Source organism: Rosa chinensis, chromosome 5 (assembly GCF_002994745.2).
Source record: "Rosa chinensis cultivar Old Blush chromosome 5, RchiOBHm-V2, whole genome shotgun sequence".
NCBI lineage: Eukaryota > Viridiplantae > Streptophyta > Magnoliopsida > Rosales > Rosaceae > Rosa > Rosa chinensis.
In genome coordinates this window covers 83,530,951-83,603,039 of record NC_037092.1, presented here as the reverse complement: position 1 = coordinate 83,603,039, position 72,089 = coordinate 83,530,951, and the positions used below count along the sequence as shown (strand labels likewise).

Here is a 72,089-nt window from a genome sequence, read left to right as displayed (position 1 = left end):
TGTGACGTTTGTCCATTGGCGAAACAAACTCGCCAACCGTTTCCTTCTAGTTCAATTTCAACTTCGAAGTGTTTTTCCCTTATTCATTGTGATATTTGGGGACGTTATAAAATCTCTTCCCTTTCCGGTGCTCATTATTTCTTGACTATTGTGGATGATTTTTCCAGATTTTCATGGATTTTCTTAATGCGACACAAAAGTGAAACATAACCTTTAATCCATCGTTTTTTAAATTATGTCAACACTCAATTCAACACAAAAGTTCAACAACTTCGTTCAGATAATGGGGCTGAATTTCTTTCATTACAAAATTTCTTTCTTGAAGAAGGTGTTCTTTTTCAACATTCTTGTGTCTATACACCGCAGCAAAATGGTGTCGTTGAGTAGAAACATAGACATATCCTTGAAACTGCTTGTGCCCTTCATTTTCAGTCACATCTACCCATTAATTTTTGGGGAGAATGTGTCCTCACTGCCGTATATATCATCAATTGTCTCCCCACCTTGCTGCTTCAACGGAAAACACCTTTTGAAATTCTTCATAATAAACTTCCTGATTATTCTCGAATGTGAGTATTTGGGTGTCTTGCTTTCGCAACCATTCCCAATCCGTCTTCAAAATCTTCTCCTCGTGCTACCAAATGCATTTTTCTGGGTTATCCCATGGGACAGAAGGCTTACACACTCTACGACATTGAGACCCGAAAAATTTTCACTAATAGGGATGTTATTTTTCTTGAAGATAAATTCCACCATTTGCCAACCACCAGCCCAATCGAACCACACCCAAAGGCCCAGTCCATTCCTCTTCCTTTAATCTCTGACCCTTTCTTCAATCCTTCTTCTTCCCCAACGGGTCCTTCTCTTTTCCCCAATTCAGAGCCCACGCCGTCTCCATCTTCACCACCACATACTCCACCACCCAATCCACCGCCCTCTCCTCCACCCAATCCATCTCCCTCTCCTCCACCCAACCCGCCGCTACCCTCCACTATCAAAACATATGTTCGCCGCCCTCCAGCCCCAGCACCGCTGATTGCACCGCCCTCTTCTCCTCCACCTGGGTCGCACGGTTCTTCTTCGGTCTCCTCCCCTTCGTCTTCTCCTCCTCATTCCAATTCCTCCGTCGATTTACCCGACCAGCCTTTGGTTGATGTCGAACCCGGCGTTGCTTTTCCCTCTGATCCTCTTCCACTTGTTCCAGCTGAGCCACTTCATCGTTCTCAGCGCTCTCGACAAGCCAACGTCCGCCTCAAGGACTACGTTTGCTCACTGGTGATTTTGCCTCCACATCAATTGTCCTTGGCCTCGTCCAGTCCCACACCAGGTACTCGGTATCCCCTTTGTCACTACATTTCGTATGATCGGTATTCTCCTGCTCACCTCAGTTATATTGCTCATGTTAGTCGGGATGAGGAGCCGACTTCTTATGAGCTTGCCTCCGTTGATCCCAAATGGCAGGAAGCTATGAATTCTGAGCTTCAAGCTCTTATTGATAATCAGACATGGAGTCTTGTTCCTCTGCCTCCTGGAAAACGCCCGATCAGCTGTAAATGGGTGTATCGAGTCAAGCGCAAGGCTAACGGCTCCGTCGAGCGCTATAAGGCTTGTCTTGTTGCTCGAGGTTTTACTCAGACCGCAGGTATCGACTATCACGATACTTTTTCTCCTACTGCCAAAATGATCACTGTCCGTTGCATTCTTGCTGTTGCTGCCAGTCTCAATTGGTCCTTACATCAACTCAATGTCAATAATGCTTTTTTGAATGGTGATTTATTAGAGGAAATTTACATGTCTCCTCCTCTGGGTCTTCGGCGACAGGGGGAGAATCTAGTGTGTCGCCTTCACAAGTCATTGTATGGACTGAAACAAGCCTCTCGTCAATGGTTTTCTAAGTTCACAGAGGCCATTCTTGCTGCTGATTTCTCTCAGTCTAAAGCTGATTATTCTTTGTTCGTCTGCAAGCATGGTACATCTCTCACTGTATTGTTAATCTATGTGGATGACATTCTGATAACAGGAAACAATATGGAGTCTATTAGTGCTCTGAAACAGTTCCTCCATATTCGTTTTCGCATCAAGGACCTTGGTGATATGAAATTCTTCCTTGGCATTGAGGTAGCTCGTTCCAAGAAAGGCATCTACATATCTCAACGCAAATATGCCTTGGAAATTATCAAAGATAGCGGCTACTTGGGTGCTAAGCTGGTTGAGTTTCCCATGGAAGAATCCAAGCTTTCAGACAAAGGAGAATTACTCAAAGATCCTGCCTCATATCGGCGACTAGTTGGTCGGCTGATTTATTTGACCATTACTAGACCCGACATCACGTACTCAGTACATATTCTTAGCCAGTTTATGCATGAACCTTGCTTGCAACATATGACTGCTGCCCTGCGAGTTGTTCGTTACTTGAAGTCATCTCCTGGTCAAGGTTTACTTCTCCATGCCAATAACTCTTTAAACCTGAAGGCGTTCTGTGACTCTGATTGGGCGGGTTGTCCTATTACCTGCCGCTCTACTACTGGTTATTGTGTGTTCCTAGGAGATTCTTTAATTTCGTGGAGGACCAAGAGGCAAAAGACTATGTCTTTATCAAGTGCAGAAGCTGAATACAGAGCAATGGCAGGTACTTGTTGTGAGCTTACTTGGCTACGCTATTTATTGACTAATTTGCATATGCCCATTCCAAGTCCTGCTGTGTTACATTGTGATAATCAGGCTGCATTACACATTGCTAAGAATCTTGTGTTTCATGAGAGAACTAGGCATATTGAAATGGATTGTCATTTTATTCGGGACAAAATTGTTAAAGGTGAAGTTGTTACACGATTTGTGATTTCTTCAAAACAATTAGCAGATGTGTTTACAAAAGCTTTGGGAAAAGAAAAGTTCAAGCAGCTCATGTGCAAGTTGGGAGTTATTGATATACACTCTCCAACTTAAGGGGGAGTGTTGGAAAGTAAATCTTGCAGTATTGAATTAGGATTGTCTTGATATGAAAGAATATATTGTATTAAGTTTTTGATTCGTTAGGATAGTCTGTATAGCATTTGATTCCAATTGTAATTGTAATAGCTTTCTTTCCTTACTGGCCTCCTAACTGGTTGGAGAACCACATAGGTACAGTAGGTGACTTGTATATATGTTGCACGATTCAATACAATTATTCATTCAGCCAAACAATCTTTTCTTATAACCCTAGCAATACAATCTTACTTGAACAAATGCTAGGATTCGATAGTAAATCTAGAACAAAGAATGTCATGACTTCCTAGAAAAGTGAGAATGATCCATCAACTGGGAGATATTTGGTTGGATTGACACCTGAGGCATCAACAAAAGTGTTCTTTTAGATCAATGGATCAATTCCTCATTGGAGGAATGGGCATTGGGATAAATCAAAGTTCATTGGAAAAGCAGAGATAGATGATCAATATGCACTACACCAAAAACTGCATCACACGACGGTGAAAAAACGTCGTCTGATTTGAAGACTCACCGTCGTCTATCTCGATGTTGTCTGATGAAAAATCAGACGACGGTGAATTCACCGTTGTATGATACAAAATCAGTCGACGTATATTTCTTAAAACCGTTGTCCAAGAACTCGACAGATGCCAGACGCACCCATGCGCAGCAGTTCACACAACAGAATTTGCTTTTTTGCCGTTGTGGGTTGAGACTTTCATACAATGGTTTTGTAGTATAGCTGTTGTGTGATTTAGACTAGGACAACTGAGTTCTAGTCTTTTCTATTGTATGAGATTAAAACTAGACGATATTACTTATTAAAATCCATTGTGTGATAGCTATGAATGCGTTGTGTGAATACCCAAATTCTGAATGGATATAATAGTGATCAATTGGATGACAAATTGAATGCAAACCATCAAATGATCAATATTTGTACCAAAAGCATTGTGATACATCAATTCATCAAATATTGAATTTAAGGAACATTGCTAAAGCTAGCATTCATACATATCATAGACTAAGAAGCTTTTAAGTTTCCTAAGTTTTGCATGATGAAAGAAAGTATAGCTTTGTAGTCCATGCTTGATCTCCCAATGACCCTTGCTTGATCTTTACTATTCTTTTTTTTGGTAGCTCCGGCTCCTGAGGTCTTTCTAGCTCCGGCTCCTTGGGTCTCTCAGGAGCATTGAAAAGAGCAGCCAAAAGTGCTTTTTGTAGATCAAATCTCTCCTTTTCTTTTCCAGTAGATTCTACTGCATTTGTATTTGAAGCCCTATCTCCATTACTGCAAGAAGACAAACATAGATAAGTCAGACTTATGATTGTATAAGCCAAGTACTTTAAGTACTCACCATCTCCTCCATTCCCCTCTTCGCATAGCAAAGACAGAGATAATAATTAGCAAGTATAACAAAAGTAAGGATAGAGCAATTATCTCAAATAAGACAGAGAGGTACTAGGTACTAGAATAGCAATAACTAATTTGTTCTTGACAGACTTCTACCTCTTCTCTTAGTTTGCATTTTACTAGTATGTATATTGTATGATGACATAAAAGTAAAGGCTACAGAAATGAGATCCTCTTAACAAGCAGTTTATACAAATCTATGACGTCTTATATCTCCTTAAATCTGACGTTGACAAACTGATCAGATTTTCTATGCTCAGTAGACAAAAAAAACAAAGAAAGAAAGACACAGTAGGTGTCAAGAAACTACCTTTGGGGTAAATTGCTGACAACCTAATCAACTATCCGCAACAAAAAGCACTAGACTCCAGAATTCTAAATGAACTAAAACATAGCTTCAGTATAGTTTCCTCTCAACTCCATTAATCATAACACAAACTCCAAAACAAAACACACATCAATTAAAACTTCACCAAAAAGGCGGACAGCATTCCTTGCTGGGTGTGAGACAAGTAACCAAAAGGTCAAGTATGAAAACTAATATACTGCTTTTGAAGAAACAAAATGAGGCCTCAAGATGACAAGTATTGAAATTTCCTGGAAATATGAGCAAGACTATATTGCTACCAAACAAGTAACCAAAAGGTCAAGTATCATTAACTTATTCTTTCCATCTGAAACCTTTGTATATATATCTTCCAAGGAAATACTAGTATCACTACCATCCAAGAGAAGCAAAGCCCCTATTTCAACCAAATACCTATAAAAGGATTGTTACAATATACTAATAGTTCAGTATCATGACATGCAAGGAAGGGCTAGAAGGTAGTGAATAAAATTAGAGCTTTCATGTACACAAAGCACCTACTAAATATATTTGACAGTCCCAAATTTTTCTTTAGGGCAGGTCAATTGTAGCTCACATTAAAATTTCGTTGACCTCAAAATGATAACTACAACAAAAACCATTGAAAAGGAAACAACTAAAAGGCCACATACACCATGGAAGTTTGAAAGGAAAAACTTTAAGCTATAAACAAAATGTTCAAAATTTAATCTCTCAATAAGTCAATGAAATCAGTTGTATGAAGAATGAACAAGTCCAGCTCTTTCCAGTCAAATCTATATCCCCTATTTTTCATAAAGTTTAAAATCCTAGTAATTTGCCAGAGAATCCCACCAAAAAAGAAAAGAAAAGGATGTAATCAAAGCAAGAATCACAACAAAAAGAAGTTCTCTTTGCACTTACAAAACTTCCTCAATGGAGATATAGAGCTTGCCATTACGAGAGATTCCCATGGTCCTCCAAATTCTACCCTTTGGAAATATGACAGCCATGCCCATCTCATCATCCCAGTAAGCCTTGGACACACTAGACCTCCTGCAAGAGATCCCAGAAAGCTCAATATGTGAGCATATATAAAACTCTCCTGTAACTTTTTCACTGAGATGGTCAGTTTAAGAATACCAATAGTTGAAGATAATGATCGATCTTGAAGAACTGATTTAAGTAAAAACCCTACCTGGGTTGCATCTTCGATATGGCACGAGAAGCATAGTGGTTTTCCTCTTCTTCTTCATCATAGTCATTGGTATATTCTTCATCTAAACATTCTTCATTCATAATCGTTAATTTTTCAGCTACCTGTGAAGATTGAGAGTAAATCTATAAAGTATAAAATCAGGCAAAACAATAGAAAAATATTGGATCACTGATATCCAAAAATAGCCACATACAAGCAAGAACATGAAGGACTTCAAATAAATAAAATCCAGAGTTTAATCATACTCTAGCAACGCCATTCGAACTAATTCGATTGCTGATGGTTAGGCACACATGTAAGAACACACACAAACTTACAAACCTATATATTCACTTTAGTACTTATCCATAGAGAATTCTTGAGTTTCCCCACCAGAAGCATAATATATAAAAGCTCCAATATATCAATCCATTAAGATACAATCAGGTGCTCTCTAATGTTACAAATTAGAGTAGCAAAAGCCCACCTCCTCATCGCTTCCATCCTCTGCCATAGTGTTGAAAAAGAGCTCATCGTCATTCAACATCTATTCAGAATCATCTATGTCAAGAGGTTCTGAGGCTGAGGAAAATGAACAGAATAAACAGATTCTCAAACAAAATTAATGACTAAAATATCCACATTGTTGAAAAATAAGTGAGTGTCAGCTGAGAGATTTAATTAGGTGAGTGGAATTTAAAGTACCGGTAGAGTGAATACAGCAGGAGAATATATCAGCACCGAGTTGCTCCAATTCGGTTCCCTTTTCACTTTGAACTAATCTATCGTCAACACGGCATTGTTCTGACTTCCATGTTTTAATAGTACGCTCTTCAACAGTAAATCTCTCCACACTTGATGGGGAGTCCACACTCTGACCATTTCTGCTGATATAAAGAACTAACAATGTCTTTGCAACACCTCCACAAAGACGAGTAGCACAATGAATCTCTAACCAGTCCGTCAGTAGCTTATTTCCATCACTATGTTCCTCTGACAATACAATCACCGCATATTCAGAGTGAACTAGAGCTGGATGATGGCGGTAGGCAACAAAGTCCACACCATATTTAACTCCTGGAAATTTTGTTTGTCTCTACAAAAAGACAGAGAGATTTACATGAAAACATCAATCACATCAAGTAATAAAAGAAATTCACAGTTTGCTTACCCCTTGAAGATTTCTGTGGTGTCTGCATCCAATTTAGGCAACAATCAATACATAATCTAGAACATCAATCACTTCCAACTTGGAATTAACACGATGTAATAGAGGGTTACTTCCAAAACAAGAACAAAGAAATCGAAACTATTACTTCTTAACGACAAAGAGAAAGCCTTCAACAGCCCCGGAATGAGCTGGAGAACGAGTCGAGGTCTTCGATGGAGACTATGCCAAAACCCAAAAATGTTGTTGCAGAATGAATCTGTTTCTGCACATCAAGGTCTCTGACGGCGATGACGATAGCTAGACTCAACCCCTAATTCCATAGCAGAGAACACTACGCCGACGAAAACCCACTCAATCAAAACAATGAAGCATTAGGAAAAAGGGGAAAATCTAGGGTTTTGAGATGGAGAGAGAAGAGTACCTGACGGCGAGGGGGTTAACGGAGTGGCGACAACGTGCGGGGAGAGGGAGGAGAAGCGCTTGGCGAAGTGGGTGGAAGCGGTAGGGAGTAATGATCGGCTGTTGCAGCAGAGGGGGTGGCCGGATGGTCGGAGAATCGGACGGTGGTGATGGGTTCTGAGTGCAGAAGAAGAAGAAGAAGAAGAAGAAGAAGAGCGAGAGAATCAGAAGATGAAGAAGAGACGAGTGGTGGAGGAAAGAGAGGAGCGAATGAGAGCTGCTCGAGAGAGAGAGAGAGAGAGAGAGAGAGAGAGAGAGAGAGAGAGAGAGAGAGAGAGAGAGAGAGAGAGAGAGAGAGAGAGAGAGAGAGAGAGAGAGAGAGAGGCTCGGTTTCGTGGAGGCTAGAAACTGATGTTGAGACAGAGGGTCGAGAGGGTAGGTTTCGCACTTTCGCTTTCTTTCTTTTTTTCTTTTGGACACAATGTGGAATAGGCTTTAAACCTCAATTAATTCTGAAAGTCACTCCCATAATAGAAACGTAATAAACTGTCGTAAGAGTGTACTACTGAAAACAAATGCCAAAACATGGAGGGAAACATGCCGCCTGCTTCATTTTGGCTCAAAAATTTACCGCCTATGTTTCTAGTTCAGACAACAGAATGGCTAAAATCCGTTGTGCAATTTCTGCGTCTTGCACTAGGTATACCTAGTAGAATTTGCAACCAAGAAATTCAAGCGAGTTTCCTCAAAATTTGGCGCCCAGCTTTCAATCATACAACAGAAATAGCTATACCGTTGTACCTAGTAGCCCAAATTTCATACCATCTGAAGGGAATTATGACTCGAGAGTGGAGGGAAATCTGCCGCTAATTTTTTTAAGACTCAGACAACGGACAATACTTAATTGTGTTGTGCAATGTAGTTCTGAGAAAAAAGTTATCACTTTGTTGACATTCACACAACAGAACATCACTAGTACCATTGTACAATAGAGTTCACTTAAACATACAACAGACAATTTCTGTTCTGTTGTGTGATTAGTGTTGTGTGATGCAGTTTTTGGTGTAGTGATGGAAGTGGATTTAGTCTTAAAGAAGATAAAACACAGAGATTCAAAGTATTTCTCTGATTCTTTTTCTGAGGTTAGACTCACCTATTTACACCTCTTCAAAAGGAACATCAAAACTTATGATGTCAGATCGTGGTAAGAACTGGTATGCAAACTAGGAGATTATGTTTAATTATCCATGCTCATGGATAATTGATCTTTTATTGTTTCGTTTTCTTTTTCTTTTTCTTTTTTTGTTTTGCAGTATGGATATAGGGATATACTGAAGTTAGTTGGTAAGTTCCTGTCATTATTGTCCTCATATCTATGTGAAATCTGATCCTAGGTCTTTGTTGAAGTATGCTTACAGAGTTATGTCTGACCTGAAAAAATGAGAAACCAATAGGCTGAAGAGATAATTTTCATTGATACAGAATCGTTTCCTTTATACAAGTGTGATTACAATTAGTTCCTGCAAGTTAGGAACCAGTTTACTACCTATATTACATAGAAGGAAAGCTACAGCTATTATACAACTACCATCTAGGACAATCAGTTTTAATATAGAAGATATGACAGATTAGTTTCCTTACACTCCCCCTCAAGTTGGAGAGTGGATGTCTTGCACTTCCAACTTGCGAATCATAGGAACAAAGATATCTTTCCCCAAAGGTTTAGTAAGAACATAAGCAAGCTGATAATTAAGCAGAATTCACATACCTCGTGGCCACAGAGCCATCTAGAATTTTGTCTCTAATGTAGTGGCAATCCATCTCAATGTGTCTAGTTCGCTCATGGAATACTGGATTGGCCGCAATGTGTAGTGCAGCCTTGTTATCACAAAATAGCGAGGCTGGTTCACGAAGAGATAGGCCCAGATCTCTAAGCAGATAACGTAACCAAGTCAACTAGCAACATGTTCCTGTCATGGCACGATATTCCGCCTCTGCTGAAGATAAAGATACTGTTTTTTGACGCTTTGACCTCCAAGAAATCAAAGAAGGTCCAAGAAAGACACAGTATCCGGTGGTAGATCTTCTAGTGAAGGGACACCCCGCCCAATCAGAGTCACAATAAGCTCTTAACTTCAGATCATTAATGGAAGAAAAGAACAGACCTTGTCCAAGGGCACCTTTTAGATAACGCACCACTCTCAATGCTGCCTCCCAATGCATTTTTCTAGGTTGGTTCATGAATCGGCTTAGGACATGGACTGCATAAGTGATGTCAGGTCGAGAAACAGTGAGATATATAAGCCTGCCAATTAACCTTCTGTACTTTCCGGAGTCTTTGAGCAAATCACTATGATCAGACAACTTTAAACCTTTCTCCATAGGAGTATCTACAGGTGCAGCTCCTAGTAACCGTGCGTCTTCAATAATCTCCAGAGCATATTTTCGTTGGCATATAAAAATTCCTCGTTTAGAAGTCAAAACTTCAATACCAAGAAAATACTTCAAGTCTCCAAGGTCTTTGAGATGAAATTGACTACGTAAGAAAGTTTTAAGTGCAACAATAGTCTCCAGGTCATTCCCGGTAATCAATATGTCGTCCACATAAATCAAAAGTGCAATAAATGAATCCCCATGCTTTCTAGTGAACAATGAATAATCAACTTTAGATTAGACGTACTCGGATGACCGTATAGCATCAGAAAATTTCTCAAACCACTGGCGTGAAGCTTGCTTCAAACCATATAAAGACTTGTGTAATCGACATACCAGATGCTCCTCCCCCTGTCGCCGAAGACCCGGCGGAGGAGACATGTAAATTTCTTCCGTCAAATCACCATGGAGGAATGCATTGTTCACATCCAATTGATACAATTGCCAACCACGAGCAGAAGCCAAAGCCAACAAACAACTGACAGTAATGATTTTGGCAGTAGGGGAAAAAGTCTCTTGATATTCGACTCCCTCCAACTGAGTAAAACCCTTAGCAACCAAACGGGCTTTATACCGTTCAACGGAACCGTCTGCTTTGTGCTTCACCTTATAAACCCAACGACAGCCAATAGGGACCTTACCGGCCGGAAGAGGAGTCAGTGTCCAAGTTCTGTTGGCCTGAAGAGCCTGTAATTCGGAAAGCATAGCAGCTTGCCATTCAGGATAACCAGCAGCCTCAGAATAGGTGCGGGGCTCGGGAACGTGGCTGAGCTTGGCTGTGAAAGCGAGGTGCTGCAGCAAATACCAATGATAGGAAACATAATTGGCCAAGGGGTAGCGGGTACCTTTGGTTGGACCAGGTAACAAAGAAGACGATTGGGCCGAGGGAACGGTGGAATAGACATGGTAGGTGAGGCGGTCCGGGGGACGTGTCAGGCGGCCGGATCGACGGAGGGGAGCCTGATCGGGTATGGGTTCAGGAGCGGGTAGAGGGTTGAATATATGGTCAGGAATGGGCACGGCAGGTGTGGGGAGAGGGGAAGGAAACGGCGGGAGTAGCGACGGTGGCACTGGGGTAGAGACCGACGCCAGAGGAAAAGGAGAAATTGGCAAAGGAGAGTGGGACGGACCGAGGAGGACAGAGTCGGTGACAGGAGGTTTCGTCGAATAATGACAAGAATAAGTACGGAGAAAGGGCGGTGGAGGCGGTGGGGGTGAAAGATGAGGGATCAGTGGCTGGAGATAAGGACGAAGAAACAAGGGGACTGGGAGAATGCGATGTAGATGGAGAGAAGGGAAAGGCAAAGTCAGAGGATGAAGTGAATGGGTCAGGGGGCAAGGGAATTGGGCCCGGTTGGTGGCCCAATGATGAGACCACAGAACTGGGCAGAGTGGAATAGGGGAAAATATGCTCATGAAATTTGACGTCGCGGCTAGTAAAGAACTTCTTACGGGATAAATCAAACAACTTGTAGGCCTTTTGACCGATGGGATTACCGATGAAAATGGACTGAATGGCACGGTGATTGAATTTATGAGCGGGATGAACGTTAGTAGCATAAGCTAAACAGCCAAAAACAAGTAGGTGGGAGAAAGAAGGAGGTTTTGAATAAAGAAGTTCAAAGGGAGTTTTGAAAGAAAGAATGGGAGAAGGTAAGCGGTTGATGATGTGGACTGCGGTAAGCGCACACTCCCCCCAAAATTGAGAAGGGAGGTGTGCTTGAAATTTGAGGGCACGAGCCACTTGAAGAATGTGTCGATGTTTACGTTCCACAACCCCATTTTGTTGGGGCATGTAAACACAAGAATGTTGGAAAACAACACCATTATCATTAAAAAAGGATCGAAGGGATAAGAATTCACTACCACTATCACTACGGAAAGTTTTAATGCGAGAATCAAATTGAGTGATAGCATAGCTAAAAAATTGTTTAATGAGTGATTGGACTTCAGCTTTATGGTGCATTAAAAAGATCCAAGTAAAACGAGTATAGTCATCAACAATGGTAAGAAAATAATGAGCACCAGAAATAGAAGGAAATCGATATCGACGCCAAATATCACAATGAATAATATCAAATGGTTTGACAGAAGATATGGTACTAGTACCAAAAGGTAGGCGACTTTACTTGGCCAAAGGACATATATGGCAAGCATTATTATTAGACGGAAAGGAAACATGCAGAAATTCTTAGCAATGAAACCTAAACAAGAGGATGACACATGCCCTAAGCGGTTGTGCCATAAATCGCTGGAGGTGATGGTAAGGTGACAGGCTGGGCGTGTGATGGAAAAAGGACTGGGTTTAGACTTCTCCGTCGCTAATGCCACCAAATAATATAATCCATTGCGTTGTTCACCCAAACCAATCGCCCTCCTAGTAGCCAGATCCTGCAAAATACACCAATATGGATAGAAGGTCACTGAACAGTTTAATCCTCTCGTCAATCGGCTAACCGACAATAAATACACTTTGAATTTAGGCACAGATAACACATCATGAAGATAAAACATGGTACTAAGAGGTAATGATCCTTTAGCAGCAATATTAATTTTATCTTCGCTAGGCAATAGAACAGGTGGTAATGAGCAATTATTATTTTTGTGTAATAATTGCGTAGATGAAGTAATGTGATCAGTCGCACCGCTGTCAATGATCCAACTGCGGGAAACGACCTTGGACAAACCTGGTTTTGTGATGGCATTTGCTTTGGAACTTGCGCTGGTAATGGAATTGGCCTTCAAAGTCTGATTACTAAGAACAGTCATAAACTGTTTAAATTGGGCCTCAGTGAGGGTCACGGTTGGCCCACCACCATCTTCAATAGTCGCGCAGGCTTGGTTTGCCGAAGGAGCTGCTCTTGGTTGCTTCGAAAAACCTGTGCCTTGCCTCGCTTTGGGGTGACCTGGGGGATACCCAATCAGTTGATAACAAGTCTGTACCCAATGTCCTGGATCTCCACAATAGGTACAATGAGGTCTACCCCTGCCGGAGCCTTGTTGCCGTTCATTATCAAGATGGCGTCCTTCTTGGGACGCAAAATTGTGTTATGGATGTTGAAGATGCCGATCAGTCTTCTCAAGCGTCCACTTCTTCCTGAATTGAAACTGGGTCTGCCAGGATTGCGCACTGCCATTGCAGCGCTTGAAGATGATTCTGCTGCCAGATGAGAGGCGCCAAGTGAACGTTGTTTCTCGTCCTGAGAGACAGCTGCATATGCCTGACGGACTATTGGCAAAGGACTCATAAGAAGAATCTGTCCACTTACAGAACTGTAAGTATCATTCAGCCCCATGAGAAATTGCATAAGTCTTTGTTGTTCTGCCTGTGCTCCTCGAGATGTCTCAGAATAGGAAGCTAATTCATCCCATAAGCCTTTCAATTTTGTATAATAAGCTAAAACTGACAATTGCTCTTGTTGGAAACAAGCGATTTCTAGTTGAATTTCAAAAATGTGTGGAGCATTACCTTGGGAGAATCGTTCACGAAGATCTTCCCATACTTCGTGTGCAGTAGGATAGTAGATAACACTGTCGGCGATTTCTGAATCAACAGTGTTGATGATCCATGAATGAACCATATCATTACAACGCGACCAAGTCGCATAGCCTTCTGGATCTGTCTCTTTTGAGTGAGCCTTTATTGTGCCGTTCACAAAACCAAGCTTGTTTTTAGAATTCAAAGCTAGGGTCATAGCCCTTTTCCATCCCGCATAATTGCCTCCATTCAGGGGCTTAGAGACTAGGACTAGACCTGGATGATCTTAATGATGAGTGAAAAAGGGATTAGAGAGGTTAGATTTTGACATCTCAGATGTAGGAGGATTGGAGAAATCGGCTTTTGATTTGCCGTGATCCTTGGGTGATGGTGAGAGGACATCATCGTTGCCCATGTTGACTGGAACGATGAGGGAATGGAGGTTAGGCTACACGAGAGGTTAGAGTGCAGCAGATGAGAAGAGTCAGGATCTAATCCTGCTCTGATACCATGAAAAAATGAGAAACCAATAGGCTGAAGAGATAATTTGCATTGATACAGAATCGTTTCCTTTATACAAGTGTGATTACAATTAGTACCTACAAGTCAGGAACCAGTTTACTACCTATATTACATAGAAGGAAAGCTACAGCTATTATACAACTACCATCTAGGGCAATCAGCTTTAATATAGAAGATATGACAGATTAGTTTCCTTACATGACCAAATGAAGAAAGCAAGGCATTTCCATTTCCTTGATGAAGGAGGTGGCGTAAGACTTAAAGCACTAAGAACATCTCCTGTAATTAATTTATGTTGATTTGCATTTTTGCTCAGTTGCTCCGACATGGATTTGATGCCCACATTAAGGCTAGCTTTGAAATCCTCTTGCCCTTAACTCAGATTTCTTAGGATCATATCAGAGATAGGTAATAGTCATTGTCCTATGCTTTAAAGAAAGCTGAGGTCTTTACAGTATGTGTCCAGTAGTTTCTTCATCAATAATCAAATTGTATTTAATGTAGATGACTTTTAGTGATCGTGATCCCTGTTAATTTCTTCATGATTGATCAGGTAGTTTGATGGTAGTAATTCTTCAAAGTTCAATATTCAATTGATGTGTGTATATGTTGGGGAATTTCAGAGGAGGCTCAAAAGGGTCAAAGATCGATTCAGAGAAATGACACTGGTTTGAACAAGTCATGCTTGAAGATGAGTATGATGAACACGTTGGGGAAAATGTACCAGAAAATTACCAATACTGAAATTCCTGATGAGCATGTTCAAGGTATTAGCAGGTAGTAAAGAGGAGGCCTTCTTTGATTCCAGTTCTTGGTTGCACTGATAACTTCTACAGTAAGGAATCAGCCATGAAGTTTATGAAACTTGGATCTAGGCCAGATACCTTTTACACTTCTGATGCTACAAGGTGAAAAGCACACCTGATTCCTAATTTATTCCCTGTGTACATAAATGCATGCACGTAAATTGAAAACTCCTTTGAGCCAAATCGAAGGTTGAATTTAATAGATGAACTTAATGAAGCTCTTTTCATACTTGCCAACCAACATTCTGAAACTTTTCTTGGATAATTATTGTAATTATACCGCGTCAATTTCCATTCTGGGTCATGAATTTGTTTCCCAAAAGAATAATGATTAATGAATAGAAGGAATCAGTCATGAACTATCTTTTTCGCTGTATCATTAATAGAACTTTTTACTAAACAAGTTCCTTTGAAGTTTTCAAGTGATCTCATAATTCAAGTGAAGGGAAGCAGATATTTGCTTCACAAGGTACACTCAACAAGTTCCTCACAAAATCCAATTGATTATTGCAGGCGAATGTTTTCTCGAAATTAATTAATTCATTTTCACAGGTCACACAGTTTCCACTTCTGTCAAACTGTTTGAGGATGCGGAAGCTCTGCTTTGAATATATATGCAGAAACCTATAATCCAACTGTGTGATTTTCTGAGTGGAGTTGAGGCATTCGAGCACGGCACGAAATTCTGCTATGGAATCACAATCACCCTGCTCAGTGCCCACAACATTGTAGCTGCTAGCAGCAGTGCGGAGTTCTTGGAGCTTGGAGTGAGATTAATGATCACCAATTCACCTATCTTCTTCTCTCTTTTAGCAGTGTGTTATATAGATTATCTCTTTCCAATATGTGTGAAGTTGAGAAGAGAAACTTGATATATAAGCTTTAAGCGCTCTTATACTCTTTGCATACTCCATGGCTGGAGGGACGGAATTTCTACTCTACAAAGCACAAATGAGCTTCGGGTTTGTTACTCACTTAGAGCAACATAAATTGATTATTGTTATACAACCTGAAGCAAGTGTCACTTACAGTTTTACCCTTAATATTCTTTACATTGAGAAATCTTAAACAGTAATCCCAAAACTATTATACATGCATTGCCAAACATTATTGTAATAATTTGAATTGATCACAAACTAATGTGCAGGGTCTAAAAGTATGGAACTTCTGTAAGCAGATGGATCTGGTGGTTTTGAGACTTCGACAGTTCCTTCAAGCATTTGAAAGGTTTTCTTCATGGTGGTTCTGAGTGATGGATTTTCCTGAATGCACCACATTGCGATCATCACGTACTTCTCCATCATCTTGATGTCTTCAATTGCCTCATCATTTTTCTCCAACAAAAGATGTAGTTTCTTATGCTTATAGCAGTCATATGCCCAGTCAGCAAGTATTATTTGAACTGCATCTTCTGCTTCTTCGTCGAATTTCTTCCTGCAGCAAATGATTTCTAACAACAAAATACCAAAGCTGTACACATCCACCTTTGCTGTGATAGGTAAGTTCTTGAACCATTCGGGTGCCACATACCCTTTTGTTCCCCTAATTCCTGTAATAGTTCGAGTCTGGTCCAGTCTCAAAAGCTTGGCTAATCCAAAATCGGAGATCCTTGCTGTGAATGAGTCGTCTAGAAGAATGTTTTGAGGCTTAATGTCGCAATGTACAATTTGGTTGCTGCACTCCTCATGCAAATACAAGAGCCCTCTGGCAATACCCAATGCAATTTGCCTTCTTTGGCACCAATTTGGCCTTGTGTCTCCGAAAAGGAAGCTTGCTAGTGTACCGTTGCTCATAAACTCATACACAAGAATTCGGTGCTGCCCCTCGTTGCAAAATCCAAGTAGTTGGACTAAATTCCTGTGATTTGTTCTCCCAATTGCTCTCACTTCAGCACTGAATTCCAAATCACTTTCTCAAACCTGCTTCGCGTCTAAAATTTTGACTGCAACACATTTGCCCTCGTCACATGCTAAAACTCCTCTGAAAACTGTTGCAGAAGTACCGCGGCCTAGTTCTTCCTTGAACTCATTCGTAGCTTCTTTTAGCTCCTCATAAGTGAAATACTTCAAGTTCATGCCTTGGTAATTAGGAGGAACCGCCACAGCTTTTCTAGAATACATTCGAGAAACAACCACATATGTGATCAGAGGTAATATGAAGTTCAGAATCCCCAAGCTACTAAGGAGCACTGATCCAACAATGATCAAAGTTGAATCCTCTTTCTTTTTTGAAATAGAATTGTGTTTCCTAAATTTGACAAGAGCTTTCGTCCCATGAGTACTAGAATCAATCGTCCCATTCACAAAAGGGAGTCCCTTCTTATAACACTCTCTGTAGATATTGGAAATGGCAACAGCACAAAAGCAATCCTCTAGGCAACTCTGTCTGCACCGATCCTCAGCCATCCCTTGAAATTGCTCATAATCCAAACCCGGAAAATTTGTGTTTGGCCACTCATCAAAGTCAAAATCATCCGCCGGTGCGTTGCAGCTTTGTGGAACGAAGTCCTGTTTGCATCCTTTGAGCTCATCGTTTGGATCAATAAAACTGTAACCATTTGGACATGCACAAGTATTATCAACCCTATACAAGGTGTTGAACCCACACCCACCGCTTCCTACCTTTTCGACAATTGACAAAGAGATATTTGGCGGTATGAAAGAAGAAGTAGACCAGGCCATAGGCCACATTTCCCCGCTTGTGCTTCTTTTAGGGTAAACATAGTGCCTCAAAACTCCATCATAGTCGAGTGTTGATCGCTGGTAGAAATCTTGCGTTGCAATGGGGTTGACTGATATTGTATTAAGTATGGTCCCATTCTGCGATGTAAGGTAAATAAGGCCAGACTGATTGAAGATGACTTGAAATCCAATTTCAGTATTTTTGACTGACCAATATGCGAAATTGGCAGAATCTTGAGGGAAATTTGTCGTGTAAAGCCTGAGATTTCCATCAGGTTGTAGTGAAAACATGAATCTACCTGTCGAGTAATTTGTCACCGTGTAGCGAGCAAAGAGTTTGCCACTTTGTTGTAGACTCTGTGTGGGAAGCATTGTGTCAGTTGGCTGATCAAAACTCTCCCACAAGTTGGTGGAGTTTCGGTTAGCCAGCACAAAATTTCCGGTGTCGAGCATAGCTGCATAGGAAACTCCGGTACTAGGAGAATTGGCAGACCATATTTGACTACCCTTTGCATCATTGAGCACAAATTGGCCACCACTGGTGAGCTCAACTTTTGATCCTTGTGGCACAAGGCTGTCCCTATTGGCTGACCACACGATTGTTTTCTCAGGTATTTTATCGAACCAGATGGCTAGTAAGAAACCATCTTTCTCAATCTGTCGAAAACCAAAAGCAAACTCACCAGATGGGGATGGGCAGGAGGAGTTATCGTCGTTTTGTGCAGTGAGGGATGAGCCTAAGGATATGTTTTTCGACGTTTGAGCCATGGTGGAACAAGGAAGAAGCGCGAGAACGATGAAGCAAAGATGGTATAGAAGATGAAAAGCCATTTACACACAGGAAAGAAGCTAGAGGACGAAGCAATTATTTGGCTACGTACAGATTGATCAAACTAGTATTAAATTAATGGTTTTAGCACTTAGAGTCCAAACTGAAGACTTTTCTTCAGGTTTTAGGTAATAGAGAATTGATCCTGGTAAGGCTCGAACTCGTCATCAACAATGACATCAATGAATAAAATTAAAACTGAGCATTCAAGTTTACACTGGGCATATGCTTCATGGTATGGCATAAAGTATGCAAAGAAACAGGAGGAATTGCTCTTAGTTTTGAATCTGAGAGACAAAAGTTGAATGGTTTGTAACTGCTCCAAATATTATACTGGATGCATGCCCTCATGTACGACCTTAATAGTACCTAGTAATAATATTAGAGGTTTTTTATTAGAACCTCTAAATTTACTCACTTGATCTCTTTGCTTTTTACACCTCCTATCAAATTTTCAAATACTAAATTTACTCACTAAACCTCACTCAAGTTCCTGAAATAACCCCACTCATATAATTTACATATTCATTCCTTAACCAGATTATATAAATCTCTTATCTAATATAAAAGAAACTCTTATTCCAAAAAAAATAAAACTCAAACACTATGTATTGGGCTTTAAAAATTAATTTCTAATAAATTTTTTTTTCTTTCCTCTTGTAGATGTGCAAAAAAAAAAAAATTAAGAGTAATTTTTTTAATGTTTAATTATTTTCTCTATTTTCTGTACCTTATGATTAATTATTTAATAGTTTTTTAGATTTTTTTTCTTTTGTAAATATAATGGATAGACGGGGATTTAGGTCGTAATATAATTTCTTTTGTTATCCCTCATCAATATGAGTTCAACATATATGATGATAGGAGTTTTTATGTCACATGATCTTGGTTATAGTTTTAATTCTTATTAAATATATATAAATGCTTTAATGAGTATGTAGTGAAATTGGAAAATGAAAATAGATAACGAAAATAATAAAAAATGCAATATAATATTATTGAATTGGAAAGTCTAGTGAAATTAAATATAATATTTTTTGGTATAATTATTGTCCTTAATAGTCATTTTATAAGAGGCTATATATGTCATTTAATAATTCATAATAGAGTGAGGTCAACTGAACAGATTTAAAAGTCCCAATAGAAACACTCATAATATTATCTTCTTTTCAAAACAATTGAATGTGCATTTTGGGCCTTTATTTTTTTTTTAATGGCGAAGATCCTAAAAAGCTTTTCTTTTAGGCTTTATCACACAAACATTTGGGCCTAAACATATTTAAGGCCTCATATGAACAGAATCGAGTGGGAAAACCAACGCGCGACCCAAACCTTTTCAAATTTTAACAAAGCAATCCCATTTGCGAATTCCAGAGCACGCGGATCGCAATCCCTATAGTTCACAACAAAAACAAATCTAAACCGTCCAAAGCTAACACGATCCAAATCAACGCTCCATATTCACCAACAATTTCAAACGTCCCGCTTCTCCACACCAACACCCCTATAAATCTCCACACCAACACCCCATTTCTTCCCCAAATCCACGATTGAAATTCCAATCGCTTAAACCCAAAATTCCCAAAACCCAAACCCTAATCCTTCTTCTTCTTCTTCTTCTTCACAATGGCTCGTACCAAGCAGACAGCTCGCAAGTCCACCGGAGGAAAGGCGCCGAGGAAGCAGCTGGCGACCAAGGCTGCCAGGAAGTCGGCTCCGGCGACCGGAGGAGTGAAGAAGCCTCACCGGTTCAGGCCGGGAACGGTGGCGCTGAGAGAGATCAGGAAGTACCAGAAGAGCACGGAGCTTCTGATCCGAAAGCTTCCGTTCCAGAGGCTTGTGAGGGAGATTGCTCAGGATTTCAAGACTGATCTCCGATTCCAGAGCAGCGCCGTGGCGGCGCTTCAGGAGGCGGCGGAGGCGTACCTGGTGGGGCTTTTCGAGGATACGAATCTCTGCGCTATTCATGCGAAGAGGGTTACTATTATGCCCAAGGATATTCAGCTTGCGAGGAGAATCAGAGGCGAGAGGGCTTAGATTATTGATCCACTCTGCTTTGGTATTTATAATTTGATGTAGATTCTGGTTTTGAAGAATCTTGAAGTAGCTCTGGTTGTATATCTTGTTTGATTTTCAAGATCTCAATGAAATGGGTTTTGTGGAGATGATGTTAGCCCTGTGTGTGTGTGTGTGTGTGAAAATGACTCTTTCAATTGAATGATGCATTTTTGTTTTGATTATCTGCAAGTGCAACCCAAATGAACTAGTCGGTGCAAACCAAATGGTACTAACAGATGCAGTTTCATTTGGTTGTAGCAATCATAGGCCCAATCAGCTTGTACCATTTGATCATCATTCTCAGCATGTTCTTCAAAATGATTTCTGCAGCAAATAATCTCTAATAACAAAATGCCGTAGCTGTAAACATCCACCCTCACAGTGATAGATATGTTTTTGAACCATTCAGGGGTCACATGCCCTCCTGTACCCCTGATTCCTGTTGTAGAAACTATGAAAAGGGCGCGGTTCACTATTTTCGACTGTTTCATCACTGTTCACGTCGAAATTACGTTTTTGCCCTTCAATTGCTGGTTGCCAACACTTCTGCAGTTTAATATTATTATGAAAAACGATCCAAAGATAGAGAACAATCCGGTGAGATAAAGAAGAACGATCCAGGGAGAGATAGAGAGATCGGGTGTGTTTTTTTGCTTTGCACAAAGAGAGAGAGAGAGAGAGCTGATATTCAGGAAAGGGATTCTCACCTCATCATCTCGGCACGAGGTTAGTTCTTTCTGAGCCGATTTCCCTTTTAATTTCGGGGCTGTTAGTTCTTTCGGCTTTTCACTGAAGAGCCTAGACCCTATTGCAAAAATAATAGGCAACTAATTTAGTGTTAGTGTTATCTGTAGACTCTCAGATTAGGTTGTATACTACTGGATTCTTTTATGCAAAAGCTTTTCATTTGATACCTCCAGCGACCAAAATGCTTATTGTTAATGTTTTCCACAGTTTGATACTCTTTTTTTTTTTTAACAATATGATATAATGGTTTGGGTTTCATAACGAAATCGTTTCTGTTGTCTTTATTGAATTTTGCCCTTTGATAATATATTAACAATGCAACAACAATCATAGCAGTAATCGAATTGAAATTCAACTTTCAAATCTTCTTAGTCTTTGTCTGAATGATTTTCTCTTCTCTTCTTTATTGTATAATCTTTGAAGAATTGGTTACATGATGATGTTTTTAAATAGATAGATTGTTGCGTTTAGATTCATTAAGTGTAGATTCTTTTGGAGTAAAACACAGGCAGCTAAGCCCTTAACACAGTTAATAGAACTTTGGTTGCATCCAGTGAAAGGGTCAAAGCTTTTTGTGTTTGAGTAATTGAACAGACTTTCTTGGTGGGTGGTTCATATATCTCTATTTGATTACTCGGAAACAGTGCAAAGGGTTTGGGTTTGATGATTTTTCTTTATTTGATTGATGAAAAAACTGTGTAGAAGATAAAATTCTTTGGGTTTTCAGGTTTTTTTTTTGGGACAAATTATGACCTGTGCTCAGGTAATTGTATCTTCATTGGATAAAGTTTTATGCTTTCCTTTTATATTATGCAGGGCAGGCATTGCTCCTGCAACTGTGTTGATCATTTTCGCTGGAAGCTTCCAAGGTATGAGGATTATCTTTTTGAAGTGTATAAATTGCAGCAAAAGGAATTAGGCCAGTGTGTTTGTTTCTCTCTCTTTAGTGTAAGTTTTCTATTCCATTATCACAAAAACAAAAGAAGAAAACATGAGAGCGTTTATCTACCATAAAGAAATTATGATAATTAGACATGTCAAGATCACATTACCATGCATCTAAACTTGACTCTAAGCTCCAACTCAAGTGAAGTATAGGGTTGCTGAGAATGTAATAAGTCCCAGGTATGTATCATGATATAAGTTTGACTACAGAAACAAAAGTTGAACTTAAGACCTCATTACTAGATTGATCAGTTATAATAACTTAAGTTCAATTCTATTGGTTTTTAAGTTTTAAACTCCGAATGTATCCTAATTCCCTGCATTCCCTATTAGTTGTTAACAAAATGCAGTTATTTAAATGCTTACTGCCCTTTTGTAAATGACATTTTAACAGTTGGAAATCATGTTTTAGGTTTCAGAATGGTGAATATTTAGATTAAGAAACCTGATTTTTCCATTGTGGAAGTTTCTATGTTTTTGTTGTGGTTATTACTCGATACACCTTTCATTGTTTGTTTTGTGGATTTGGGAGGCACCCAGGGCATCACTTTCCGAATCAACCTGATGTTCTTTAAACATAGCCATAACCTGAATCATTACATTATCAGAAAATGTTAGTTTCTTATAAAGCTTTCAGGTAGAGCAGCAAATAGATCAGTTTAACTGCATTTAAGTTTGGTCACATCAATATAGTTTGTTGTTTCTTCCCTTGAATGCTAATGTGATATACCTTCATAATTTACATACTGAATAAGCATGAGAAATATGTGTGAAGAAAAATGTGTTTACCTTTTTCACACTCACAACCTGCATCAGTCAACCTAAGGTAAGATATTTATTCTCTGACATTGTAAATTACTAATGGATTTTCTGTTTTCTTACAGCAAATATATTCTCTGCACACCATAAAAAAAAAAAAAAAAAGAACTTTGCTGGCCAAAACAGAATTCCAAGGAGGCTACCTGAAACTAATCTATTTAACTCTTGAGGACTTTTCGCTGCCAATCAGAAGAAGAAGAAGATTTGCTGAGGGAAAGTCTAGAGAGGAGGAAGGGATGTCTTGGTCGATTTCAGTCTGTTCCCAATTGGGGAATTTCCGTTTCACATTCAAAGTTTCAATCTTTAAAGGTAAAAGCTAACTTCTTTTATGTAAATTTTGCGGTCAATTTTGTTCGATTAAGAGTTTTATATAAAATTTCATCATCCTGAGTTTGGCTTTGATAGTTTCTTCTAATCGATTGCCATTTAAAGTGGTCTGTGCTTTGGGTTCATCTGTTTCTTTTGCTTTGCCTCATTTGTTTTGGATTTTGGGTTCATATAGTATACATTGAATGCAGCCTGCATCATAAGACAGATTTTGTGGCTATTTGCTGTAATTTGTTTGTTCGTAGCTCTGACAACTCACCCTTGGCTTTGGCTCATCGCTATTTTTTTTTTTTTTTTTTTTGAGGTTCTTCTGATCATTTATAAGCTCAAATGGTTGTTTTATGTGTAATTTCTTTATTCAGGGCACGATCTGCTGCACGAATGGGTTTTCTTCTTTGACTTTCTTCTGATATCCCACGTAAAGTCACCAAGTAAATGCTTTCTCAGAAGTCAGAAGTTCTGACTCACTTTAATGGGTTGCAACCCAATTTAACCTGGTACCCGATCATGTACCTCTGTCCATTTAAATTTTTTTTTTCATGATGATAAATAGGGTTCTAGATTGAGATAAATCAATAATGGACAGATAAATATTGAATCGTGTATTCTGGACACATTTTTTGTTTTGGTTTTGTAGAATTAGTAAGATTGCATAACAGCCATAATGTAGTAGTCACTAGTAACCAATTAACCAGTATGGTAGCTGAAAATGTATTGCAAGGCCAATGAAGTGTTGTCAGATTTGGGGTTTGATTGTGTATTAAAAATTGAAAATTTCTACTTTGGCATTGATAAACCTTGATTTCATGTAAAAATAGAACAATAAAATGAATATTGAAGACTGATTAGCAAATTCATTCCATGGTTTGCTCCTTAACTACAGCATTGAGGGTCATTTAGTTGTATAGGAGTTTTATTTAGATTAGATTGTAAGTAATCAACTCTGCCATTTTAGATTAGACTTCGATTTTAGAGTTCATTTCTTTAATAAAGATTCCAAAGTTAAAAGGTTTACTACAATTGCGTTTCTTGTAATTAGCTGGTATCTATCTTATTGTAAATTTGTAATAGTATATGTTGTTTCGTATAACAATGTGAGAGTCAATGTTACTGGGCATTATGAATCATGGAATGTGTTGTTTGACCACAGTGATTTTAACGATTACTGTATGCTTTTAGATTGTCGAGAATTGATTGCATTGGACTACTGGGAGAATGGGTGTTGTAAAGGTGAACCCGCATTTGGACTCATCATCTAGGACAGTAGCATCACTTACTGGCAGTAATTCTGAATCAAGAGAGGGCAAGAAGCCCTTGGAAATTGGTGAGTGTTCTTAGGGTATTTCAAGAACTGTATAGATTAAATTTGCTAGAAATCAGAACAGTAGACTAAATCCTAAACCCTATACATCATGTCTCTTACTTTGCATTTCAGCAGGGTGGATACACTCATGACATTCATATGACTTTGCATAGGAGTAAAGTCGACTGTCCACAGCTTGAGGTAAAATATTCTCAACCTCCTGGTGTGACTTTCCTATCTATGCTGAACTATTTTTTTGATAGTGACTTCTACTTATTGTGCAGGAAATGGCCACTGTCAGTTTTGATGGTGCTGTACTCAGACAAATTCTTGCAAGTATGTCATATCTTTGTGTTGGATCTTCTGGCAAGGCTGACAAGAAGAAAAAGAAGGGGAAAGATGCAAAAGGTTATTCCCGCTACTTTTTGTTTAAAGTAATTAGAATTCTTCAGTTTATACAATATGAGGTTCTTCGTACAATTGTCTGTAATATACTGGCATTATTCTTATTTTAGTGGAACCTATGTCTGTTAATTTCTTCATGATTGATCAATTAGTTTGATTGTAGTAATTCTTCAAAGTTCAATATTCAATTGATGTGTGTATATGTTGGGGAATTTCAGAGGAGGCTTAAAAGGGTCAAAGATCGATTCAGAGAAATGACACTGTGGTTTGAACGAGTCATGCTTGAAGATGATGATGATGAACAAGTTGGGGAAAATGTACCAGAAAATTGCCAATACTGAACTTACTGATGAGCATGTTCAAGGTATTAGCAGGTAGTAAAGAGGAGGCCTTCTTTGATTCCAGTTCTTGGTTGCACTGATAACTTCTACAGTAAGGAATCAGCCATGATGCTTATGAAACTTGGATCTAGGCAACATACCTTTTACACTACTGATGCTACAAGGTAAAAAGAACACCTGATTCCTAATTTATTCCGTGTATATAAATGCATGCACGTAAATTGAAAACTCATTTGAGCCAAATCGTAGGTTGAGTTTAATAGATGAACTTAATGAAGCTCTTTTCATACTTGCCAACCAACATTGTGAAACTTTTCTTGGATATAATTATTATATCACGTCAATTTCCATTCTGGGTCATGAATTAGTTTCCCAAAAGATTAATGATTAATGAATAGAAGGAATCAGTCATGAACTATCTTTTTCGCTGTATCATTAATGAATAGAAGGTTTTTACTAAAAGACTCTTTTTTGTTCTTTTTTTCTGTTGTCAGTTTCCTTTGAAGTTTCAAGTGATCTCATAATTCAAGTGAAGGGAAGCAGATATTTGCTTCACAAGGTACACTCAACAAGTTCCTCACAAAATCCAATTGATTATTGCAGGTGAATGTTTTCTCGAAATTAATTAATTCATTTTCACAGGTCACACAGTTTCAGCTCCTGTCAAACTGTTTGAGGATGCGGAAGCTGTGCTTTGAATATATATGCAGAAACCTATAATCCAACTGTGTGATTTTCTGAGTGGAGTTGAGGCATTTGAGCACGGCACAAAATTCTGCTATGGAATCACAATCACCCTCAGTGCCCACAACATTGTAGCTGCTAGCAGCAGTGCGGAGTTCTTGGAGCTTGGAGTGAGATTAGTGATCACCAATTCACCTACTTTCTTCTCTCTTTTAGTAGTTTGTTATAGATTATATCTTTCCAATATGTGCGAAGTTGAGAAGGGAAACTTGATATATAAGCTTTAAGCGCTCTTATACTCTTTGCATACTCCATGGCTGCAGGGACGGAATTTCCACTCTACAAAGCACAAATGAGCTTCGGGGTTGTTACTCACTTAGAGCAACATAAATTGATAATTGTTATACAACCTGAAGCAAGTGTCACTTACAGTTTTACCCTTAATATTCTTTGAAATCTTAAACAGTAATCCCAAAACTATCATACATGCATTGCCAAGCATTATTGTAATAATTTGAATCGATCACAAACTAATGTGCAGGGTCTAGAAGTATGGAACTTCTGTAAGCAGATGGATCTGGTGGTTTTGAGACTTCGACAGTTCCTTCAAGCATTTGAATGGTTTTCTTCATGGTAGGTCTGAGTGATGGATTTTCCTGAATGCACCACATTGCGATCATCACATACTTCTCCATCATCTTGATGTCTTCAATTGCCTCATCATTTTTCTCCAACAAAAGATGTAGTTTCTTATGCTTATAGCAGTCATATGCCCAATCAGCAAGTATTATTTGATCTCCATCTTCTGCTTCTTCGTCGAATTTCTTCCTGCAGCAAATGATCTCTAACAACAAAATGCCAAAGCTGTAGACATCCACCTTTGCTGTGATAGGTAAGTTCTTGAACCATTCGGGTGCCACATACCCTTTTGTTCCCCTAATTCCTGTAATAGTTCGAGTCTGGTCCAGTCTCAAAAGCTTGGCTAATCCAAAATCGGAGATCCTTGCTGTGAATGAGTCGTTTAGAAGAATGTTTTGAGGCTTAATGTCGCAATGTACAATTTGGTTGCTGCACTCCTCATGCAAATACAAGAGCCCTCTGGCAGTCCCCAATGCAATTTCCCTTCTTTGGTACCAATTTGGCCTTGTGTCTCCGAAAAGGAAGCTTGCTAGTGTACCGTTACTCATAAACTCATACACAAGAATTCGGTGCTGCCCCTCGTTGCAGAATCCAAGTAGTTGGACTAAATTCCTGTGATTTGTTCTCCCAATCGCTCTCACTTCAGCATTGAATTCCAAATCACTTTCTCTAACCTGCTTCGCGTCTAAAATTTTGACTGCAACACATTTTCCCTCGTCACATGCTAAAACTCCTCTGAAAACTGTAGCAGAAGCACCGCGGCCTAGTTCTTCCTTGAACTCATTCGTAGCTTCTTTTAGCTCCTCATAAGTGAAATACTTCAAGTTCATGCCTTGGTAATTAGGAGGAACCGCCACAGCTTTTCTAGAATACATTCGAGAAACAACCACATATGTGATCAGAGGTAAGATGAAGTTCAGAATGCCCAAGCTACTAAGAAGCACTGATCCAACAATGATCAAAGTTGAATCATCTTTCTTTTTTGAAGTAGAATTGTGTTTCCTAAATTTGACAAGAGCTTTCGTCCCATAAATACTAGAATCAATCGACCCATTCACAAAAGGGAGTCCCTTCATATAACACTCTCCGGCGGCATTGGAAATGGCAACAGCACAAAAGCAATCGTCTAGGCAATTCTGTCTGCACTGATCCTCAGCCATCCCTTGAAATTGTTCATAATCCAAACCCGGAAAATTTGTGTTTGGCACCTCTTGAAAGTCAAAATCATCCGCCGGTGCGTTGCAGCTTTGTGGAACGAAGTCCTGTTTGCATCCTTTGAGCTCATCATTTGGATCAATAGGACTGTAACCAGTTGGACATTCACAAGTATTATCAATCCTATACAAGCTGTTGAACCCACACGCACCACTTCCAACCTTTTTGACAATTGACAAAGAGATATTTGGCGGTATGAAAAAGGAAGTCGACCAAGCCATAGGCCACCTTTCCCCGCTTGTGCTGCTGCTTTTAGGGTAAACATAGTGCCTCAAAACTCCGTCATAGTCGAGTGTTGCCCGCTGGTAGAAATCTTGCGTTGCAAGGGGCTTGCCTGATATTGTATCAAGTATGGTCCCATTCTTGGATGTAAGATAAATAAGGCCAGACTGATTGAAGATGACTTGAAATCCAATTTCAGTATTTTTGACTGACCAATACGCAAAATTGGCAGAATCTTGAGGGAAATTTGTTGTGTAAAGCATGAGACTTCCATTAGGATTTAGTGAAAACATGAATCTACCTGTCGAGTAATTTGTCACCGTGAGCCGAGCAAAGAGTTTGCCACTTTGTTTTAGACTCTGTGTGGGAAGCATTGTGTCAGTTGGGTGATCAAAACTCTCCCACAAGTAGGTGGAGTTTCGGTTAGCCAGCACAAAATTTCCGGTGTCGAGCATAGCTGCATAGGAAATTGCGGTACTAGAAGAATTGGCAGACCATATTTGACTGCCCTTTGCATCATTGAGCACAAATCGGCCACCACTGGTGAGCTCAACTTTTGATCCTTGTGGCACAAGGCTGTCCCTATTGGCTGACCACACGATTGTTTTCTCTGGTATTTTATCGAACCAGATGGCTAGTAAGAAACCATCTTTCTCAATCTGTCGAAAACCAAAAGCAAACTCACCAGATGGGGATGGCCAGGAGGAGTTATCGTCGTTTTGTTCAGTGAGGGATGAGCCTAAGGATATGTTTTTCGACGTTTGAGCCATGGTGGAACAAGGAAGAAGCACGAGAACGATGAAGCAAAGAAGGTATAGAAGATGAAAAGCCATATACACACAGGAAAGAACCTAGAGGACGAAGCAATTATTTGGCTACGTACAGATTGATCAAACTAGTATTAAATTAATGGTTTTAGCACTTAGAGTCCAAACTGAAGACTTTTCTTCAGGTTTTAGGTAATAGAGAATTGATCCTGGTAAGGCTCGACCTCGTCATCAACAATGACATCAATGAATAAAATTAAAACTGAGCATTCAAGTTTACACTGGGCATGCTTACACTGGGCATATATATGCTTTATGGTATGGCATAAAGTATGCAAAGAAGCAGGAGGTACAGGAGGTGTGCTTCGTAATGCTCATGGTCAATTCCTTGCTGCCTTCTCTAGTCGTATGACTTTTGTTAGCTCGATCACCATTACATGTTGGACTTTTGGCTATGAAGAAGCGTCTGGAGTTGCTGCAAGCCATGCAGGTCACGAACGCAATAATAGATAGTGATTGCCTACTCGCTGTACAAGCCATATATTAATGCCTTGGATTGTGATCTGTCACCATTGAGAGCCTTAGTTGCTGATATGCTCGAAGTCTGCTTCACTCTGGTACTGATTTATACGTTACTTCTGCTCCTAGACAGGCTGACTTTGTAGCTCATAGGCTGGCTGCTCTTCGTTTTGAATCTGAGAGACAAAAGTTGAATGGTCTGTAACTGCTCCAAATATTATACTGGATGCATGCCCTCATTTACGACCTTAATAGTACCTAGTAATAATATTATCTTCTTTTCAAAACAATTGAATGTGCATTTTGGGCCTTTATTTATTTTTTTTAATGGCATTTTGTGTATCTTATGATCCTAAAAACCTTTTCTTTTAGGTTTCATCACACAAACATTTGGGCCTAAACATATTTACGGCCTCATATGAACAGAATCGAGTGGGAAAACCAACGCGGGACCCAAACTTTTTCAAATTTCACAACCTTCTGAAAACCCCCGCTTTAACAAAGCAAATCCCATTCGCGAATTCCAGAGCACGCGGATCGCAATCCCTATAGCTCACCACAAAAACAAATCTAAACCGTCCAAAGCCAACACAAACCAAATCAACGCTCCATATTCACCAAAAATTTCAAACCTCCCGCTTCTCCACACCAACACCCCTATAAATACAACTCCCCATTTCTTCCCCAAATCCCCGATTGAAATTCCAATCGCTTAAACCCGAAATTCCCAAAACCCTAACCCTAATCCTTCTTCTTCTTCTTCTTCTTCACAATGGCTCGAACCAAGCAGACCGCTCGCAAGTCCACCGGAGGAAAGGCGCCGAGGAAGCAGCTGGCGACCAAGGCTGCCCGGAAGTCGGCTCCGGCGACCGGAGGAGTGAAGAAGCCTCACCGGTTCAGGCCGGGAACGGTGGCGCTGAGAGAGATCAGGAAGTACCAGAAGAGCACGGAGCTTCTGATCCGCAAGCTTCCGTTCCAGAGGCTTGTGAGGGAGATTGCTCAGGATTTCAAGACTGATCTCCGATTCCAGAGCAGCGCCGTGGCGGCTCTTCAGGAGGCGGCGGAGGCGTATCTGGTGGGGCTTTTCGAGGATACGAATCTGTGTGCTATTCATGCTAAGAGGGTTACTATTATGCCCAAGGATATTCAGCTTGCGAGGAGAATCAGAGGCGAGAGGGCTTAGAAGTTAGAAGGGCCCAGATTGATCCACTCTGCTTTGGTATTTATAATTTGATGTAGATTTGGGTTTTTACTTAATCGGATTAAGAAATCTGGTTTCGAAGAATCATGAAGTAGCTCTGGTTGTATATCTTGTTTCATTTTTTTTGAGATCTCAATGAAATGGGTTTTGTGGAGAAGACTCTTTCAATTGAATGATTCATATGCATACCAAACTAAGAACTCGGCACACAATTGAGAACTTGGCATACATTATTTGATCTTAATGAAATGGGTTTTTGGGGAGATGATGTTGCCGTCTACGTGTTTGTGAAAATGATTCTCTCAATTGAGAACTCTTGAGAAATAATTGGGGATTATTTGATCTCTTAGCCATGTTTGTTTCCCGGAAAATTGGCATTGGGAAAGGAAACACTTTCCTTTCCTGTGTTTGGGACAGCCATTGGAAGGGAACGTGTTTCCCAAATGAAGGGAAAAAGTGGAGGAAATTCATTCCCTCCCCTCCCCTCCGGATTCACTTTCCCATGAGAAAGGAAATTGATTCCTTTCCTTTCCACCAACCAAACATAGCCTTAGTGAACAATGACTGTCAAATAAACATTGAAAACTCTTGAGAAATAATGTTTTGTACTGAGACATTAATATATCAGACATAGGATTATACACATGACAAAGTTGATGGTCTTGACTCCTTGATGAAGAAACGGAAGGAAAGTGTTACTCACTTAAGTCGAGTTTGCGAATGAGGATGGATCTGGCGGAGCTGAGACTTCGACAATTCCTTCAAGCTTTAGTATGACTTTCTTCATGGTGGGTCTCAGTGTTGGATCCTCTTGAATGCACGACAATGCGATCATCATGCATTTCTCCACATTTGTGATGTTGTTCATTGCCTCATGATCATTCTCTACTAACAGATGCAATTTCATTTGGTTGTAGCAACCAGAGGCCCAATCAGCTAGTATCATTTGATCTTCATTCTCAGCATGTTCTTCAAAATGATTTCTGCAGCAAATAATCTCTAATAACAAAATGCCATAGCTGTAAACATCCACCTTCACTGTGATAGGTGTGTTTTTGAACCATTCAGTTGCCACATACCCTCTTGTTCCCCTGATTCCCGTTGTGGTTTGAGTCTGGTCTGTTCTCAAAAGCTTGGCTAGTCCAAAATCGGAGATTCTTGATGTGAAGGAGTCATCTAGAAGAATGTTTTGAGGCTTCATGTCGCAATGTACAATTTGGCTGCTGCACTCATGCAATTATAAGAGCCCCTGAGAAACTCCTAATGCAATTTGGTTTCTGCTTTTCCAGTTTGGTCCTGACTCTCCAAAGAGGAAGGTTGCTAGAGAGCCATTGCTCATAAACTCATATGCAAGAAGCCGGTGCTGTCCCTCATTGCAGAAGCCTATTAGTTTAACTAAATTTCTGTGATTTGTTCTCGCAATTGCACACACTTCAGCTTTGAATTCTAACTCATTTTCTCCAACCATAGTGCTCAATCTTTTGACAGCAATACATTTTGCATCATCAAACGCTAGAAGTCCTTTAAAAACAGTTGCAGAAGCACCACGGCGTATTTCTTCCTTGAATCCATTTGTAGCTTCCTGTAACTCCTCGTAAGTTCAAAGGATGGAAAAGATTGACTCACCTTTCCTTTTCTAGAATAAATACAAGAAACAACCATATAGGTTATGAATGGTATGAGGAAGCTCAGGAAAACCAAGCTACACAGGAGAATTGTTCCGATGAGGATCAAAGTTGAATACTTATGCTTCCTTTTCGTATTGGTGCCTCCAGGAATCGAAGTAGAATTGTTTTTCCTTATTTTGATCAGAGCTTTTCCACCAACACTGGGATCCATCCTCCCATTCAAAAGAGGGATTCTCTGCTTCCAACAGCCATTGTTTTTGTAGTAGAAAACATCACATAAACAATCACCAAGACAACTCTGCCTGCATCATTCCTCAGTTACCGGTGTAAACTTCTGATAAACCGAATTAGGCCAATTTGTGCTTTGCATCTCTTGAAAATCAAAAAGATTCATATCTAGTGAGGCTTCATCGCAATGTTGTGGAACAAAATTCTGTTTGCATCCTTTGAGCATATCATTTGAATCGATAAAGGTATAGCCATGTGGGCACTCACAGATTGGTCCTTGATCATGTCTGCAAATACTGTTGAACCCACAAGCACCAAAGCCTGTATATCCACGAATACTCAGGCATATATTTGAAGGTATGAAAGACAGAGTGGACCAAGCCATAGGCCAGCTAAGACTTGAGCTGGTGCTTTTAGGGTAAACATAGTGCCTCAAAACTCCATCATACTCTAGAGTTGCTCTGTGGTAGAAATCTTGCACGGAAACTGTATTAGGAAAAACTATGTTAAGTATGCTTCCATTCTTGGATATCAGGTAAAGAGAACCAGACTGGTTGAAGATGGCCAGAAAGCCACTGTTCAACTCTGTTGGGGTGGACCAATAAGCAAAGTTTTCAGAATCCAGAGGGAAATATGTGGTGGAAAGCAAGAGATTTCCATCATATCCTAGTTTAAACAGGAATCTCCCTCTTGAGTAATTTGCTACTGACAAGCGAGCATGGAGGGTGCTGTTTAGAGTCTGTGTTGGTAGGATTGTGTCAGTTGGTACATCAAAACTCTCCCACAAATTGATTGAATTGAGGTCAACCAACACAAAATTTCCTGTGTCGAGCATGGCTGCAAATGCAACTCCAGTAGCAGAAGATTCAGGCATCCATATTAGTTTCCCTGTCACATCATTCAATATAAACTTGCCATCACTGGTAAATTCAACTTTGGATCCCTCAGGCACTAGATTGTTACCATTGGCTGACCAGGCAATAGTTCTTTCTTTCACTTTATTGAACCAGATGGCTAATAGGAAGCCATCTTCTCCAATTTTTCGGAAGCCAAAAGCAAAATCACCAGATGGTGATGGCCAGGATGAGTTATCATTTAGTGCAGTAAGGGATGAGCCTAATGATATATGAGTTTGAGCAAAGATGGAACATGGTAGCAGTAGAAGGATATGAAGAAAATATGAAGGATATGGTTGTTTAAAAGCCATGGAACAAAGGAGAATGTTTCTTTTGCAATATATGACCACTTCTGCAGCTTGCTTATATCAATTTTTCACCTAGAGGAGTTTACATACTGAAAGTTTTTAGGTTATTGGTGTTCAAACATTCACATCATTAATTTAATCTATTTATTGAAAACTAAGGGAAGCAGTCATCGGCATCAGTCCGTCGTGAGTCAATTTGTCCAATGTGTAGCTCAGAGATTTTTATAGACTTAGAATCTTCCGGATATCTGTTTTATTAATTGCAGTTCATTATATATAATCAGAAGCAGGATTAATGATCTTCCTGAGTATATATTTTTCTAAAGTCCCTAACATTAAGATCACTATATAGCAGAATCAATCTTTTCCTACGTTTTAAAGCATTTGTCTGTGATTGCTCTTATTATACTTGTTCATGAAGTCCTTTTACTTTGTTGGTCAGATCCATTAAGCGGTCACTTTTGGATAGGTCATAAATGGAAGCATAGAATAAATAAACCCTATACTTGACCAAAACTTAATGATCAGACAAGTGTTGAAGCATGTCGACATCATGTGTGCCTCTTCAAACTAGGGTTTAGTCATTGAGTTGTAATAGGAGAAGGTTCTAGATTACCTAGTTATGTTCGGATTCTATTACCTTTTATGTACTCTGTAATTCCCTATTTAAAGGGCTCCTATTATCAATGATAAACAAAAAATTCTCTGTGCAATTCCATATTTTTCTACAACACGTTATCAGCACGAGCTTTAATCCTAGCCTAAGAAAAAAAAGAAAAAGAAAACCCTAAACTGCCGTAGCTTTCAACCCTAGCTGCAAACTCTGCAGCCTCCTGCCGCAAGCACTGTAGCCCCCCTGTAGCCTCCTCACCGCGCAACACCCCGCAGCCCTACGCCCAGCCCACACTACCCATGTAGCCCGCACACCAGCCCGCCAGCCCACCTCGCTGCCTGCTTCCCGCCTGCTCCCCTGCGCTTATTGTTCCCCGCGGGCCCCACGCTGCTGCTCTATGTTGCTGCTGCCCAGCGCTCATTGTTCCCTGCAAGCCCCACGCTGCTGCTCCGTGTTGCTGCTGCCCTGCGTTGAACCTGCTGCTGTGACAGGACCCACCTCGAATTTCACCCTGAAATCTGAGGTGGCCCTGTGGGGCCTACCTTAGGATAACTCTACCAAAAATTTGGCAGAGTCACCCCTAAAATGGACTACCCAAAAACCTGTAAAGCACAATCACACTTCTAATAAACCATCCTTATTCTTCTGGAGCCGCCCTGCTCCCCAAATCACAACAACTCCACAATTTACAACTAAATACGAATCATACAACATAATCCAAACTTACAATATTTGTCCCACAGGTTATCAGAGCAATCTAAAGGAGGAAAAAAAATTCAAGATACAAGTGGGTTCAATAAATAACCTACAATATAGAAAACAACAGCAGCAGATGCTATGCCTCGAATCCTACTTTGCCGAACCAGTGACTCTGTAGATTGGGCAAAGAAACCGAAGGGCCTAGGGGGAAAGTACATAAAACGTTAGCGTGAGTGGACAAAAATAAGTAATTATAAAATAAAAGAAGTTTATACTTTCCCACGTTTATTACTTTAAAAATCTGATGCATGCAATGAGTAAAGACAATTATCTTTAAAAACGAGCATCTCGTAAAAAAACCAAGCCAGCCCCGCTGGTATAAGTGAAAACCGGACTAGCCCCGCTAGTCAAAGATAATTAAATAGTATGGGGAAAGCATTTTCACCATACGAAAAGAAGGGAGCCTCCCAGGCTCGGGTCGGAGTGTCCCACACTCGATCTAGAGCATCCCATGCTTTGCTCTACTCACCCACAAAGACATAGTAAGTAGGGAGGAGTACTAATAGGCTAGCTAGCAATATAATATAGCAACCCAGGTATGGTGGGTTAAAACCATGAAAATCGAAAACAGAAGGGCTTCCCCAATACTTCACAAGAAGTAAATAGAAGTCAATGGTGTGACCCTGCACACCCAAAATATTCTTGAATTCGTAAATAATTAGGCTAGGAATAATAGATGAGTAAAATTCTCACTTTCGAAAACCTTCCATAAATTTCAATATCAATAAGTGAAAATATAAATAATTCGGGAAATCACTTCGGAAACTATTTCATTGAAAATCAATATAAATCACAAATTCAAAATCGGGTATAACAAACTTCAATTCGAAATTTTGATCGATATGGTAATGACTACTTAAATCTAAATAATATGCTCGATAATTGAAACGATAATTTAAATCATTAATCCATTTCCCAAAACAAAACCAAGATAAAACAATATCCATTTCCGAAAGTAGACTATAATAATATGATAATTAATTGAATACTTATTTTGGGAAAATCAATCGCATGCATCAATATTTAGAAAACAAAAGTCCACTCACAGTATACGGCTTACGTGGTATCCAAGCGTAAGGGTCCTTGTCGAGTGATGAGTTAGTACCTCGTCTTGTACACAATTACACTTCCATAAACGACAATTCAAATAAATAATTACGACCTAAACAAAACCCGAAAATCCCCATCTCCATTACTTCTCGGATTCAACCCAAATCACACCGATAACACCAATTCCTCGATTTACATATTCCACAACGATTACGAGGGAAATCCGGCGGCCGGATTCCCCATCACAAAACTCCGAACTTCGGAAAATCACAAACAATTCCAAACTCCTCCAAAATTCACCAAACTCACATAACCAACCCCTACAACAATTATAGGATTTAATAGGCTACAAATTGAAGTCAGGAAATAGCTCTACGCGCCTCCATGCGCCAACTACAGTGGCGGCACGTGGGCCCCACGCGCCGCTGGTCACCTCCTCCGATGGCCACCAAACTTTGGTAGCAGCACCTACTCAACAGTCCAAGCATTTTTCACAACTACAACAAATTTCAATTTTACCTGTAAGTGATCGAATTTGGCTGGTGCAGTTTTTCCAGAAAAACCCAAGAACTCTAGGATTTGAAATCGTCGATTCGACCTCCACACTGCAAATCGTGGCTCAAGGCTAGGGGCAAAATGATCCTTGGCAAAAACCGAACCTTCGACACTGGTTTGGTCGCCGGAGACTGCTGGAATAGCCGAAAATCGACGAAAGTTCCGATCGGCTATGGTGAACTTCACGGCTCAAAATCGAGCTCCTCCGGCCGAATCACTGCAAAACACCACCACAAATGTGACAAGGAGGAAGAGGCGAGCTTGCCAGTGCCCCGATTTCGTCGTGAGTCGGCCGGAGAAGGAAGAAATCGAAGGAGGAAGAATCGGACCGAAGAGGAGAAAATGATCGGGAAAGAAGAAAGAGAAAAATGGGTAAGTTTCCAAAAATGGTAACTCACCACAACAACTTTCTATATTTATAGAAAGTTACCGTGAACAGTAACTTTTATATTTTCGCTTATAACTTTCGCATACGAGCTCCGATTTTTATGTACCACATATGCACGTGCTTGGTTTAACGTCTTCTACAACTTTCATGAAGAATATTTTTTCAAATTTTGACCCGAACAAAAAGTCAACGTTTAGGGACACTAAAAGTATCAAAACAAGTAAAAAGTGGAAGTGATTGTCATTTACCGTCCAAATGACTAGTAAACGGTTAAATTTAGGTTCGGGACGTTGAGTGCTGCCACTAGCTGCTGTTGTTGCTACTGCCCTAACACGCCTGCTCCAACACGCGCGTGTTCTCAAGTCTTGAATCATCAAGTAAGCTTTTGTCATTAAAGTTGCTGTTTTCTTGTCCTTTAAATTCATTTATTTGCTGCAGGATTTTGAAATATATAAACATAACTTCGAGTATTTAATAAGTAGAATTGTGGGGATTCACGCTTAACTAACTAAGAGCGTTCGTAATCAATGAACTAAGAGTGTTCATAATAAACGAACTAAAAGCGTTCGTAATCAATGAACTAAGAGTGTTCATAATATTAGGACTAAGAGCGTCCGCAAACATTAAATTGTGACCATATTAAAATATCATTGTTTGGTCTAATCCAAAAGATTCTTGAAAATGGATTTCTTGGTAGCATAGCTCGGAAATCTTATTATTTTAGTTTTTGTGGAAGTTTAGCTCCGAGAAACTAGTACATCTTCTGTTCTTATTTTCAGGATGTCAAATGAACCAAGGCTTGACTTTCCTATGCTTGACTCAACAGGCTCGGATTACCACAGTTGGGTAACCGATGTTGAGAACCACCTTACTTCAAAGGGAATATTACCCATAATCCAGGCACCTAACCCAGATCTTGTGTTCATCCGAACACCTACAAAGCATGCTCAAGAAGTTATCTTGATGCGACGTCATATGGACAAAGTACTCAGATTGGAGTATATGTCGATCAAGGATGCAAGAGAGGTATGGGTAGCGCTAGAAGAGCGCTTTGGCAATGTCCAAGCCCTCCTCCCTAACTTGAAGGTTCAATGGAACAATCTGCGCTTCGCCGATTTTAAGTCTGTTGCTGAATATAATTCAGAAGCTTTTCGCCTACAATCTATGTTGAGATTTTGTAGACAACTTGTCATAGAGCAAGAGCTAATTGAGAAAACTCTCTCCACCTTCCCCGTCTCTCCAATTGTGGTCTCAAAGCAGTATCGTACCAAAGTCAATGCTGGATGGATCACAAGGCTTCATTAGCTTATCAATCTTATGCTTGTAGCTGAGAAACATGATAACATACTTATGAGGAATTATAATTCAAGGCCCATTGGAACTAAGAGCGTTCATGAGGCGAATTATAATGCACCCAAAGGAGGGCACAAGGAGCGGAACCCTAAGAATAAGGGACATGAGGGACGTATGGGTCGATAAAACCGCCCTAACCAGGAAGGAAATCGCAAGTTTGGTGCGGATGCACGTGGTGGTAATGCCACATGTGGGAGAGGTGGTCGTGATATCCCTAGCCGTGGTGGTGGCGCCATGGGCCATGGAGGTGGCGCCAACCCCCCTAGGGAACGTCCATAACGTGCACCTCAATTGAAGGGAGGCAACCACAATGATGTGTGTCATCGATGAGGGTCAAGTGAGCATTGGTTCAAGCAATGCAAAGCGAGCGAGCAACTAGCTGGAAGATATAGAGCATACAGGGACCTGAGGGAGCAAGAAGTATACCTTGCAGAAGAAGAAGAAAATGGTGAAGATGTTAACCTCACCATAGAGGACTTCAAATCTGACGATGAAGTGCACAAGGATGCTGCAGACTTTGATTAGAATAGTCCTTTTTATTTCCCAAGAATTATGTAATGGCAATATGCCTTAGTCAATAAATGACAATTGTGTTAACTCTTTCTCATGTGGCGCACCCAATGAAGTATGATGTCTAGGAAAGTAATTGAGATTAGTGGTACATAAAAGAGCCTCGCTCCACCAACATCTCTCTTTACTTTCCTGGTCATATTTGATTGCAGTTACCAAATGAATTGAGTGACTACGATTTGTCAAAGTTTTTTTATTATTTTGGATTAGACTTTGGGAACTTTGATGTAATCATTGGCTATTTTTATTAATAAAGTATCGTATTATTATTCAATGTCATGAATATGTTTTAATTTCGAACTTTATTATTTTTCAGTATGTTTCCTGGAGAGTTGGAATGCCTTGTTGATAGTGGCACCACACATACTATATTGCGACATAGGCAACTATTCCTATGGATAACGCCTAGTCGATCTTCAGTGACTACGATGGCTGGACCATCACAATTGATCCATGGTCGAGGACCAGATGACATAAGTCTTAATGTCACCGAAGCTCTATATGCTCCTAGGGCTGGAAGAACCCTATTGAGCTTTAAAGATATAAGAGCCAATGATTTTCATGTGGAAACACATTGTGAGAATGGAAAAAAGTTCCTTGCATCATCTCTAATGACTACGGACATAAACGAGTATTAGAGAAACTTATGTGTCGCTCTAGTGGGTTGTATGCAACCACTATTCGAGTCATTGAATCCAACCATGTCATGAGAGATGACTTATGGGATTCTAACACATATAGGCTTTAGCACGACCGTCTGGGACACCCAGGTCGTTATATGATGATCCGTATAGTAAAGACATCACACAGACATCCATTTTTCAAAACGAAAAGAAGTCAGAACCAAAATTCAGTCCAAAGTAGGGCCGGAGCCGCCTACCCCCTGTGGCCCAAAAATGGTATTGATGCCACTAATGCCTCCTTGGTTCCTTTTTCTACTTCTAAAGTCAATTGTGACTTCGTGGTACAACCAAATTCTTCCTTAGTTGCTTCCAAAGCCCATCTTTCGTTTTGCAAAGCCTGCTCTTTAGCAAAGTTAGGATCTAAACCATCCTATGCAAAGGACACTAAAGAAAACATCCCATTCTTATAAAGAATCCAAGGTGATATTTGTGGACCTATCCAACCAACTTATGGACCATTTAGATATTTTATGGTGTTGGTTGATGCATCGACACGCTAGTCACATGTCATGCTTTTGTCCACACGAAATGCTGCATTTGCTAAACTCCTAGCACAAATCATTAAGTTAAGGGCACACCACCCTGATCATCCCATTAAGTCAATTCGTCTTGACAATGCTGGAGAGTTTACATCAAAAACTTTTGATGACTATTGCATGTCCATTGGGATTGAGGTTGAACATCCTATTCCTCACGTTCACACTCAAAATGGTCTAGCAGAAGCTGCCATTAAAAGACTTCAAATGGTTGGTAGAGCATTGGTTATGCGCACCAATCTCCCTATTTCTGCTTGGGGCTATGCAATATTGCATGCAGCTGTGCTTATTCGTCTGAGGCCTACTGCCACTCAACCTTTTTCTACGTCCCAGATGGTTACTGGATATGAGCCTGACGTCTCACACTTACGCATTTTTGGGTGTGCAGTTTATGTGCCAATTGCGCCGCAACAGCGTACCAAAATGGGTCCTAAAAAACGATTAGGCATTTATGTTGGATATGACTCTCCAACCATTATCCACTACTTAGAACCCTTGACAGGTGATCAATTTACCACTAGATTTGCGGATTGTCACTTTGATGAGACAGTTTTCCCGTTGTTAGGGGGAGATAAGAACAATGTTCAACATGAAAGACAGGAATTGTCGTGGTCTGTCCCCACTTTGTGATGCGGGAAGCGTGAACATGATAGTAAGAGGCTCCGTCAAGCGTTGAAAGTCATATGAGATGAGCTAGAATCCACTAGCAATTACGGACATAGCCGTAAGAAACATAGAGAAACTTCTCTAATATTTGGGTTTTTTTATTGATAACTTGAATCAAAATTACAATATAAGAGGTGCCTTATATATAGGGCACATAGCATAAACCTAATACAACTAGAAAACAAAAAGAATAATTTATTATAGACTAAAACTAGAAAACCTAATTAAAACTGATTGAATAAAAATCGAAAATAAAATCCTAGATACTAAAGAATATTACGCAAATAAGTATTTGGAATCCCAATCAAGATTTTGCTCGAAAATCCCGATATATCCAAAAGAGTAATTTATGATTAATTTCATCATCAAGAAGCCTATTTGAATACCAATTTCTAATATTAAAATCATTCTCCTTAATGTAGAGACACTTCTTTCTTTTTGAGATTCTTTGTTGAAATTGGTTAAAATCTCGTCCTACATCATAGTTGCTGCTAGTAGGGTGAAAATGCATGCCTAAAAACATTTCAGAATGTTGAATCTTTTAAAGGCAAAACCTATTCACATGCTGGATTTTTAGCGAGCAATAGCTGGTGAATGTAGAGAGAACTATGAGTACTATCTGTATGAAGTTATGAACTGACTAATATATATACATGGGTGATAATTAGCTTCTGCTGTTGGGCTTTTCTTTCAAGCATCCTTAATTTTAGCATTTTCCATAGTGGGTCTCACTGATCTCATGATTTTGATTTTATGATTATGTACTGAATACAAAGTTCTGGATGGAATTGGAATTGGTAATGTAAAGGGTAATCTTGAATTTTAGTTGGTCAGTTGTATGGTAAACCTTCTAGGCAAAGAATGCCAAACTATATAGAGCAATTTTACATTGCTTTGGCCATTCTGCCAGTTCAACATGATTGCTACTACTGGATGGACACAGTCACGTACTGTTCTCAGCATACAATATAGATTACATATTATAGTTTTGACTCCTTTGATGATGAAACATAGTTTAATTTTTGAATCTGAAAACAACAATGGCAAAATTGCACTACTAACTTAATTTGAAGTTGCAAGAGACGATGGATCTGGTGGAGCTGAGACTTTGATAATTCCTTCAAGCATTAGAGTGACTTTCTTCATGCTAGGTCTAAGTGACCGATCCTCCTGGATGCACCACAAAGCAATCATCACAAACTGCTCGACATTCTTGATGTCATTGATCACCTCATGATCACTCCCCAATAGCAGATACAATTTATTCTGCCTATAACAATCATATGCCCAATCAGCTAGTATCATTTGATCTTCATCCTCTACATGTTCTTTAAAATGCCTCCTGCATGAAATAATTTCTAATAGCAAAATGCCGTAGCTGTAAACATCCACCTTCACTGTGATAGGTATGTTTTTGAACCATTCAGTGGCCACATACCCCCTTGTTCCCCTGATTCCCATTGTGGTTCGAGTCTGGTCTGTTCTCAAGAGCTTGGCTAACCCAAAATTAGATATTCTTGCAGTGAATGAGGCATCAAGAAGAATGTTTTGAGGCTTAATGTCACAGTGTATGATTTGGCTGCTGCACTCCTCATGCAAATACAAGAGCCCTTCAGCAACTCCTAATGCGATTAGACTTCTGTTGTACTAGTTTGGCCTTGACTCTCCGAAAAGGAAGCTTGCTAGAGAGCCATTGCTCATAAACTCATATACCAGAAGCCGGTTCTCTCCCTCATTGCAGAAGCCTAGTAGTTTAACTAGGTTTCTGTGATTGGTTCTGCCAATTGCACTCACTTCAGCTTTGAATTCACACTCTATTTCTCCAACCATAGTGTTCATTCTTTTGACAGCAACACATTGAACATCATCAAATGCCAAAACTCCTTTGAATACTGTTGCAAAAGCTCCGCGACCTATTTCTTCCTTGAATCCTTCGGTAGCATCATGTAACTCCGCATAACTGAAACATTTCAGATTCACTTCTTCAAAGGATGGGAAAGGTTGACCCGCCTTTCCTTTTCTAGAATATGAACTAGAAATAACCATATATAGGTTATGAATGGTAACAGAAAGCTCAGAAAACCCAAGCTACATAGGAGAACTGTTCCGATGAGGATCAAAGTTGAACTGTTCTTTTTCGTATTGGTGCCTCCAGGTCTCAAAGTGGAATTGTTTTTCCTTATTTTGATATGAGCTTTTCCACCAAAACCAGTCCTCCCATTTGAAAGAGGGATTCTCTTCTTCGAACAGACATTGTTTTCATAGTAGAAAACGTCACAAAAACAATCACCAAGACAAGTCTGCCTGCACCAATGCTCAGTTACAGGCTTAAACTTCTCATAATTAGAATCAGGCCAATCTGTGCCTTCTATCTCTTGAAAATCAAACATATCCATCTCTGGTGAGGCTTCACCACAACTTTGAGGAACAAAGTTTTGTTTGCATCCTTTAAACACATCATTCGGATCAATAAAGGCGTAAATAGTGGGGCACTCACAGTTTGGTCCTTGATCATCATGTCTGCAAAAGCTGTTGAACCCACAAGCACCAACTCCTATACCTTCAATTCCCAAAAATATGTTTGAAGGTATGAAAGATTGAATGGACCAAGTCCTGATAGGCTGGCTGGTCCTTTTGGGGTAAGCATAGTACCTCAAAACTCCATCATAATCTAGAGTTGCTCTGTGGTAGAAATCCTGGACTGAAACTGAATTAGACAAAAATATGTTAAGTATGCTTCCGTTCTTGCCTATAAGGTAAATAGAGCCAGACTGGTTGAAGATGACCTGAAAGCCAGTATTTCCAACATGGGTTTGGGTGGACCAATAAGCAAAATTTGCAGTATCCAGTGGGAAGAATGTTGTGCAAAGCATGAGATTTCCATCACGATGTAGCTAAAAAAAAAACCTTCCTTTTGAGTAATTTGAAGCTGAAAATGGGGCGTAGAGTGTGATGCTTCTATTTAGAATCTGTGTAGGTAGGATTGTATCAGTTGGTACATCAAAACTCTCCCACAAATTGTTTAAATTGAGGTCAACCAGCACAAAATTTCCCGTGTCGAGCATGGCTGCTGCATAGGCAACTCCAGTACCAGAAGATTCAGCCATCCATATTTGTTTACCAGTTGCATCATTCAGCATAAACTTGCCACCAGTGGTAAGTTCAACTTTGGATCCCTCAGGCACTAGATTGTTACCATTGGCTGACCAGACAATAGTTCTTTCTTTCACTTTATTGAACCAGATGGCTAATAGGAAGCCATCTTCTCCAATTTTTCGGAAGCCAAAAGCAAAATCACCAGATGGTGATGGCCAGGATGAGTTATCATTTAGTGCAGTAAGGTTTGAGCCTAATGATATCTGAGTTTGAGCAAAGATGGAACATGGTAGCAGTAGAAGGATATGAAGAAAATATAAAGGATATGGTTGTTTAAAAGCCATGGAACAAAGGAGAATGTTACTTTTGCAATATATGACCACTTCTGCAGCTTGCTTATATCAATTTTTCACCTATATATAGGAGTTTACATTTTGCAATTTTTCAGGTTATTGGTGTTCAGATATTCACATCATTAGTAGTTTGAAATAACCTTAGGTCTTGATCCCTTTTCATATAAACATGGTCTTTGGGCTCTTGGTCTTTCATATTTTTCCAAGACGAGTGTCTTCAAATGTTGTAGTACACCAATTAAAGCTTGAAGGACTAATTCAAAGAAGCAGCTTCCTGAAGTTGTATTATATACAAGAAAAAGACTTCTTAACCATAAAGCACGCATATTGGGAAAGCATTGATGAACTCTGATGACCAGGTCGAACCTTATCAAGATCAATTCAAAATATTCAATTCACTAGAAACGGATGATAATCGTGGACTTTGTAGTGTTAACTATACATACCAAACTCCAATAATTTTCCAGCCTCCAGACCAAAGATTTGAAAAAGTCTGTCAAAGTTTTCTCTTTAAAAAAAAAAAAAAAGGTCTAATTGTTGAAGGATGGCGACATAATGTGTGTCTCTACAAACTAGGATTTTGAGTTGTAATAGGAATGTGTTCTAGGTATTCAATTGTAATCAGATTCTATTACCTTTTTGGGTACCTTGTAACTCCCTATTTAAAGATCTCCCATTATCAATAATATACACAATTCCATTCTCCTACAACACGTTATCAGCACGAGTTCTAACCCTAGCCCAAAAAAAAAAAGAAAAAAAAAAAAAACCTAAAAACTCTCTCTCACAAATTCTGCTGCAGCCCCTGCTGCCCCAACCATCTGCCACATGACCTGCAGCCTCCTGCTCCCGTGCTACTGCATCCTTCCAACCTTACCCGCGCACCCAGCGACCAACCTACTGCTGCTCCCTGCACACCACGCTGCCTGCTACTGCCAGCGTGCTACTGCTGCTGCACCAGTCCACGCACCAATCCGCGCACCAGCCCACACACACCTGCGCACCAGCCCGAGCACACGCTGCTGCCTCCCTGCTGTCCCTGCATCTGCAGCCTGTCAACACAGCAGCAACTCCTGCTGTTGAAAGAGAAAAAAAAACCCAGAAAACAGAAGAAAGAAAAGAAGAAAGAGAAGAAAACGTGGAAGAAGAAGAAGAAAAGGAGAAGTGGCCCCAGAAGAAGAATGAGAAGAAAACGTGGAAGAAGAAGAAAAGGAGAAGTGGGCCCCAGAAGAAGAAAACGTGGAAGAAGAAGTAAAGGAGAAGGGCCCCAGAAGACTATAAAAAAAAAAAGGGCAGCCTAGGGCCTATGGCCCAAGTGCCAGAAAAAAAAGGAGGTGCAGGCTTGGGCCGAATCAGAAAAGAAAAGAAAAAAAAGGGCCAAACCAAAAGAAAGAAAGAAAGTAAAAAGGAAGAAGAAAAAGATGAAAGGGCAGCCCACCAAGCCAAGCTTTCCCGGTGACCACCTCCGGCAACGACTTCCAGTCAACCACCTCCGGCTGCCAATTGTTGCTGCTGCTGCCCTAACACGCCTGCTCTAACACGCACGTGTTCTCAAGCCCCGAATCATCAAGTAAGCTTTTGTAATTAAAGTTTCTGCTTTCTTGTCTTTTAAATTCCTTTATTTTATGCAGGATTTGTATAATACGAACATGGGTTCGATTATTTAATAAGCGGAATTGTGGGGATTCACGCTTAACAGACTAAGAGCGTTCGTAACCAATGAACTAAGAGTGTTCATAATAAATGAACTAAGAGCGTTCGTATGAACTAAGAGTGTTCATAATGCTTGGACTAAGAGCGTCCGTATGCATCAAATTGTGACCATATTAAAACATCATTGTTTGGTCTAATCCAATTATTCTTGGAAATTGATTTCTTGGTAGCATAGCTCGGAAATCTTATTATTATTAGTTTTCGTGGAAGTTTAGCTCCGAAACTAATTTGTTCTTGTTTCACCCTTTTTTCAGGATGTCAAACTCGAACATACTCGATTTTGTTCCATTGGATTATGCAGGCAAAAGATACATATTGTGAGCTCAGGACGTTGAGCTCCATCTTATTTCCCGTGATCTATTGCACACAATCCAAGAGCTTTGTTCTGAAGGAACTTCTCCAGACCCTCAAACTGAGATTGACAATTCCAGGGCACTTGCCCTAATGATGTGTTATATGGATAGAGACCTCCAGTTTGAGTTCATGAATGAGGATAGCGCCATAAAGCTTTGGCAAGCGCTTCGTGAACGTCATGGCAATGTTCGTGACTCCATCCTTCCGAAATTAGAAGCAGAATGGAATGATCTTCGCTTCTCTGACTTTGATACAGTCATACAATTTTATTTGGAAGCTCTCCGCATCACTGCATCACAGGAATGATGCGCTTCTGTGGCAAGACGATCACGGAAGAACAATTGATTGAGAAAACCCTCAATACCTTCCCTGTCTATGCTATAAGATCTTGTGATTTATTTCAGACTCATATAAATGCAAGACGGATTACAAGCTTTCAAAAGCTTATTGAAGCTATGGAAATTGCTGAAAGGCAAGACAATGAGCTTGTGAAAAGGGAAATTGATAGGCTTCGAGATAGCTATCCAAAGCATCATCCCATGGCTAGAGAAAGTCGCCATAGACATCATGATCCATATGATCGAAATGCTCATAAAGGTAGTCGCCAAAGGCGACAATCACGCCACCGTAGGAGCCATGATTTTGAGGGACTAAGGGTTGGAAACCATAGAGCCAACGTTGGTCATGGTCATAATTTTCCAACGCCTCAGGTCCAAGGGACCATGCACATTGCGCCAATGCGCCTCAATCAAGGGAGAGTCCTCTTCATGGTATCTATTTCTGATATGGAACGTCTGATCAATGGGCCTGAGTTTGCAATGTACCTAAGAAGGTAGCTGCCTCACAGTGATCAAGATATCGAGTTCAAAAAGACTTTAAATCTGGCGATGAAGACAAAATGGCACAGATTTTTATTTCGAATAGTCTTTTATTTTGCCAAGAATTATGTAATGGCAGTTATGCCTTAAATCAATAAATGACATTTTGTTTTAACTCTTTCTCACTTGGCTCACCTAATTAAGTATGATATCTAGGAAAGTAATTGAGATTAGTGGTACTTAAGAGAGCCTCGCTCAACCGACATCTCTTCCTACTTTCCTGGTCATATTTGATTGGAGTCACTGAACGGATTGAGTGACTACAATCTGTCTAAGTCTGAATTTATTTTTGGATTAGACTTTGGTTAAGAAACTTTGATGTAATCATTAGCTATTAATAAAGTGTCAATTCCTTAATGTCTTGGACATACCTTAATTCGGACTTTATTATATAAGGGCCAATGGTTTTCATGTGGAAACACATTATGAGAATGGACAGAGTTCCTTTGCATCACCTCTAATGACTACGAACATAAACAAGTATTAGAGAAACTTATGTGTCGCTCTAGTGGGTTGTATGCAACCACTATTCGAGTTATTGAATCCAACCATGTCATGAGAGACGACTTATGAGATTCTGACACATATAGGCTTTGACATGATGATCCGTGTATACAAAACTTTACACGGACATCCATTTTCAGAACGAAGAAAAGTAAGAACCAAGAATTGGTTCGAGGAGCTGCACATGCGCCTCATGGCGCCATGATTGTGCACAAACCGGCCACACATGGCCGGTGCCGCCTACCCCCTGCGGTAAATATATGGCATTGACGCCATAAACCCTTATTCAGCTCCTCTCCCTACTTCTCAAGTCCATTGTGACATTGTGGCTTAACCAAAACCTTTATTGGTTGATTATAAGGCCCATGTTTCGTTCTGTAAATCCTGTTATTTAGGATTGAGACCATCCTATGCAAAGGAGATTGAGGAAATAATTCCATTCTCACAAAGAATCTAAGGGAATTCTGTGGATTTGATCAACCAACTTGCGGACCGTATAGATGTTTTATGGTGTTGGTTGATACGCAAACACGCTGATCCCGTGTTCTACCATTATCCACTCATAATGCTGCTTATACTACACTCCTAGCACATAACATATGGCTACGGGCTCACTACCCAGATCATCCCATCCAGTCAATTTGACTTGATAATGCTAGAGAGTTTACATCGAAAATTTTCGATGACTATTGCGTATCATTGGGTATTGATATCAAGTATCATATTCCCATGTACAACCCAATTGATCTGGCGGAAAAGCCACCATTAAAAGACTACGATGGTATCCCGGACTTTGGTAATGCGCACCAATATTTTCCGCTTGGGTTTTGCAATATCGCATGCAGCTGTGATAATTCATCTACGACTCATAGCAGTCACTCAACTTTTATTTGCGTTACAGCTAGTGACTGGGTTCGAGTCTAATATCTCGTATTTATGCATATTTGAGTGTGCGGTTCATGTGCCAATTGCGCCGCCACAACGCATCAACATGAGTCATTGCAACGAATGCATATATATATATATATATATTTGTTGGACATGTGTCTCTAACTATAAGTCCGCTATGTAGAACCTTTGACAGGCGATCTCTATTTCGCTAGATTTGCGAATTGTCACTTTGATGAGACAGTCTTCCCGTCGTTTGGGGGAGAATAGAACGTCAATGTTCAATAGGAATGATAGGAATTGTCGTGTTCTGTCCCCACTATGTCTCATCTTGATCCCCTAAAAGTGACAAGATCACATATACTTGCTGCAAACATGTCTGCAAGGATTGATGTCCCCACAAGAGGACATGGTGCCACCCAGAGAAGATGGGTACGGCAACACCACCATGGATGGTGGTATGGTGACGCCACAAAGGTGTCATAATGGCGTCATAGGCCATGGGTTCCGCTAGAGAGAGTAGGAGACCCATAAGTTTGATGGATTCTCGCCCTAAGAAGAGACCGAGTTTGGCAGAACTTGATCCATTGATCATTGATACTCAAAATCCGTCTCATGAGAATATCTTGGATTGTGGTTATGTCCAAGAGACATTGTTGGGGGACGCCTCAATGTTAGAACCAATTCCTGAGAATATAGAGATCTCTACGAACTACACTAGTGTACATGAGGACGTGGAATTGTTGAGACCAATGACATCGAAACTTACTCCATTGAAGAATGCCAACGTAGAGAAAATTGGCCTAAATGGAAAGATGTGATCCAGGTTGAATTGGATTCACTAACGAAGAGGAAGGATTTCAGGTGAGATGCCAACACCTCCTAACATAAAACCTATTGACATTAATAGGTCTTCGTTAGATAACGTGATGAGAAAAAGAAACGGTAATCTCGCCTTATAGCGCAAGGTTTCTCACAACGCCCTGGAGTTGACTACTAGAAGATATATACTCTCGTAATGGATGTCATTGCACTCCACTACCTTGTCAGTTTGGTAGTTTCCAAATAACTGAACATGCAGTTTACAAATGTGGTCACTACGTATCTCTATGGGGATCTAGATACAGAATATAATGAAGGTTCTTGTGGACTTCATTTACCCAAATCAAGTGGCTCTAGACCACGGAGTGTATTTGCAACGAGGTTGAAATGCTCAGTAAAATGACTACTTGATTGAGAAGGGATATGATGAACTATGCCCACGCGTTTCCATAACAAGTTTCGGATTTGCAATTGTCGCGGTTTATGTTGATAAACATAATTGAAACCCTTGAGAGTTAAGGGAAACCGTTGAACACCTGAAATCCGAGTTTGAGAGGAAGGACCTTCGGAGAACACGATTTTGTCTAGATTCAGAACTTGTATACCGTGTCAATTGATGCTTAGGCATTTTGATAAAGTCAAAAATGCACTCCCATGGTCGTCTGTAGTCTTGGCCCTAAAAGGGATCCGTTTCGTCTCAGGGATGATGACGAAGATGTGTTAATAGCAGAAGTGCTTACTTATGTACAATAGGCGCATTATTGTACTTAGTACAATACAAGACCAGACACCTCAATTATTATGAACTTGTTGACTAGATATAGCCCTGCGCCAACCCAATGCCATTAGATTGGTATGAAGACAATCTTTCGATATTTGAGAGGTACGATTGATATTGGCTTGTTCTATCCCTATAGAGAGAAAAGAAATGACGGAAGTGTGGGATCGGACCCCACAAGGCAAAATGCCACCTTCCGTGCTCCTCCTCCCCTCCATCAAAATGACAACAAGCACTTCTAAATATTGAAGTGAATCAAATCCGATCAGAGGATAATGTAGCGGACTTATTTACTAAGTCCTTACCAAAATCCACCTTCGAGAAACCTGTGAAGAGCATCAGATAGAGAAAGTTATCCGAACTCCCATGATTGTAGCAATCAAGGGGAGATATTGACATCAGGGGGAGGCATGATGTCTACATGTTCGATCTCAAAGAGTGAAGGACGTGTTGTGCTCTTTTTGTCCTTCGACCAGGGTTGGTTATTTTTGTCCCACAGGGTTTTTGTTACCTGGCAAGGTTTTTAACGAGGCAACAATCAAAGCATCATCACCAAGTTTGAGCGGCACAAGGGAGAGTGTTGAAGGATGTCGACATAATGTGTGCCTCTACAAACTAGGGTTTAGAGTTGTAATAGGAATGTGTTCTAGGTATTCAATTGTAATCGGATTCTATTACCTTTTTGGATACCTTGTAATTCCCTATTTAAAGGGCACCTATGATCAATAATATACACAATTCCATTCTCCTACAACACTATCAAAGTTCTTCTCTCTATGCATGAAGAAGTTGGCCTTCATTATCTATCTTTCTTTAATTTTTTGTCTTTTCTATAATCTTTTATGATATCAACGTTTTTTGATACCCAACATGTTCATTGTAGTTGTTGAATGTGATTTTTTTTTGTTTTTCAATTGTAATACTTCGAATCCTCGAACCCTAATAGCAATAAAAATGATTTATGAAACCTTCAAACCCAAATATTGTGGTCTACCCCTAAGACCTTGAACGGTGTTGCTATGGCATACAAAATTTTATCTTATTAATTAATTATTCTCGTTAATTTGAATTTACATTATGGTTCAAAGAAAAGTTGAACAATTGAATTTCACTTGATTGATTATAGATCAAGACATTGACCAATATTGCTATAATATATGTTAATCGGCGAAAACAAAATTGATGAGAATAATTAACCATAAACATCAAGTGATCTATATTGTATATTTATGTTTCTGGGAGATTAGAAATGAGAACAAACTCGCTAGACAGACTAACAATCATTCATTTGAGTCAATTTCTATTAGAAGATACTTGAGCATTGAATAGGCAACGAGTTATTATTTTGTTTTGTGTTTGGGCTACATTTGCTTTATATTTTGTTTTTATATTTTGTACATGCTAGGAAATCTGTAGAAATCATTCATAATAAAGTATATAGATTTTCATGAATCAATAAAAGTCTGTTGCTAAAATCAATGGTTTTAATAAATCTATAGCAGTCTATCAACTTTTTAAAGAATCTGTGGGCTTTTCAAAAAGTCTATCATTTAAAAAAAGTCTGCACAAATCCAAATACAATACACCCCCTCAGTATCTAAGACGGTTTGTCTACCTATACCATATATCAATGCACATGGGCCGGGATTGATTATTCAAGAGTTTAAATTTAGACTAGTTTGATGGGCTGGGATTGATTATTCAAGAAAAAAATTTTTAAAAAAAAAAGAGAAAGAAGAAGGGCTCCAGAAGAAAAAAATAAAAAATTAGGCGCTCCACCTTCAAATATATTCACAATTTCTTTTTTTCTCTTTAAAAGTAAGTTTACAGCTTTTTAATAGCCTTATACGTTTCTATAAGAATACAATTTAGTAGTATTCAACTAAAGTCCTCACTATTATATTTTTCACTCCTCAAGGAATCCTCAAACTCTTTGGAGATGGTAGATAGGCGAATTCACAAATTCATAGGTCATAGGTATTATTAATGTCACGCGTCAATCCATCATCCATAGACTTCAATTCGTCCCTCAACTTTAATCTTCAATTCCTCGTCAAGTTGCTCTTAGAACTTAGACCAAGGAATTCAATTCCTTTTTTGGAATTGGACTTCACACACACAACAATCTTGAACAAAGGACACACTTTGACGATGGAATCAAAGGTATTCTTTGCCCTTTTGAAGAGAGAGAGGGAGAGACTCCACACAGTACAATTCAATCACAGTAACAGATTGAAAGTACCTTTTTTTTATTCTTTCTCATCTCACCTTATCCATTCCTGACATTAAAGGAAAATACTTGATATCCCAAAAAATTATACCAAAACTCATTACCAAATGATGTGGCATGTGCCATATTATTGATTACATGGAGTTTTTGCCTTTGTGGATTAATTATTTGTTTATCTTTTCTAATAAAATAAAACAAAGTGATAAATAGAAAGTAAATAAATAAATGAACTTTCCCAGAAAGAAGCATTCCATTGCTGCTCCGATAAAAAACAATTCGATCTGAAATCAGTAAAAATTTAGAAGTACCTTTTTTGTATCCCACCTCGCCTACATACTAATATTAGTGAGATTTGAACACGTAACCTCCACGATATTAGCTAATCAAAACTGCTACTTCCGCAAAAGAGTTAAACCAAATACTTTTGTGCATATCAACACCCAAATCATTTTCTGTTAATTTGGAAAATCCTACCTTATTTATGTATGAGAAATATATTCTATTAATGAGTAGGGAGAGGTTCATGGCTAATGAGAAATATATTCTATTAATAAGTAGGGAGAGGTTCATGGCTAATGAGAAATATATTCTATTAATAAGTAGGAGAGGTTCATGGCTAATGAGTATATTTTGAAGACCATTATGTAGCATATAGAGGCTCTGATGCTATCTATTTATAGAGAGGGCCTGCTGAACGAAGTCAATATTCTATACTTTGCGGAGCTTATGCATGTCTGATGTGTCTTCTTAGACCTGTATATCTTAAGACGAATCTTGATCTATGATTGCCAGCGGGTTTAGGGACTTGGTTTGATGGTAGTTTGGTCATTTCTACATGTCCTAACAATTTTGTCTTTATTTTTTTTTTAATAAAGATTTATTGCATTAGATGACCAGTCAAAAAGTCAAAGCGTACATACACTTAAAGACAGAAAAAATGGCGGGGTAACAACCAAGCTCCTATATAAGTACTGCAAACTTATTACGAGTCAAATTGAACCCGCTTTTTAAGCGAACCCATAAACAATGAACAACTTCGTGTCTTCTGAGGAAAAATCATTGCCTAGCTCTCCATCCACCTACACGTAATTGTGGTACGAAATAGAAAACTACTTCCTAGCAAACAATTAGGAGCCAATTCCCCATCCATAGGCCGATTGAGATACAACAATCCAACTTGAGATAATTACCGATTCCATCGGCCAAAGCCGATCTAAATTAAACTAGCCCTTTAAAGAACCTAAAATGCCTAAATTGCCCAAGTAGGTCAAACTCTCGGGTCCAGCCAGGGCCAAACACCAAGTTGGATGAGGGTGTCAAGGCATCCTCCAACCTGGTCCAATTCTGAAGAGAATCAGACCTATCCAAGTAGGCCAATAGGAGATTTAGTTCACATGACTTAGGCCCAAACCCAAGAAAATTGGCTGGCAGGAGTACTTGCTCGCTCTTGATGCCAACTTGTCACCACCGCCGTCAACTCCAGCGGCCTGCCTCGTCGAGCAAACTAGAGCAGAAAACTTCTCTCTTCACTGAAGCAGCTGCAATCCGAAAACAACTTGACTCAGAAACCCAAATTAGAGCACGCCACTACACAATCTGATCGAAGCCACTCAAACCCAGATCCACCAATCACCCAATGTACTACTTGAGCCATTTTAGAAGTAAATAATCTTATATTGCTTGCATATTATATTATTGATCAGTGGTAAATAATTATTAACGAAGTATATCTTTCTCGCATACGAAAGATCATGAGACCACAGGAAAATAGAATAAACGTTTTCTTTTTATCTCAATAGATTTAAGAGTGATTTTGAGAGCTTTTGTGTGGTAATCTGAATACTTTTATACGTAATTTTCTTAGTAAACAAGGATAATGCGTAAGGCTATGATATGTTAATATTTCTCATACATCAACTATTTTTACCACTTTGAGAACTCATTTTACCACTTACGAACTAATGTGGTAACTAAAAAAATTTATCACTTTAAGGACTCATGTTACTACTTTCAGGACTAATGTAGTAACTAAGAAAATTTACCACTTTAAGGACTTATGTTACTACTTTGAGGACTAATATTATCACTTTAATGACTCAGTTTACTACTCTAAGGTAATTGTGTGTGTATATATATATATATATATATATATATATATATATATATATATACGTTAACACATTGTAGAATTTCCCGTTAGACTTGTCCATGAAGTATTTTTCCTTTGTTGGTCGGATCCATGAAGTTGACTGAAAGAAGAATGAAAAATGATCAGACAAGGACAATGTAACCAATTAAAGAGACTATACTATTTCAAGGATAAAATCCTTGGCTAGATTTTTAGGAACTTCGTCCTTCCAAAAGTATCAATATACATACCAACAATTTATCAAAACTGATTTTTGCAAGACATGGTGATGAACAAGCATATCCATTTGTAGACGGTAAAAGACTTCACCTTGTCACATGAAAGGTGGAGGAAAATATGTAAATTATCAGTCATGTACATAGATTTATGTGAAGAACGTACATTATATAAGCAAGCAAATGAAGTGAAAAGTTGTAAAGGGAAGAAGTGAAGAATTGATATGGAGGTGTGGTGCACTCATTTTATCGACCATAAATGATATAAATTTCGTCCCGACAACAGTTTATAAGAAATATCTACGCAGATATGTTTGCAGATATCTTTATAAGAATATATCCAAAAAAAAAACATATATTGTTGCTTTTCGACTTTCCACTTGAAGATTCTAGTCTTCTAGAGCTATTCGCACGAAGAAAAGCTTAAAGGAAAAGTGAATATCTGGAATGGAAGTGTGGTGCGCTCATTTTCTCGAGAAGAAAGCTTGGCATAAGTGATTCAAAATTCGTCCCGGTCACAATTTATAACACATATCTATGCAGATATCCTTTTTTTTGTTTTTTTTTATTTTTATTTTTTATAAATTTTTTCTGGTATAATATGCAGATATCTTCATTAAAACATATATTTGTCCAAGGTTTTTAAATCTCCTTTCCCTATGAGTTTTTTGAATATCTTAGACCGTTGGATTTAATTAAAAGTTGAATATATCTGATGGTCAGGAATATTCAATAGTGGTGACCTGCTTACCAGGTAGTCTGTAACTCTGTATAAACTTTTTTTTTTTTTTTTCAAAATTCTGAATTACATATCTACAATGAAATTAAAAAAAAAAAAAACCCTAGAATTGAAAAAGAGGAGAAGATGAGGAAAAGAGGAAGAACGACAGTTTGTTCTTGTACAAAGTGAGAAAACAAAACCCTTTCTGTTTCATATAAATTGGATGATGTGATTCAGGGTTTGTGTGATTTGAATTGGATGATTATGTGCAATATTGACCAGGATTGAAGAGGCGCTACAGGGAACAAAGTGAAGAGGAGAAAAGGAGAAGAAGGAGGTCTGCGTTCGTAAGTTGAAGCTTGAATATCTGGTTTTAGAAGCAAAGGCCGTCAATATTATCATGGTTTCATTGTTTGGGTAGACCTTCATAGCCCTCTTTGCTAGACCATAATCCTCCTCCAGCTTCGGAAATTGAAGATACATAGGTTTCTTCGCACCAGCAGGAGCCTGACAGAACAAATCAAGGTCAGTATGAATATGCAAGAATGCAACATTCCAGCACTATTGAACTTGAAGTCAAAAACTAATTTCAAAATCCTAAAGAATTCAGACAAATTTAGACAACGAAAACCAAGTAAAACACTGAGGGTGTAATTTTATCTGTTTCCAGCTGTAGTCAAATTAACTATCAAGTTTGTCATTGTAAGTTTTGAACTCTATAGGAACAGCAACAAAAATCGATCAGTAGCTAGTAAGCCAGACTAGATGAGGTTACCATATTGACTGAAGTGGGTGTCTTTTATTTGTTCCAGCTCTGCTCAATTTCATTGTCATGTTTTTAGTTGCAATTTTTTAACCTAAGATCTACACAACCCTACCACTATCGAAATGGCACCAAAAGGTCCCTGCACTTCGAAATCAGCTTGGCCTGTAATATCTAAGGTATTCCATCCATCCCTTGACAAAATAAACATGAATACTGACACTGTGATTTCCTATAATGCTTCAGTCAAATTAATTCTTTGTAGTTCTGAATGAACATTCAAATTCTTTAACAATTACGAAAGGGATCCAAATACCAGAAACCATTGTGACAATTAATATGCATTCTTCTGGATACGTTTTTTTATGTGTTTTATTGTCCTCTCCTTTTTTTTTAATGTTTTTATTTTATTTTAGTAGTCTTTTGTTTCTCACTTTTTGTACAGTTCTACGTTAAGTTCATATGATTTTAAGAATATGATCTAATATATATGAAGCTTTTACTAGTTCTACATTGCTTTCATCTCTTTAATTGGTCCTCTGTTTTACTCTATTAATTACTAGTTGGATTTATATTGTTCTCTATGTTTTAAAATGGCATGGTCAACATTTGTCAAGTGAGTTTCCGTGTTGTTCTTCTGGTCTTGTTCTTTTTGTTTGTTTGGGCTTTTTGCTGTTTGTTTCTTTGGCCTGTTGGCTTTGTGTTTTTGTTATGTTGTTTGATGCCAGACGCATTCCACCTTGTATGTAAGGTTTGGAGTGTGTTTCTGGTTTTCCTTGTACTGTTATTGGTTCAATAGATTGCTTTGTATAAAAAAAAAATGTTTTTGATGGTTTCAGCATTTGTCAAGCTGAGTGAGTTAGAAAATGTGCAGCTTCTATTTACATGAAGAAGTGAGGAATGTTGAGTGGATTAGTCAAAAAGGGAAAAGCTGATGAGTAATGGATGGATGAGCAATTGATTATGGTTTGTTAATACTTGGGTAATATTTTCTTTGTTTCAGGCATGGATGGATCATATGAACCTTCAATATCTGATATTGGTTTGGTGTCCCAAAGTTCAATAAATGGAAGTGGCTATAATGAAATGCAATATAAGGGACTTCGGTATGATAAGTTGTCTACAGAAGATCTTAAAGGGCAGGAATTTATGACTGTGGAGGAAGCTGAGTCCTTTTACAATGCTTATGCAAAGGCTATGGGTTTTGATGTTAGAAGCGACTACAAGAGATTAAGTATACGCATAACAGGGAGAGTCACTTCATTGTGGTTGGTTTGTTCTGCTCAAGGGAAAAGAAGAGAAGAGTACATGAGTAACAAGAAAAGACTTCGCAAGCCAAAGAAAGAAACAAGATTCAATTGTCCATGCTTGTTCAAGGTACGGTACCGTTCGAATATTAATGCCTATATTGTTGATAATTTCATAACGAACCACTCACATCAGCTTGCACAAGCACATGAGTCGCATCTTCTTCGATCACAAAGATCAGTTGAAGATCATCATTTAGCACTGGCCACATCTATGCAGAGAGTGTCTGTTAAGCCTTGTCATACATATAAATACATTGTTGATAGATCAGGAGGTTTTAAGAATGTCGGGTTTATTATGAAGGACTTGTACAACAAGTTAGATTCAAGACGCCAAGAAATTTTACTTGAGGGTGATGCAAAAGCTGCACTTACATATATGAGAGGCAAAGTTGCCACAGACTCGCATTTCTACTGCAAGTTTAGCATAGATGAAAATAACAGGTTGGCGAATATATTTTGGAGAGTCTCTATTTCTCTGGTGGATTATACTTGTTTTGGAGATGTCTTGGTGTTTGATAGTACCTACAAAACCAATCCTTATGAGAAGCCGTTAGTGTTGTTTGTTAGTTCAAACAATCATTTATCGACCACAGTTTTTGGTTTTGCATTACTCATGGATGAAACGATTGAGACTTACACATGGGTTTTGGAGACCTTTATATTGTCTATGAATAACAAAAGGCCTTTTGCAGTTTTGACTGATGAGGATGAAGCAATGCGAAGGGCTATTGAAGTGGTACTCCCTGGTTGTCCTCATCGTCTGTGTACATGGCACATAGCAAAGAATGCCCGGAGGCACCTGCGTAAGAACAATGTCTTTTCTGAATTTAGACGTTGTATGTGGGGTGAAGTCACTCCAGATGGTTTTGAAAAACGCTGGAATGCTATGGTTAACACACATGACCTCCACAATAAAGATTGGGTTAAGATGATGTATGAAAAGAGGCAAATATGGGCAGAGGCATTTATTAGTGGCCATTTTTTTGCCTGTATGAGAAGCACTCAGAGATGTGAGGGTATGAACAGCTATATGAAGGGTTATCTGAAAAATGGTGTGAAATTATTTGAACTTATTCCGGCACTTGATAGGGCATTGTTACGGCTTAGGAACAAGGTTGTGGAAGAGGATTTTAAGTCCAATAACTCTAGTCATGTCCTTACTTCTTCACTTCGAAAATTGGAAGATCATGCATGTATTATTTTCACTTGAAGATTTAGCATCTACTTAAAGATTTTAGGAGACATAACTTTAGTCATGTCCTTTTTATTTATTTATTTATTTATTTTTTTAACATGGAACATTATGCAGGTACTATGTTCACTGATAGTATGTTTGAGCATGTACGTAACGAGATTGACGGGGTCGGCGATTTAATAACATCTCGAACTATGGTGTTTGGTTCAAGTCGTGTATACTTTACATCTAGTTACAATGATAACAAACAAGAGATTGAGTACACGACAGTTTACTATCCTGATGAAAACAATCCTCGTATGGAGTATTCATGTAAGCTGTTTGAATGCGAAGGCATTCCATGTTGTCATATATTTAATGTTATGAAACATGAGCGTATGAATGAGATTCCTTCATCCTTATTAATGAAGAGGTGGACGAAGTCTGCAAAATCTGATATGCAAATATCAGTTCATGAAGACAACGTCCCTAATGAAGCTATAGAATTTGCCAGGTACATACTTCATTTAATTATATTCAATAATTCTTCTTGTTTTACATTAACAACGTCACTTACTTTTCTTTTCTTTTTTTAACAACACATTATGATTAGTTTTAGGCTCGTTTGTGAATCTTAACTGATCGATGTCTTGTTATAGTGTGATGAACAATCAATAATAAATCATATATCATGCAGGTACGGTGATTTAAATTGTTTTGGAAGTAAACAGTGTTTTCTTGCATCGAAAACAAAGGAGGGCACGGACATCCTGAACAAAGAATTCATCAGACTAGAGCCTATACTATCAGACTTGTGGAAGCAAGAGAAAGAAAAAATTGTTACTCCAGACACTACTAGAATTCTGTTCATTTACATCAGTCCAGAACCGATGTAAAACTAAATTCTGACCGATTTCTTTGTGGCTGATGTAAAAGATATAGACATCACTTTAAGCACGTCATAGACCGATGTCCTAGATAACGACCAACATCGCTTCTTAAACACAAATCGATGTATAATCGTTGCAATCATCATAATTTTGTATGTTAACTATATTTAATTCTTCATATTTTCACATTTTATGCTTAATAAAATATATCTCGAACAATATCTAACTGAACATTTAAATCGATTACAATTTCAGAAATGATGTCTGGAACCCTTCTAGACATCGCTTGTTGTTTCAAAAACCGACGTGTTGTTTCATTATATACATCGCTTTTGTTTTATAAAACCAATGTTCTTTGTTTAATGATACATCAGTTTACTTTATGGTAGGTGATTTGTGCGTTGACAATAGATTACGTTTTGGTATTTAGAAATCGATGTGCACTGGTTTTGGGTACATAAGTTCTGTGGACACAATTCGATATATTGATAACATAAGACATCGATTTTCAATTTGGTACTGATTTCTAATCTCTCAACTGACATCGTTTTCCTTGGCATTACTGTTTTGTTATGCTTTTATATACTTCACTTCATTTTGACAAGCATAATGTGCAAAGTTTGCATCTAGCTGCTGTTGGGAAAAGAAATGCATTCCCATCATCCAAAAATTGAGGATTTCCATTAATTTCTTTTCAAATTCATGATTCAACATAATTCACAAAATAAAACCTCAAAACTTACAAAGGCTAGCCTAGACATTTGATCCAGCTTTAGAATTCTTATCTGTGGCCACTTTAGTAAACCCTATTGGAATTATTTCAGTGTTTGGAGCAACAACACAATACTCAAGAAGGATCAGTCTCAATAACCTTGAACTCGACACTCCTCATTCCTCCTCTCACAATCAAGAGATCACCCTTCCTCACTAGGGTGTAGGCCTCCAGGAAATAAACTGCAACATATCAGAAGAGTACGTAAAGTATAATCAATTAGCAACTTCTGGTCTCTGCTTACTAAATGACGTATAATCATGAAGAAATAAGTGCAAAAAGGAAGCTAAAGTAAACCTGAGCACTGAAAGACTTAAGGGGGTCCTTATCTTCCTTGAATTTTTTCTTGAATACACGGCCACCAAGGTTGGCAAGCTTAACTCTCTTGCTGGCTTCTTTAGTTGTTGCATTCAACAGATAATCAGGCACAACTTGGTGAGGAGCAGGGGGCTTCTTGCTCAGAACCTTGTCATGTTTCAACAGATCTGCACAAAAAAAAAAAAATTAATAATGCTCATGTCTTGCAACTTGAACTGATACAACGAGTATAATATAAGACTCAAATACATCCAACCACAGAAGTTTGGTACCTAGATCCTTTCGGTTAGCTACATATTTAAGCTGATTACTTCTCAATAAAAATAAATTTCTAAATCCAAATAAACTGCCAAATAAATTTCCAAGTTCAACAGATGTGTAAAAGTTTTGGTTAGCTATATATTTGCCAAATATATATAAACTATGCCATGTGTAAAACTTTCTCTAAGGTAACTCCTCAACAGTGGTTGATAATAAAACCAGTATCAATAATTTGAGATTAAAACATGGTGACATATGCCAAACTAATAGTAATATATATATCTTCAATAACTATAGAAAAGTCAAACTAACAGAACATATGCCTAAGATTAAAAGTAGACAGGTATCATATGCTTACCTGTCAAAGAAGCAGATCCACTCCCACCGTCAATTTCAACATCTTGTGTCAGTAGACCTTTATGGGGAATTGAATCAAACTTTCTTGAGTCATAATCATCTTGAAATGCACTACCAGAAAATCTTGTGAATAAAGAGTAAATAAAGGCCGAGCAAAAATAATACAATATCGTAATAGAATTAAAGAAAGAAAAATACTACAGATAAGTGTGGTTGGTGATTGTGTGGATGTATTCAATAGACAAAATAATCTTGAAACTTTCAAAAAGAATTGAGGGGAAAAAAAAAGGACCTCAGCTATAGCAGTTCTACTCTCAACAGATGCAGCAGCATGAAGTGCATTAGACAAATCTTTTCTCATTTCTTCAACCTGTTTGATGGCATTTTTTATGGTCTGATCGCCGTCAAGTACAAGTGAGGGCATTATTTTCTCTTCTTACAATTCTCTTTTAGCATCAGCCCACTGACTCTGATAAGGAAAATCATAATTTCAAGTTGTTAACACCCAAACAATAGTCCTTTGAATCTCAATAATATGGTTCCAATTCAAAAGGGTAATAACATAAATTCAAAACAACAATAACACAGTTCAATTAATCAACCAGTTCAAAAAAAAAAAAAAAAAAAAAAAAAAAAAGCAAGTTAAGGGCCTAGGATTAAGTCTCAAATGAAATTCATAAACAAGATTCAACCCAACGTACATAGTTAGCCTTGAACTAAAAGCTAACACTAACTAACCACATTCCAGAATATAATTCATCAAATGCTCTCCAAACAAGTAGATACAAATATACATTCCCAATAACATTGAAAAAGGATACAATGTAGATGGACACAAGAACATTATGTATAAACACTGTCCTCATATAAACAGGGCCTCGTAAAAGTCTTTTTGAGCTTCTGTGAGTTCACAATAAATCAAAGTTGATAGTGTCCCAGGAATCAACATCAGTAATAAACTTTAGGCAATGAGACACATAACACAATAACAAACCTCAAGCAACTCCCTTCAAAATTATTAATACAGTCTGCATATCAAAGTTAGTCATCCTAACTTGCCAAATCAAAACTCACAAGAGACACAAATGATTATATGCCAATAAATCATCTCACGCCACACAGATAATAAAAATGGAGCACCATAACATATATATATATATATATATATATTCAATAATTCATACATATTTATAAGTACCATACATAAATTAAATGCTAAGAAAATAGCGCAGACCATTAATGCATGTTTTTCATCTTTATTTTTTGTGTGTGGCATTCCTTATCTTTCTAAACCTTTCAGCTAAAAGATGAAGCAATGGAGCATAGGCTGTGCTCTTAAATCAAATAAATCTAGAAAACCCCCATGATCACAAAGAAACAAGAAACTTTCACACCATAAATATCTCAAACCTAATAAAGTAATTCTCTTGTAGAGATATTGAGTAGCATAGTTATTGAACCAATAAGCTAAACAGTTGCAGGATATCAGTGTCCAAACCTGGAGCTAATCTTCATTGGTATGCCACTATAAGTTACTCTTTTTTTTTTCTTTTTTTTTTTAAGCACATACTAATTGCCAGAGGCTAAATGGTATGTAGAAAGTGGAATAAAAGAAAGGGGGAACTGATCCTTCCCTCCTCTACACATTAGTAGAACTTATTTCTCCTATCAAGAAGCAACGTTTGCAGGTGGGGCAATCGAAACACAAATGTAAACCAAAGATATAACAAGCATTACCAAAGGATCCAAAAAGCTTCGAGAAATAATAAGAGGCAATACATCTAAAAAAAGTCCCAGAGCTGTTTCTGACATTGCAAAAACCTGCAAAACCATATTAAGAAATACAAGGGATTATAGCCAGCAACTAGAAAGACTGAATAACTCAGGCTTCTGATTTTCCTTTAAAAGGTACAGGAAACAATCTAAATATATTTCTAGATGCAAATCCTAATTGCATCCCACAATAGCACTAAAGCTGCTATTAGTAAAACTTTCTTACTTCAAATGGGAGGTTAATTGATAAACCTACCAAATTCTCAGTTGCAACATGGAGTCTACCATGGACGGAAGCACCAGCCCCACCTCCCATGATAATTCCATTCAGAATTGAAATCTTCAATGAAGGGCGAATACAAGAGTGGAGAATTGAGGTAGTTTGTATCTCTTTACTGCACAAGACCCAATTAACTTAACATGGCTAGCATAGTAAAATAACTCATTCATCACCAACTATTCTCAAAAAATTATTACTTGGGTGTGAAAAACAAATAGCTAGGGATTTTGACCAATAATGAACCAACCTGATATTACAATTAGAAAAAACATTAGGGATGAACATTATACCTCCTGTAGCACTCTTGGATGAGGAGCTGAGAAGAGACATGCATCATTGATTGCAGGTGCGGAAGGAACCGAGTGAGAGGATGACCCTACAAATGTTAGAATAAAGCAATTATAACCAAAATTTCATAGCTCACAATTTCAATTTGTACGAGTTAAGATTGGAAGGAAGCAAGAGAGCACATACCCAAGCTGGATTTCACTTTCTCCAGAAATTCATAGTTCTTCAACCCACCCACAAACTCGTTGCTTCTTAAACTCTAAACAAAAACAATCATACTTCAACAATAGCCCACAAATCCATACAATAATTTCGCCCAAATGAAAACAATAGCCCACAAAAACAATCATACCTATAAAGATTACTTCATCCCCGACCGGCGACTCGCAGCACTGTCCAACAATGGAGTCGTAATCGAATCCTACAAACCCTGCAGTGACCTCCCAGTCATTCTCTGAAGCCACTAGCACCGAATCGTCGCCGCTCTCTTCCAGTCGCCGAGCTTCGATTCGAAGCACTAAGACTGAACGCCGCCGTTTAGAACGGCTTGGATGATGTTCTCATCCTCCTTGAAGTAGCGGCGTCGTCGTCCTAGTGGGAGGGCCGTGAGCTTCTTACTGGACCAAGTCGATGACGAATAAGCCGAGGACAGTAACAATGGCGGCGACTTCGACTGAGGAGGAGAAGCTCGAGTTTGTGAGGAGCTCGCGTTTGGGAGAATGGAGGTCAGAATGGAGGTCGAGCTAGAGTCAAGACGCACAGAGCACGAGTTAGGGTTTCTGTTTTGGGGTTGGTCGGGTTTTTTTTCTAAGTGTTAAAATTTTAAGTTTTAGAACCCGCTTCCCCAAAATCACTTAAACACTTAGCGCTTCCACCAAAATTTGGTTCCCGCAAATTTTGAAACAAAAATATAGATATCAGTCATTTTAAGAACTGATGTTAATGATACACATTTAAATCGGTATTTTTTGAAAGCGATGTAAGACTACTTTTTTACATCGTGGGCAAGTCTGACCGATTTAAATGTTGTGATGTAAATGAACAGAATTCTAGTAGTGAGAGCACTGCAGTAATATTATAAAAGATCCAATCAAGGTGAGGATTAAAGGCACCCAAAAGACCACAAGTATTAAAAAATCTAGACAGTGTAGTTGGTGCAAGAACTATGGAGACACAAAAACGACACGCCCGCAGAAAAAACGTCGACGAAATAGAGCTTGAAACATTTGGTTGAAATAGAGTAATAATTGTTTTCTGTAAACAAAGAATTTTTCAATTATTGACCAACAGTTATGGTCAATCTAATTTTGTTAGTGTAAATTTTGTTTACAATGAGCAACATATTAGTTATTTATGATTACTATCATTACTTCAGTTTCAGTGCAAAAGATCTGTCTAAATCCTTTCTTATACACATCTTATTGTGTGTTAGGCATATTATCCTTAGCAAACAACTTCTTTATCAGTTTTGGCCATCATTTTATCCTTCTGTTATCTTTTGGCGATTTTCATTTGAGTTACTTTGAAGCTTAGTAATTTGACCATTCAAAACAGAGGCTACTGATGATGAATACAAAATAACATTAATATCGAAGGTGCAATAACATTCTCGGTAAAAGATAGCATTAAATGAAAAATCCTTCCAAAAAATCGTGAATTGACCAACGCAGAGTACAATAAATTCCACATCTTGAATCATCACTCGAATCAGATTCCCAGTGTATACATATTTCTTCAAGTTTCTCCCCTGAAATGTTAAGATCCTAGAGCTCATAATTGTCAAAAAGAAACACATAACTAAATCCTTCCAAAGACGAGCTCTCATTAGTGATATTTTTTAGGGAAAATGCTCATTTACCCAATTTTAGCTTAAAATTTGCCCACTTGCTCCACTAACTGTTTTTTAACCCCGTTTACCCAAAACACTCTAAGGGATTATTTCCCCTTTACCCAATTAATTCTTTTTTTCTTATTTTTGGGACTTTTTTGCCCTCTCCCCCCTCACCGATTTCTCTCTCTCCTCCCCCTTCACCGATCTCTCTCTCTCTCTCTCTCTAGACGACGTCGGATTTCTCTCTCCCTCCCTCCATCCCTCTAGCAGGTCGCCCACGACGCCTGCTCTCACCATCGCGGCGCCGAAACTCGTCGTCGTGCTCTCCGCAGCCAGGCTCGACGCCAAGCCAACGGTCCTCGTCGCTTAGAAGCTCGGCGAGGCCGGGGTTGACCTTCTGAATGAATCGACGACGGATTGAAAATTGCTATCTGCTATTGTGCAGTCATAACCATAAAAGTTGTTACATTAGTGGCCCCCAGTAGACTTTGTATTGGGGGCCAATGATGACTGCTTTATTTATTGATGGACTGAAAACTGCTATTCCAAAGTAAATGTAGTGTTAAATTGCAGTAGTCGATAAATGAAAAAAATTGTGTGGTTTGTGTCAGTCTAGTGGGGGCAGTAGACAGAATATTGACCCTCAAAATGTGGGTTTTTAGACATTATTTGTTGTTTTGAGTGTGAATAACTTCTATAATCTGTGAAACATAGGAAGCGGTGTAATGTTTGATGGTCTATTGGGGGGCAGTAGACACATTAGTGCCACCTAATAATGTCTTTCTTAGGAGACAGTAATCATCTCTTGTTGATTTGTTTGTGATAAAGTGCAATACACTATGAATCCTTGAAACTGCCGGGGCAGTAGACACATTACTGCCCCCAAATAATGTATTCGTTTTAAGTCAGAACCCTTCACTTAACTATCATTGACAGATTATTGTACTTTAATAAACTCAAAACAACATAAGACTTATCAAAACTCTAATTTCTGTGATTAATTAACCACAGTTAAGAAATTAGTGGGGGGTAATAATCTGTCTATTACCCCCCAATAGACCACAGTTTTGACGTTGTCCGAGACCTGCAAGGGAAGCCCAGACCCGATTCCTGCGTGGAGCTTCGGAGCTTCCCGGACATCTGACGAACAAAACCGGCGAAGCCCAGACCCGATTCCGGCGTGGAGAGCTTCATGGACATCTGATGAACAAAACCGGCGAAGCCCAGAGGGGTTGGGATTGTGGAGTTAGATGGCGTCATCCTCTGGTGGTCTGACGGTGGGACGGAGCGGCGACGGTGGAGGCCGACATCGACGGTGGAGTGGTGGGCGTGGTGGCTCAGAGAGAGAGAGAGAAAGAGAGCCTGAGACGAGGTTAGAGAAAGAGAGAGAAAGAGAGAGAGAGAAATTGATGAGGGGGAGGAGAGAGAGATATGAGTTTAATTTGTTAATTAAAATGAGGGCAATACTGTCAAACACTGTTAGATTGGATAAATGAGGTTAAAAAACTCTTGTTGGAGTAAGTGGGCAATTTTTAGCCAAAAATTGGGTAAGTGGTCACAGCCCCTATTTTTTATTCCACTAACATTTTCAAGACATAATTCCTTGATGCATTTGCAGGAAGATGATATCCATTTGAAAAACCGGTCATCTTCAACCATAGCATCCTTCAACTCCAAGTGCTGGAGATTACTTAAAAAAGACAAGGAGGGTGATTGATTATCACCCCCACTTAAGTTCACATAGAGTTCGGTCAAAGAATGGCAATGAATTGTTATAACATTATTATATCAACAAAATGCAAATGGAAGCTCACATGTCCATTAATCAACATATTCTTTGTTACAGCACCTGTTCACAAAGAATAGCTCACAATTACAACAGCTTTAACAACAAGCGAACTCTTGGGCAATTATCAACTAGATAAAGGTGATCCTTTTCCATACCTGAGTTATTTTTTGAAAGTGGTACGGCAAGGCAAGGGGGATTAAGTGGAGCTTTGCTCCTGGAGAAATAAAAGAATCACCTGCTTCATAGTAATGTATGTAAGAACTATGTATTCGGAACTCCATAATTTACAAGATGAACACACTACTAATTATAATGTACACATTGTTTTATAACATCTTAGCACAAGATTGTATTTTAGAGATGATATTTTAACATAGTGTCCTGGAAAATCAATCTACTGATGCAGAATATGGCATCAATAAAATTTGAGAATATAGAGGCTTCGGTGCTTATACCCACTACCATTACCCAATTGAATATCAATCAAGAATCAACAAGGCATAACCCAAAGGCCTGACAGTAACCCAATTGATGATTTGAACCCTAAAACAATCCTAAAATCCCAATAATGAAGCAAAATCCACAGAATTAATGGCCAAATTGTAAACTTTAACAAGAAAGGCACGAAATCTAAATTAGAAATTACTGATAAAGAGTTTTACTGGGCAAATTGAGTTGTTGATTGAAAAATCTACCTTGGCTTCAGGAAATTCATAATCTTGAATACCAACTCTTTGCGATGACAGTAGAAAAGTAGCCTTCTTTGGTTTTGAAAAGAAGAATCCATGGCTGTAAAAAAGAATATAAAGATAAGATACGAGCCTCAAAGTTGTAAACTTCAACAGAAGAATAAAATGAAAAGATACCGGTTGGTTCAGTCACCATGTTTCAGTCAAAGATACGAGCCTCAAAGTTGTTTCAGTCATCATGTTTACATCTTTTTCGTAACTATAACTCTACCATATTTTTTCCTGGATACCAGTTGGTAAGTGCTATAATTGGAATTCTTCGGAAACATGGAGTTGCTTCTCAATGGTTTTTTAGTGCATATTTTTCGGTAAGGTTGTATATACTTGGATTGTTTGTGCAAAATTTGACTGTAGGAGACTAAGTTCAGTATTTTAATGTAAAAGTGCTTTGGCCCTAAAAAAGAAGGTCAAGATTTGTCAAAATTTGCTGCCAACGCGAAAAAAGAAAATAAGGCTGAGTTCCGATACTTTGTATTTGAGAAATGCGAAAAGGTATCATATACACTTTTAATTTGTTTAATTGAGCTTCTCAAACAGATATTTCATGTAGTAACAATTTATAGTGTGTATATTTTTATTCCCATCCTGGATGAGGGTGTAAAAGGGAACCACTGGTTCCTCATGGTAGTAAAAATAAGAAGCAAGGAAGTTGAGATATTGGATAGTTTTCCTAGTTCTGCATGCAAGACTCCACAAGAGAATCTAGCTTATCATTTGGTAATAAATTATTTTGTGCATTATTGTTATTATATCAGATTATATGTACACATTTTCAAAATCACACCTTCTTTTTTCTTAACGATGCAGCTGAAGACACTGGACATGATATTTGATAACGAGATTATGATTCATTTTGATGAAGGATGCACATTCTCTTCATTTAAAATTATTCATCCCGATTGTGTTCCAGTACAAATAAATGGATTCGATTGTGGCATTTTTATGATTAAATTCATGGAGGATTATGAGAATGCATCCAAAGTATTTTATCTTAAATTCAGCATCTAATTTTTCAAGTTATTGCTTTATAAAAATTCTAATAAACTCATGCATGCAGTATCATTATGTGAACGAGCGTCTGCACATAGCTCTCACCTTGTTGAGGCATCCGGACAACCAAGCACGTAACAATATTGCTGAAGCTAGACAAAGGTCACTTCAAAAAGTTATATGCAAGAAACGTGGACCAAACACAATGAAGATAGATCAAGACAGCACAGCACGCAGCGATACTGATGAAGGTTTGGAAAGGTCTCCAAAGAAAATGAAGGCAATCCATGAAATAGATGCAGCCAATGTGAACAAGAAAAAAGGTCCTGGTCGGCCTCGTGGATCAAAGAATAAACCTAAGAAATAACTAATAGCACACACCAAGTTACAACTAGTTACATTTTATCATACTCTTTTGCAAGTTACATTTGATTGTTAGAACTGCATTTCTTTAGGTGTCACTTTAGGTTTTGATGGTTTAACTGAACTGCTATGGATGAGGACAAACTAAATGCCTTGTTTATCCTTCCTTGGATGTCTGATGCTCTTTTTCTATATATATGCCTTTTGTGTCAACGTTGTTGGAATATATATGATGCCAACTTTGCACACCATTAGTGATGATAACACCAAGAATAACTTCATTTTATTTTCGTGCTCTCCTCCTCACGATAAAACATCTTAATTTCAATGAGTTATTTCACCAAATGAAGCTAAATAGGTTTGGTTTGTAAAAAAAGATCTACTTTGGTGGCAAGCTATATTTGTTTAGTAAATGTCCCTCTCTTTAGTAAATGTCAGAAACATTATCAAAACAAAAAAAGAAAACAATAGCGCCATGGCTCTTCAAGTAAGCACCATGCATGTGCGTCATGTATTTCAAGCAACTCCAAATAGGGTAAAGCCCCCTTTGAGATTCCAATTACATTGAATTTGGACCCAATCTGCAATGTGTCGGCTAGTTCTTGAATATCATATGCTTCACTCTTAACTGAGCGCGCCATCACCAGCTCTGTCAATGAAGAGAAAATATACCCTTAACTCGTCAACGAGTTCCTGACCATAAATTGAACACAAGTTAACCTTTTTTTTTTCTTTTTTTTTTTAACGAAAATACAGAAATTGAATTCCCAAATGCCATGGGGAAAATCAGCACCCTAGAAATTGAATTCCCAAATGCCTTGTGTGCAAGTTCATATACCAAAGACAATCACCACCCTAGCAAAATCTAAAGATGAAATGACCCTTATTTTCAATAAGCAATATGATAACAGAGGCACGAACACAATAAGCATTTCAATTAGAAAAAATGACAAATATGAAACTCCCAAAATGACGATAGAATTACAAAGTCTGAGTCAGTGAGTTGTGTGTCTCAAGCCTTCTTTTTCCTACCCAGCATAGGTCTCTTGCCAATCATTGAACTACTCGTCCTGGAAGTTGTCAGCAGCCCATGTAGTATGGCCAAAACACCAAACCCCAGGAAAGGGAAGTACACAAACAGCAGCTTATCAGAAGCCTTGCCAGACTGAACCTGTTCTGATAATATAGTCACATGAAATTTCACAAAAGCAAACAATATCAAACAAAAGAAAGTTGCAGAGATAGACAATCCAATATGAAACTGAATTTCAACAATTCACACTTTAGAAAATAGAAAATCTCCATCCCTCACAACCTAATTATAAAATTTTCATCACTACAAGTTAACATTAAGGACAAGTTGGTGGCTTAAACACATTTCTTAACTGGCAATGTTGTTCTGTTTCTAATCCAATGCATACCTAAAATGAGGATTCGAACATAATCTGACATAAATGCATCATTAGAGTTCAATGGAAACTTGATCTTGGAATTGTGGAATTGCTTGGTACTTTCCCTCTTGCAAAGCTTAGCTGGGATCGTGGCAGTCTCGATGATTTGGATGCAAGGAAACCTGACCCTGTGGCGTGAAGCCATCTCAGTGCACATCTGATCCACATCCCCATTCAGAGTGGTGTCACGGTACTCCTTGTACATGTTGTGATACCCTGTCCTGCTTTGATACCTCAACCAAATACCGTAGTGTTGTGAATTTGGCTCGTTGATATGCCTAAGTTGATTAGGATTCAAGGCAAAACCAGATGGGTAAATGAAGATTAGTGCGCACAGGAATTCTTCTAGTATCCTAATGGGTTTTGGAATAGGAAGAGTTATTCCTATTGATTTAGACCTGGAAAGTAAGTTCTATTCTAGTTAGGAATAGGAAAACTAGCTCTCTTTCCTTGTTCTAATAGTTTTAGGAATCCTAATGTGATATGTTTGTAACCAGCACCTATAATCTATAAATAGGGCTGAAGGGAGCTCATATAATGTGTCCTCAGATTAGAGAAGAGATCAAAGAGAGATCTCAGCTACATATAAACACAGGGGCAAGGAGAGCCAAGGGTGATAGAGAGATCTAGCAAAGGGGTTGGGGATTAGCATAGGGATTTCAATAAGTACTTGTAATCAAGTTGTTATCTCCATAGTACTAGTGATTCTCAAGAGAGATCACACAGAGGACGTAGGCAAAGTTTTTGTCGAACCTCTATAAAATTCTGTGTTCGTGTGCTGTGGTTTTCTGCTGTGATATTTAGCATCATCATCCTATTATTGTTTGCACAGTCATAAGCCTATAAAGAGAAACAAGGTTCTGGGTAAAAGGTGCATATTTACTACAATGTGGTATCAGAGCTTAGGCTCAAGGTGTTTCTGAGATGGCAGATGACAAGGCAGATGCAGGCAGCAATGTGATGCCCATTATGTTGAATGGGAAGGATAACTTCACATTATGGCAGAGGAAGATGAAAAGTGTCCTAATTCTTCAAGGTCTGTACGAGGCTATTCTCGGGATAGAGAATAAGGCAGCTGATATGGTAGACAAGGTTTGGCAGAAGATGGACAAGAAGGCCAAGAGCTTTATAGAGCTACATCTTGCTGATCATGTATTGGTTCATGTATTGGCTAGTGCCGGTGAGAATATGAACAGCAAAGAAACCTGGGATTATCTCAAGAAGGTTTACGCGGGTAAGGTTCATATTGGTGAGAATATGGACAGCAGTAAGACATTGGACAATGTCAAAGAGGTTGACGCAGATAAACTCTTCTTGAAAGACGAACTCTATAGTCTTCGGATGGAAGAAGGCGGGGATCTGTAGGATCATCTGAATA

At 38.8% G+C, this 72,089-nt stretch overlaps 5 protein-coding genes and 2 pseudogenes across 5 annotated transcripts; 3 read left to right on the top strand and 4 right to left on the bottom strand.

Moving 5' to 3' along the window:
* Positions 1–15,730: 15,730 nt before the first annotated feature.
* On the bottom strand, positions 15,731–18,308 carry LOC112165451 (G-type lectin S-receptor-like serine/threonine-protein kinase LECRK3). Its single transcript, XM_024301955.2, has one exon. The coding sequence runs from the start codon at positions 18,226–18,228 to the stop codon at positions 16,630–16,632; it is 1,599 nt and encodes a 532-aa protein (XP_024157723.1). The 5' UTR covers positions 18,229–18,308; the 3' UTR covers positions 15,731–16,629.
* Positions 18,309–19,776: 1,468 nt separating this feature from the next.
* On the top strand, positions 19,777–20,389 carry LOC112165445 (histone H3.2). The gene has a single exon (XM_024301950.2). The coding sequence runs from the start codon at positions 19,853–19,855 to the stop codon at positions 20,261–20,263; it is 411 nt and encodes a 136-aa protein (XP_024157718.1). The 5' UTR covers positions 19,777–19,852; the 3' UTR covers positions 20,264–20,389.
* A 5,812-nt stretch (positions 20,390–26,201) lies between these two features.
* On the bottom strand, positions 26,202–28,801 carry LOC112165442 (G-type lectin S-receptor-like serine/threonine-protein kinase LECRK3). Its single transcript, XM_024301946.2, has one exon. It carries the CDS (start codon positions 28,762–28,764, stop codon positions 26,386–26,388), a length of 2,379 nt encoding a protein of 792 aa, XP_024157714.1. The 5' UTR covers positions 28,765–28,801; the 3' UTR covers positions 26,202–26,385.
* A 1,104-nt stretch (positions 28,802–29,905) lies between these two features.
* Positions 29,906–30,569, top strand: LOC112165444 (histone H3.2). Its single transcript, XM_024301949.2, has one exon. It carries the CDS (start codon positions 29,990–29,992, stop codon positions 30,398–30,400), a length of 411 nt encoding a protein of 136 aa, XP_024157717.1. The 5' UTR covers positions 29,906–29,989; the 3' UTR covers positions 30,401–30,569.
* Positions 30,570–31,121: 552 nt separating this feature from the next.
* Positions 31,122–33,481, bottom strand: LOC112164300 (annotated as a pseudogene).
* An 8,232-nt stretch (positions 33,482–41,713) lies between these two features.
* LOC112164299 lies at positions 41,714–56,441 on the bottom strand (annotated as a pseudogene).
* A 679-nt stretch (positions 56,442–57,120) lies between these two features.
* On the top strand, positions 57,121–59,882 carry LOC112164298 (protein FAR1-RELATED SEQUENCE 5-like). The gene is made up of 3 exons (XM_024300517.1): positions 57,121–58,618; positions 58,735–59,113; positions 59,879–59,882. The coding sequence occupies exons 1-3, from the start codon at positions 57,121–57,123 to the stop codon at positions 59,880–59,882; spliced, it is 1,881 nt and encodes a 626-aa protein (XP_024156285.1).
* The last annotated feature ends 12,207 nt before the right edge of the window (positions 59,883–72,089 follow it).

Excerpts from the sequence above, each read along its gene's own strand:
- LOC112165451 (XM_024301955.2), bottom strand. The coding sequence starts at position 18,228 with ATGGCTTTTCATCTTCTATACCATCTTTGCTTCATCGTTCTCGCGCTT.
- LOC112165445 (XM_024301950.2), top strand. The coding sequence starts at position 19,853 with ATGGCTCGTACCAAGCAGACAGCTCGCAAGTCCACCGGAGGAAAGGCG.
- LOC112165442 (XM_024301946.2), bottom strand. The coding sequence starts at position 28,764 with ATGGCTTTTCATCTTCTATACCTTCTTTGCTTCATCGTTCTCGTGCTT.
- LOC112165444 (XM_024301949.2), top strand. The coding sequence starts at position 29,990 with ATGGCTCGAACCAAGCAGACCGCTCGCAAGTCCACCGGAGGAAAGGCG.
- LOC112164298 (XM_024300517.1), top strand. The coding sequence starts at position 57,121 with ATGGATGGATCATATGAACCTTCAATATCTGATATTGGTTTGGTGTCC. Across the intron at positions 58,619-58,734 it reads AAAATTGGAAGATCATGCAT|GTACTATGTTCACTGATAGT; the intron begins GTATTATTTTCA and ends AACATTATGCAG.